Consider the following 72,089-nt stretch of genomic DNA (forward strand, 5'->3'; position numbering starts at 1 on the left):
GTTGATAACTGGGGTTGCTATCCATCTACTGCAAAATAAAATAAAATTAGATAATTCTGTCTCCAAAACATGGCTTTTACATCACTTCACCACCAGCTACCCCAACAAAACTTTTTTTTACTTAATTAAAGATATGCAGCATGCATATTGATGGAACAATAAAGCAATGTCAATAAGTTTACGATTTGCTGTGCAGCACTCTTATTATTCATAATTTAGGACTGGAGGAATGACACAGGAATTAATCGTCAAACTGTCTCAGAACAAGGTTTGTCTCATTCGATTAGTGGTTCCCAAAGAGGGGGTGTGAGAGTAAGTTTGAAAAAATATGATTACACTTGTATGGTGCTGATTTGGTGATTGAAGGAGATTGCAGCTTAATTCAGAACGAAATTTATTGGATAATTTAATGTTTTTTACAAATAAAAAATAGATCCATCAATCAGCCGTCTTCAGTTAATAAATTGCAGCTCCACTTTTTTCTGCACTTACAGTTGCAGGTCTCTTGGGGTTTGTCTCTATCAATTTTGAACATCAAGAGTGAATTTTTGCCCTTTGTTCCTGCAAACAGCTGGAGCTCAGTGAGGTTGGATGGAGAGCGTTTATCAACAGCGGTTTTCAGTTCTTTCCACAGATTCAGGTCTCGACTTTGACTAGGCCCTTCTAACACCTGGACTTGTTATTTATGAACCATTCTATTATAGATTTTATTTTCTGTTTTGGATCATCGTCTCTTTAGGAGATAAATCTCCATCCCAGTCTCAGGTCTTCTTCAGACTCCAGCAGGTTTTCTTACAGAATGCTCCTCTATTTGGCTCCATCCATCTTCCCATCAACTATAACCATCTTCCCTGCTGAAGAAAAGCAGGCCCAAACCATGATGCTGCCACCACCATGTTTATCAGTGGGGATGGTGTGTTCAGGGTGATGAGCTGTGCTTCTTTTTACGTCAAACATAATGCTTTGCATTGTTGCCAAAAGTTATATTTTGGTTTCCTCTAACCAGAGCTCTTTCTTCTACTTGTTTGCTGTGTCTCCCAGGCAGCTTGTGGCAAACTTTAAACAATACTTTTTATGGATATCTTTAAGAAATGCCTTATTTCCATAAAGGCCAGATGTGTGCAGTGAACAACTGATAGTTATCCCATAGACAGAGTCTCCCCCCTCAGCTGTAGATCTCTGCAGTTCATCCAGAGTGATCATGGGGCTCTTTGCTGCATCTCTGATCAGTCTTCTCCTTGATTGAGCTGAAAGTTTAAAGGGACGGCTGGTCTTTGTAGAAACACAGTGGTCTGATTCTCCTTCTATTTCAATATTATCATTCATTCAGGGCTCCTTGGGATGTTTAAAGCTTGGGAAATCCTTTTGGATCCAAATCTGGCTTTAAACTTCTCTACAAAGGTATCTCAGAGCTGCCTGGGGGGGTTCCTTGTTCTTCATGGTGCTCTCTGTGCTTTAAACACACCTCTGAGACGATCACAGAGCATTTATACAGAGACTGGATTCCACACTGGAGGATTTTATTTATCATCATCAGTCATTTAGGGTCAACATTGGATCATTCAGAGATCCTCACTGAACTTCTGGGGAGAGTTTGCTGCACTGAAAGTAAAAGGGGTCGATTCATTTTGCAAGCCGCACTCTTCAGTTTTTATTTGTTACAAAACTTTAAAATATCCAAAACATTTCATTCCTGTTCATGAATGTGTTCCACTTGGTGATTTTTCATAAAGAATGACAATTTTATATAATTTTTTTTATTTTTAAAGCCTGTTATGTGGCAAAAGGTTCAAGGGGAGCAAATACTTTAGCAAGGCTCTGCATTTGCTGCTTGTTTCACAGCTTCAACTTGTGACATTTATGATGCTAAACTTTCGGACTTGTCAAAGTTGGAATGGCATTATAGTGTGATGAGGTGACAATGGCGCCTTTATCTTAAACAGTTTTTCCTACGCCACTGAAATGTGCAGCTATGTAATGTGGGTATAAGTGATGCAAATCAAACTTTAATTCATATTGGATGCTGAAAAATCAATGCAGACCCTGTCTCCTTCCCTCTCAGCTGGGCTCAAGCATTATTTAGAAAAGAAAGCAAAAATAAAGCTGAGAAAATGTAAAAACGAAGCCTCTCAGTGGCTATAAACCAAAGAGGCTGTTGACATTAAATTCAAACCAGAAACTGGAAACAACCAAACAAAACCTCTACATATAGACACATCGGAACAAGTTAAGCCGTACAATAAGATTTGTGCAATGAAATGAATGGAGCAGGGCAGAAGTATTCAAAACATTAAGAAGATCAGGAGAAAAAGATGGCACAGATAAACCAGCCCTGCTGCTTATGTTATAGTTACATTTATACCAGATGGTTTAGTTTTAAAGTCGTAGGGAAGCGGCCAATCCAACGGTTGCAGTTCCGAGTGGTGCACAGCTTTACACGAGTGAATAAAGTGAAAGTGATTGGTGGATTATCAAGGGGGCGGGATTGTTGTGGCGGAAGCTTCGCAAGCAAGTTTAGTTGTGGCCGGTTCCTCTGAAGCATCTTGCTAACCAGTTAGCAACTTAGTGCTAGTAGGTTCCCAATAGGAAATTCCATTGGGACCATGTAGCCCTAAATTGGTGACTTAGAAACGACACAGTCAAGAAACGCTATGGACAGAGGAAACATGCAAGAGGAGGAGAGTTTAGTGTCGGAGGTCGTGGATGAGTCTCCTCCATCATACATTTTTTATTTAGAGGAGGAAAGCGGGATGAAGATGTTGTGGAAGAGGACGCCAGGGCAGCAGAAGCTTGGTTTGGTGTAGAAGGCTTCCAGCCGTACATGTTTGAGCCCTTGCCTCGCAACGCTGCCAGTTCTGTTAGCTCTACGCCTGCTGAAGACACAGACGTCCATCCCCGTGAACACTGGGACGGAACTCAATGGGAAAGAAAATTATTCCTATGTCTTATTTCAACCGGTGCGTATATTAGCTGCAACATATGAATCAAGATGCTATGATGAAAAAATTTGATTGACAGATGACTGTTGATATATGATTGGCCGAATTTAGGTGTTCAGGCTGAGGTATAACCCACTGGCCTGCAGAAGATAATGGAAAAAAACACATTTTAAGACAGGATTTTTTTTTAAAATAGAAATTTTCAAACTTTTGGGACAATATCGTGATAAGAGTACATTTATAATACATGTTTAATCCAGAATGATTTGATAATTAAATATGATTTCCGTACGACTTTAACTGGATCGAGAATTATCTTTTAACTGTAAAACAAACAAACTAAAAACAAAACAACTCTCTTAAACCTTTGTTTTCTTGTTACAAAACACAACCCTATGAGTTACTGCAACATTAAATTCACCTTTGGGGTAATAAAGTAAACTTGAATTGAACTAAATTGAATGCTTATAGATGTATTTCTAACTCCTGATTGTTCTATTGAACATTGTTGGGCTGATAATCAATAAATAGAAATTAAACAACTTTATCTTTAACTGACCAGGTGTTCCTCACAATACTTCTGATGAAGTAGTCAAATATCAATCCAAACACTTAAGAACTATGATCACTTATGAAGAACTTTACAAAGATTCAAGATTAGCAAAAACAATTTTTCAATCGAAACAATAACTAATGCACAGCCCATGTACTGCACAAGACTCCACTGCTGAAGGAAAACCAACTAAAGCGAGTAAGAGAACGTAGTCTGGTAAAGAGACAAAGCCTGAACCTTTTGGATGCGATCGTGTATAACATCCTGTAACAGAACCTCCCAGAACCTGCAGGATTCAGAGCCAGTCCACAGGGGAGAAAATGTCCAAATCCTACCTGAGCAATGAGACTTTGTTGGGGTGGATTACTCTGCATCCGGTCTGAATTTCATGTCAGTTGCTCTTTAAAAAAACCTATTTACTTAGACAAACGTGTCACAGAAGTTTTCTCCCGCTGCCTTAATCTGTTTAACTTTCCCAACTTCTGAGACAATGGCATCATTTGTTTGTGATGCAATCATCAAGTCTTGTTTTAAAATGTACGTAATATAAAATGACCCTGTCAGGATTTCATTACATCCAGCTTCAACATCTTTTTCTGATTTTTAAACATAAACATGAACAGTAAGATACGCCATGTTGCAGAAAAACAGTGAAGCATAATTTGTGTTCTCCCATCAGATTTCTATGACATGAACAACCTGCTTTGGTTGGTTACGATTGGTGCTTTCACTGTTTTTGTTTTGCATATTGTAATAAATCTACTAAAGGCCAGAAACAGCACTTTCTTTTTTTATATCCAACTCTCCCGGGAATTACTGCAAGTGCAAAGTGAAAGCTCAGCGAATATGTTAACAACTGTTTTTCTCCTTTAATTAAAAGGCGGCACCTGCTTTAATTAACTGCTGAAAATATATATTTATTTAATATAGAAACTCTTTTCTTTTTTCTTTTATCAAACAAAATAAATGTTTTCTAAATAAATCAAATGAGAGAAATAAAAGTTCTGATAGATGGGATGAGGTTATAATTTTAGATGTAATGTGAACTCAGTCAAAGTGGATTCAGCTTCCAGGAATATGGTTAATCAGCCGACGGTTTCTACCAGCTCAGGATCCTGCTCATCAGGCTGAAGGTAAATGTGAAGCTGCTGAAGTTGCTCTACTGTGTTTCTGGTGAACTCTGCAGGCATCAGAGTGGATTTACCCTCATCTTCATCCTGTTGGAGATCAAACCAACCCTTCATGGCGACGTTGCTTTTCTCCGTCTCCCATCGGCGTTTCAAAGCCTGTGGTTAAGAAATCAAATTTCCTCTGTGCCTTAATGTTCCCGATCCCTTCGCCTCACTGGCACTGCAAACAGAGGAAGGGTCCTTGATGGCGATGACAGCTCGGGGTCAGAGTTCGTTGATAGGAGGTCCCCGGGCTTGTTCCTGCGGCGGTCTGAACTGGTGATAGACAAGTCCTGGCAAACCTCGTAGGAACACTTCCTCTTCTGGAGCGCCTCTGCTCTCACGGCCAGGGAGCGCGCGCACACCGTCAGGAGCACAATAAGTGTGCCCAGAAGGAGGGACACCATTGGCCAGAGGACGCAGTGCAGGAGGACGCTGGTGTCATTGGAATGCTGCCACAACACGTCGTCGGGCCTAAAACGAGACAAACAGGAAATGAATCGTAGGATTGACGAGTTAGTGACACAGCTGTGATTGTTTCATCCTTCAGTGTCATCGGGGGTGATGGCGCCGCGTGCATGGAGTCGTTATTCCTCCAAACAGAGGTTCCAACCCAGACCTATGCATGTCTGCCTCTTCATCATCATCAAAATCCCAGTCTATTGAATATCAAATAACATCTATGAGTACCAGAAAACTAAAAAAATGAAATGAAATACTGCATTAAGGGGAGTTTTTACTCTGCACAAAATAGAAAAGAAAATGAAAAATAAAACTATGTATGAGCAAGAAGCTCTTATGATTTATTTTTATTTAAAAAAAAGAGAGAGACAAACAGATGTTTTAGATTTCCCATCCATGTAGTTCCAGATCTACAACCAGTCCTTAACTGGTTCTATCAAAAACATACAACCAGTCCTTAACTGGTTCTATCAAAAACATACAGAAAACCACTGGTCTCTGAACAGTAGGATTCTAATGGGCTGCATGGTGCTGCGGGCCAAGGCCCGAGGTCTTTCTGTATGGGCACCTCTAGATTGTTTCAGGGCACTCCAGCTCCCAGATCATTTAGGTTAACAGGGTTCAATAAATGACCCTTAAACTGTGAATGTGTAGAATAAACAAATAAACATTCACAGCTAAATGGTAATTTAAACCATGTTAAACCACTGAGGACATCTATGAGGGTCAATTAAACTTTTACTAACAGATAAACAATTTTTTTTACATTATTCTTTCACGAAAAGAAGACAGATGTATTAAATAGAAATTTTAAAAACTTTTTTAATATTTTGTAAATGGAAATAAAAATGAAAATGTAATAATAATAAAATATGTTTCTTGATCAACACTTTGCTGTTTTCTTAAAATTACATTTTTACATTTCTTTTTCGAAAATGTCTTTGATATTTAATTTATTTTCAAATTCTAATAAACTTTTTTACTTGGTTTTTTTATGCTTTGAATTCTTTTAGTTTTTTTAATTTCTGTTTTACAGACTGAGATTTAAGAATTACATTTTTCTTTTAAATTGCGTCACTTCGAACAAATGTTGTTAACGTCCAGCAGACCAATAGAAATGCATCTTTGCTCCTCGCTGCAGAGGAAAGCCCGCCCCCAGAAGGGAGGAGACTGTGATCTGGGAAAACCTATTTAAAAAGTAGGTACTTCATAAAACTCAATATGCTAAACAAACAGTTAAAGAATACAATTTATCATACTGCCAAAAAAAATCCTTAAAAAAAATCAAATAAGAGAAAACAGCAAAGAGTTTAATTTTTTTTTAAAGTTTCCTCTGTGTTTAAAAAATGTCTTCTTTGCAACAAAAATAGAACAACACTTCATACATATATCTCTAGCACCAACAGAGGTTCAATATCCTGAAGATATTTTTTAGTATTTTTGAACTTAGGTCCAGTTAAGAAGAAACAGCACCACCTCCTTTGGTCCAACATGATTAATCTCCAGAGGTCCAATCAAAGAAATAATCTAATGAGCAAAAGGTGAAGCTAATTTCTATAATATAACTCTAGCAGCATGCCTCACCTCAGCCGGTTACCACGGTAATGAGTCGTGCCTCTAAGAAAAGGTCAGAAATATTAATAATGTTCTCCTTTCACAGTAACTGGATTCAGTTATTGTTCAGAACTGTTTATGAGATCCAAACCACTGCAAGTAAATGTATCTCCAACTTTGTGCACAGAAGAACATGTTTCCATCCAGCTACTGCAACCTTTCAGACCATTTCTGGAACGTTTACTGTGCTGCAGCAGGCAGACATATCTACGAACACTGCGGCTCTCAAAGCAGGAAGAGAGTAAAGTAGAGTAAAAAGGCTCAGTTAAGGAAAAACTAAGGAAGTTTGTCAGCAGTAGAGGCTGAATCTAAATTTGACTTAATGACAGTAACAGAACAGAGCTGCTCTGTTGATGGGCAGAAATCTAGTTTGCAGTAATTCATAGATTTTTAGTTCAGAATTTCTCACTAATAATTATTTCCTAATGCATCACATTCCAGTGACACCATTCCCCACGTCTCTAATCTCCAGTGACTGAATCCAAAATCCGGCTTGAACAGTTTAATTCAGGGGTCTTCAATGTTTTTCCAGGCCAAGGACCCCCAAAACTGATGATGCAGGACACCCTAATTCTATATATGGTATGAAATTGTGTTCTAACTGGTCCCATAGTCACTCTATTACTGAGGGAGTAATGTAACGAAAGTAATTCCTCCCTGGGATTATTAAAGTATTTCTGATTCGGACTCCTGGTTGATGGGTCAGGTGTTGTGAATGAAACGGTGCCCAGATTGAAAGAGCTCCTGTGTGTCGCTGAATGTGTGCATTGATGACTGAAAGACATCTTCTGCCTCCATTTATCTGTTTACTACAGTGTGTTGAATTCATGTTAATCTGTATTTAAACACATTTCAATTAGTGGAAAAAACTGCAGCGGGGAATATACTGTAAAAAAAAGTCTAATCAACCAAAACTTTCACGACCCCCATGCAGTACCTCTGAGGACCCCTTAGGGGTCGCAGACCCCCTGTTGAGACTTCTGGTTTAATTAATAAAGCATAGCTGGATAATCTTCAATCTATTCATATTTATAAACAACTTGAAATCTAAAGCTCCAAATGTACCAGGTGCATGACGTTAGCGGTACATGGTGTATTTTAAAAAACGTTTAAAAACATTATACCAGTCATTGCAAAGTATAGCGATGTTCCGATCTGATATTAATATCATATATTGGTCCCATATTAGCCCAAAAAATGATATTGGATATTATTGGCTGACAACTAAAATCATGCTGTAACAAACTTCCATAAAAGATTCTTCAACTCATTGGTTCATTTTACATGCGTCAGTTGTTTTCATACCTTTTGTAGTTGACCTTTGTTTCCCGTTTTAGAGATATAACTTGATCAAGACTTTTCTAACATTCTACAATATAAAACAAGCTATAAAAGCCGATGCGATTTGTGCTATCGGGTCAATATTGGTATCAGCCAATTCTCAAAGCTGCAATATATCAATCTTATTGGAAATTAAAAAGTTGTATCAGGGCAGCCCTGGCAAAATATTCTCACAGGTATGGATGCGTCCCAATTCAGGGGATTTTTTTATAAAACTTGCTCAGAAAAGCCTGACTTGGTTTTAACTTAAACTAGCATCTAAGGCTGCGATTAGTGGGTTTCACCAAGAGGACGTCTAGGTAGAAAGCAATCAAAACTAAATTAAATAATAAAGGGAAAACCTGTTACCATCAATTAAACCGAGGAAAGTTGATGGCAAGTCATTGCTGAGGGATTAAAAGTGTTCATTCTTAAATTCTTCATGAGGAACATTGTCTCAAGAGCCATATTTAAAATAAAAGTGATATTTACTACTTTCATTTGAACTTAATGTCAGCCTCTAACTGAAAGAAACAAACAGAAGTGCTTTTTCGTGAAGATCAAGTCAAAGGAGATCTTACTCTTAGTTTTAGATTCCATCAGATTCAAGTCAGTAAGAATATTGCTTGGAGTGAAAAATGACAAAGCATTGCAGTCGACAGACTTAACACATTTCCCCACATTTAACTCTTTCAGTAACACCAGTGGTGAGATACACACCTTTTAACAGGTGCAAACTAAGAACAAAAACCTCCCCCAGAAGGGTAGCCCTGATGCATCACACTATCTTTTTATCAACAAAAAGATCCTGAGCAAAAAAAAACAACAAACCAACATATTTTATACATATTATTTATAAACTCCATTACTGTGTAGGAAAATATATAAAGTACAAAAAAATTGTGTGTAATATTTTACTGCAGGAAATGAAATTTTTTTGGTACTTTATAACATGCTGCCATATCTGGCTCCATTTGAGAAAAAAGCTGAGGCCCTTTCAGTCATTTACAGCACTCTCAGTAGCTGGATTTAACAAAGACAGTTTACGCTTAGTCAGATCTAAACGGCTGGTTATCCTCCCTGCAGCAGTGTGTTGCAGGGAGCTTTTCGCAGATATTTTAGATTTATGCCCAATATTAAAGCATAGTCTGTGCTATGTTATTCCACGCCACAACGCACGAGGGACAATCAGGAACTAGCTGTGGGTCTAGATACGGCCGAGGCAGTGAGGAAATGGGGGCAAGATTGTGCGACAATGAGGGCGAAAAAGAGCAGGAATCCAGGTGGAAAAAGCGTTCTTGCTCTTCTAGCTGGTCCATCTTCACGAGTCATTTTCCACAATGGTGGTCACACAAACAAAACAAGCCGGTAAGGTACCAAACAGGAAATACGCATAGTGTAGAGCGGACATAGATTTGACCAATCAGAGGCCTCCTGTCTGCGGTCACCTACAATTTTAGAGAGGTGCAGCAGAGTGACTGCGGAGGGGGCGGGGCATATCTGCATTCACCGAAGTCAGCCTTAAACCCGGTCCCGCCCAGGCTCAGTTTACTGGGTCAATGCCATAATGACTGAGTCAGACTAACAGCAAGACAGTATAATTAAACCCTTATGCACAAAATAAGCCAGGCTTTGCCACCTAAGCCTGACTTCTGAACTAAATCAGTTTTATGAAACACTCTTCAGGTCCTTCAAAGACAGCATCAACAATGAAGGAATTTGGACGGTCCAACTCACGGCATCCATCCCTACCCTCATCTCAGCATAATTCAGTCGCCTAGCAACTGTGGCAGCATACAGGAAAAATCTGCACTGATCTCTTAAAGATCATCTACCTCTAAAATGGCAAAGTTATTAAAATTATCAGTTATATATTCTTGGTTTTTTACCTAAAGCCCTGTCTCTTCACCATCTGATTAGAAATGTTAGCGTGTTAGCTTGTCACTACTATGCGGAACTACTGACTGATTTGAAATTGGATGTTCTTTTCCTGTTTTTTGCTCCGAACAGGAGATAAAATTAGAACTTAAGGCACGACATATCATAAATTTGGGCATTGAAAGCGTTTTATCCTGCTAGTTTAGATATCAGCACTGATCAGAACAGAAAACTGTCACTCAAGTAACCTGGGCATAGGAGCGTGCTACACCCGCAGCCATCTTTCCTTTGCTAACGTGCTAAACGTCCTTTGTGTTTTCTCTTTTACTCACGTTACTTTGACATTTGAATTAATGAGATATTTGCCCTGTTAGAATTTTGAACACACAATTATGCGATATAAAAAAGAAACAATGTTTATTCTTATTTCTTTTAGTAAAGAAGGTTCAATTTAAGGTATAAATGACAACATAGAAAACATAAAATGTACCTGAGAACTTCTGAATTGGAACAAGGTGCTTTTATTTTGATATTTCCAGCAGGAAGTAATGTTGCAGCTAGTTCTGCAGAGAGGTTGTCAGATGTAAGTCATTTTACAATAAAACCAACAGCAGCTTATGTACTGACTTCCTGTTACTCTCTATTAGTCCAAGTCGAGTCTCACTGCATAGAAATATTGCTGAATAAATTTAGAGTTTGAATTTAATAATGAATTTCTTGCTTTCAGATCTACACTTAACTCAGAATGCAGCCCTCTACAAAGCAAAATGTGTCCTTGCATCGTTAATTTTCAGGTTATTAGCCTCACAACCCTTGTAGAAAAACATAGACCCAAAGCCCAGGTGTGTGTTTTTCCAGATCTTTAAATAAAGAGCAGTGGACTGCTCCAGTTTCTCTTCCAAATGACCACAAAGCTGAAGGGAGCATCAACGAGCTCCCTCTGGGCCCTCATTTACGAAACAGAGTCCTCGTCCTGCTGCAGAGATAAAAATAAAAGCAGCCCAGGTCACAGGTAAGAATGGACTGAATAATAGGAGGATAGAGCTGACGCACCGAAGATGCTCTTCAGTTTTTCTTAGTCTCATCAGTTTATGGTTGCAGACTTAAAATAAAACAGAATAAACCCAGAAACACTGAGAAAAACCCCCCACATGGCCTCACTTATTTGTTAAAACAACCATTATCTGATGTAAAGACCAGGCTGAAAATCATAGATTTACAAATAAGTTTTATAAAAACAAAACAACAAGAACAAACATCAGCAGCCCTTCAACCAGCTTCCATTACTGCCAGTTTGATGTTCCTCTAACTGGTTATCATTCTGATGTTAAAAGCGCTGTAGGAGATCTTGGAAAAACGGTTCCAGCAAGCTATATTTTGAACAAACACAACCATTCCTCTCCCTTCAGACCAGCCCTTGAAACCACGCCTTCAAAACACGTGAACGCTCCTGCTGTCTGTCGAGGTGTTCAGATGAGATCGAGAACGAAACAAGCTAAGTGCTCGTGACACGAGCTAACAACAACATAATGCTACGTTCACACCTAAAGCAGCAGAGGCAGCAAGAGCAGCTAGTTTACATGCAAAGTCAATGGTTGATGTGTATCGCAAAGCAGCTTGAGGTCCTGCGGCGCGTCAAGAGAAGCTGAAGTGGCACATTGCTGATCTGGGAGCTGGCAGGGAGACAGGCAGCACTGATGATGCAGAGCGCTATGATCACTCCTCTGAAACAGTTTATTAACTCCTAAATTAACTTGAAATGCCAAAATCTGCCAGTAAAACATGTTCACTTTTATTATCCTGGTGCGTGCAGTTTGGATTACGTACATGAAAAACGCCTTCCAGCCGCCACGGCAAACGGGCCAGAGGCTGCTGATGAATGGGATTCATAGTGACAGTACACCGCCGGTGTACGGGGGTCTGAGTGGCTGACAGAGAAATAATATTTGAAGGCAGGATGGTAATCCGGATGAACTGACTGCAGTGACCATGTTTTCAGGTGGACTTTCTCTCTTCAAAATAGATTCAAACTACTTTTTACCCACTTATCACAGCAAATATAGCTGCCATTGTTACAGGCAAAGAAAGGGAGGTTTCTTCCTGTTAAAGGGAGTTTTTCCTCTCCACTGTTGCTACAAGCATGCTTAGTGTGAGGGATTGCTGAAGAGTCAATGAGTCAATGCAATCAACTGATTTTCCTTAGATATTGTAGAATTGGTGCTATATAAATAAACTGAACTGAACTGAAAGGATAGGGTAGCTCCGCTCCATGCGCATCAGACCTTCTTTTTCCACCACGCAGCCAGAGCTGCAGAAATGCTTTAGCCACGCTTCAGAGATAAACTTGAACAAGCATCAAAAATGAAGCATTAGGCGCCTTTTTGCTGCTCTTGCTGCTTTAGGTGTGAACGTAGCATAACAGTGGCTAGCTTCCAGACATGGCGTCCTGTAAGAGCATTGGGGGTCGATTCGTTTATGTGTCAGGGAATGCCATGGGGGGAGGGACAAGCACAAGACCATGACGTGTCAGGAACCAATAGTGTACAATGGACCGTGTTTTGTGAATGGTGGACGTTACTCATTGATTTCTCACTGTAGCGGGGGCCATTTATTTAGTTTCACTTCCAGACCTTCTATTTCACTGCTGAGGGGAGATCTTTAAGCCACATGGAAAAAATGCATCAGGAAAGATCTCCTACTGCACCTTTTAAGAACCCCTGACTGGTAAAAAACAAACACAAAAAACCCCACAGATATGCCCGTAACAGGAAAACGAACGAGCACGGCATCTTAATCATTAACTATTTTCCAAGAAATATCAGAGAAAGACTTGCTTTTCCTAAAGCCATGTTGTCTAATTCGAAGCTGTAGAGGACGTCTCCTTAAAGCTGGGTGTCTGTAATCTCCTGAGGTAAGATCGATCTGTCAGCGAGGAGTTTTCACACCCTCACACATCCTCCTGCTTCCAATTTGTCCGTCTCACACCTGGAAATAGACGTGTGTGTGTGTGTGTGTTTGTGTCTCACCTCCTCTGCTGGTTGAAGAAGCAGGTGAAGGACTGGCTGCTGACCTCTTTGGTGAAGTAATCCTCCCACAGCAGAACGTTGTCTTTGTTCTTCTGGTTGTCCCTCTCACAGGGGGGCACATAGGAGCACTGGGGGATGTAGAGGAGACAGATGAAACCTGTTATTAATTTAATGTACTGAACTGTGATTTACTATTCAACAGATTTAGAATAACATCTTCCTTAAAAAGTGTCACTGATTGCCCAGCAGGAGGCGCTGGAATGAGGTCAAAAAACAGCTAAAAAGATGAGCTCTGATTGGCTCAGAGGAGTCTACCGCTGTCATCCCTAACCGTTTTACGTTCAGTCACTGAAGGAAACTTTACTTTCCGCACATTTCATAGCAGGAGGCTGATTGGTACCGAGCTGGAGAGACAAGGAGTTGCTATGACGATGGTGTGATTGGTAGGGAAAGGAGGAGGAAGATGGGGGCTACAATCACAGAAAGAAGTCGGTTCAGTCATTTAGAGTTCAGGTTTCTCTTCTTCCCTGCGTTGCTTCGGCTCTTAGATCCCAATCAGTAAGCTGAGGTCTAGACTTTGACTAGGCCACTGATTCCTCTCCTCAGTCAGTCTGCTGCAATTTTTGGGGATAATTGTTCTGTTTATGACTCAGTTTGGGCTAAAGTTCAGCTGTTGGACAGACAGCCTCCGATCTGACTATAGAATATTTGGATATACAGCCGAGACATGAGGATTGACTCAATAGCTGTTTTTTTTTTAAACACTAGTAAATCACTCTGGTTTCATACAAAGTTTTTTAGAAAGGTTGTGTATCATTTGATATTTTGTGTTTTATGTGTATATTTACAATAACTGAGGCATGATACTGAGCATGCATGCAGGAGGAAAACATGGAAGTGATTAGCTAAGCCAGTTAGCACATCCCAGAGGAGTTATGAAATAATTAAGAAAAGTCCAAGATCCAATGTGGGGAAAAAAAAGTTGGATTCCAAGAGTGATGAGATGGGAATAGAGCTGCAGAATGAATGATGGTGTTCATTGCAGTGAAGCTAAAGCTATAGAAGAATTCAGATGGAGCTGCTAAGTTGATGGATGCCTTCGTAAACATCCTTATTGATAAAATACTACTTTAGTCTCTACAGTCTGTGTACAAACCACATTATAAATAAACTGCTTAATTGATATGAACAGAGAAGGGAGACAGTTTTATGAAACAGCTGCTAAAATCCTGCAGACTACTTAAGACCAGATTTAATTTAGGGCTCATCAATAATTCACTCACTGGGGGAATTTTAACCAGGTCAATTTGCATTAATTCCAATAAAAGGTTTTGGTCTGTGACTGTTAAACATTATGGCCGTTTCTCAGGATGTGCACTTGTGCGTTCTCGTGTGCTCGGAAAACGTTTTCAGCCTCGGCCCTAATACTGTTCCAATTCACAAACAATAAGACTTAATGCGATTTAATGCGTAATTTACAAAAAAAGTTCCAATGTTGAGAGGAACGAGTCAACCAGCGGACCTTCCAGGCGAACCACAGCAAGGGCTAACATAGCCAGTCTGCAGCAGCTCTCTCTCTGCATAGCTGTGTGTGAAGGACCGCTGGCTCTGATGGTGATTTTTTTGTTTAATTCAGTAAAATGTGTTAATTATTATTCCACCACTAAATAAAAAAAGTCAGAATTTATTATTATCTACAGACTCTCAATAACAGGAAGTAAAAAGCTCCAGACGAGTCGAGTGTGTGGTGAAGTCACGAGTATGCTTCTGTTCCCATTGACCCATATTTATGCTGCGTTCTCCCCGAGTCCAGACTTTTCTATGTTCTTCTCAAGAACATATTTGACGAGGAGCCGAGTTCATACTCGCGTTGTTGTGAATTGAGAAACATCATATATTTAATAGAAACATTTTGATGCAAAGTTCCTGTTTGCGTTTGATAGGAACCTTAATGTTCTGACAGGAGGCGGACGGGAGGATTGACTTGAACTATTGGCGCGTTCACAGCAAAGCTTTTTATTAGCATCAGGGTTTCTGCTTTATCTGCATGGTCTATAGAAGACAGTATTGAGGAGCATCGAGAGGTCCAGAGGGACTATTTGAGCGTCGGGAGCTGCGAGTTTTGAGAGCAGAGGATGCTGAGGATCAACCAATCAGAGAACCTGATCCAGGAGTTGTTTGGGAGACAGATGACATCCTGCCTGTGATCAGTTCTGCAGGGCTGTTAGCATAAAACTAAATATATTTAAATATTATATGAATTAGCTCTGATCATTATTGCTTTACCTTATCTGAAATAGTCAAAAACTCCAATGAAAAATATTTAATTTTATATGCTGAAACTTGCAGTTTTACCACACTTCATAAAACTCTTTATATTCTCTTACAGATACTACGAATGGCAGCAGGAAATCCCTGAACACCTTGAGGGTCTCCAGAGAGCTTTCACCTGGGACTTCCAGCACTGCTGCCTGATTAAAAGCATCATAAAATTGATCATTTTCTATTCTGTCAAAGCAAACAAAGCCACGCAACTCTCTAGATTAAATGGAAAAGAACAGAGCAGCTCAGCGTGTCTGTTTTTAAAACCCACAACCGTCCAAATTGAGGCGTTGGACGCTTTTTTGACACTCAAAATGCGTCTGTTGTGAACGCACCATTAGAGTTGCTGTAGATCAGTTTCTTTAATGAATATCAGTTGGTGAGGTGCTGCAGAACGGTCAGGCTCTATTAAGTAGCTGTGTATTCTCACTATCAGGAGGAATACTTGGTGTATACAACCTTATGTTATGAGGTGTTTTTGTAGAGGAAGATAACATGATTATGACCCTTTAAAACCAGACAAAAGCTCGACCAAAACATGATCTTAAGAAATATGAAGCAAAATTCAGAAACTATCTCATCAAAACCCAAAACCTGACTTCCTTCCTTTTCCTTTTTAAATGCCTCCTTGAATATAAAAGGGTCATTTGTTCTTATGAATAAATAAGCTGCCGCAGAAACTTTAATTTGTCTGTAAAATATTCAACCACTCCTGTAAATAGAGCATGTTAAGTGGAAACACTTCCTGAATTCTGAATTCATTAAGTTCCACGTTGTCCCTAAATGCATCTGCTAGTTCCTGCTTTGAATATGAAGACCCTGAAGTGACGGCAGCATCTTAGGGAGGAATTTAAATGAGCTGCTGTTTTCATGCTGCCACCACATCCTGATCAGGGTGCGAAGCCGCAGCCGCTCGCTTCACAAAGCCCTCCTCGTGACAGAACACTCACTCCACATCGATCTCATTTAGGCCGCTTATTACAGACAGCAACGATTGTAACCACAGCCCGTCGGCATGGCAACCGCAATTATCTGGCAGGGCGGCCCACCGCTGATGTCACGGGGCGAGGTGTGTGCGATTGGCTGGCTGAGGATGAACGGCTGCGGAGTTCTGTAAGGAGACAATTACCTGAATCAGAGAGAAGCAACGAGAGGGAAAAACGGAGCAGATCGGATCATCCGGAGGAGCCGAGCGATGCTCTCACACCCGGAGGGTCACGCTTATCGCTCCGTCTCCCCAAAGAGGCAGCCACGTCCTCAGTTTTAAAGGCACCATAGATTTTTCTACCGTGAAATGATTTGAGGACGTTTCCAGCTGAAGAGGCTCGTCTTATTTCAGTCACAGCAGCAGGAGAGGCAGATGATTTCCAGCTGAAGAGAAGCGCTGTGCTTCCTTTCAATAAACACACACGCTCTGCCCCCTTTTAGACCTTTCAGGAGTTCATCACCACGCCACTTCCCAAACCATATGAAAGAACATCAAGTTTTCTCACATAAAACCTGAAGGAGAGAAGCTTTCATTTGCACTCTGAAAAATAAAAATCAAACAGGCTTTCTTTGAGATAAAGGTTTGAGTTAAAGTTTTAGAATAACAGTAGAAAATTTTAGAATAATGCAAAAGTGGTAACAGATCCAGAGGGAAACCTAGTAGTGATGCCCAGCTCTTCCTGGAGATGTTTTACAACAGAAAACATGGCTGAAAACCTCTAAACTGGAGGTACTCTGATCAGATCAACCATCTCAGCAACTTAGATGTGAAAGAGCAGCGGTTCTACCTGAAACCTCCTCCTCACCTCACCTACTTCTGGAGGTCTAAGGTCCCCCAGTGTCCCAGAAAACCTCCAGAAACAGGCGTGTAGGTGGTTTTCTCACTGCACAACTGCTCTAAAAAAGTCAAATTGTCTTAAAATAAGAATATTTGCCCTTAATTAGAGCAGGTAAATAAGGTAAAATAAGATAATTAGAGATTATCAAAGTTTTTGGTTTTTGGTTTAAACATAAATAATTTTAGTCCATTGCCAAATTATTGTACTTTTCAGATAAAAATCTAGAAACAAAAGACTAATTTCAAGAAAACTAGACTTAATTTTTATTTCTGCAGCTCTGCACATTTCAACTACATAATATTTTAGCACCGCAGGCAGGGGGGAGCTAGAATTTAATGAGGAGTACAAAGAAGCTGCAAAAGGTCTCGGCAGGATGGCAACGCTTCGAAGTAAGTAAGAATTCTCTATTTATAACATCCAAAAAATATTAAAAAACTAATTATACAGTTAATTTTTTAGAAATAAGAACAGTTTTTTACATAGTCTAACTGAGTAAATAAATAAATGCAGAAGGCAAATTCAGAAAAAAGAACATAAAAGAACATTTTAACCGTTTAGGAGAACTTGAGGCAACAATAGTTGTGCTGGGCGGCAAAATGTCTCACAGAGCTGGTTCCATCTTAAACATTGTTTGCTTTGATTGAATGCAGGGGATTTTTTTAAACTATAGATATTTTTTGCACGTTTATAATTAGTTTGATTGCTCCAGAAGGCCTTTTTTTTACAAACAAGCTCTTGGTAATTATTAATTAAGTAATATTGGTAACTATTAATTAAATGATAAAGTAGTAATGTCCTGCTCCCAAAGTTAAAGCCTGTAGATTAGTTTCCTTTAAGGATGATTATTCTAAAAATTAAACCTTTACATTTCAGAGTACTAAAGGATCCATAAGATTATGATTTTTACCTCCTCCTTCTTTCTAAATCTATATTTTTATACTGTAGGCAGAGAGTTCAGCCAGTCCAAAATCAAAGGATCTTACCAAAGACTCTAAGGTCCTCTGCTTGTTTTGTTTCTCATTTAAAAGATGAAGCATTAACATGACAACAGACAATGAAAACAATTAACTGGGAGCCCAGCAGCATCCATCACATCCCATCAGGCTGACAGCGCAGACGGTGATCACCCCGGCTGGATCAGTCAAGGAGAGAAACTTTATGATTGGACTGAAATTAGCGACTTGAATCAGCAGAGATGAAGAGACACAAACGTTAAAACACAAAGTGCTTTTAAACCTGAAATTAAGCCATTAAAACCATGACAGGCTGAGCTACAATACTTTGTCAAACAATGAAGCAATGACAAACAGAGCATGGGTAGCAGGATTTTGATTTTTTTAATTAAACAATTAAAAAGAAAGCCATTATTTCTAATAAACCACTGAAAACCCCCAGAAGAGACAGCATGACAGAAACGACCCAAACTACATGAAAAATCCAACAAAGGGAATAAAACACACTAGAAAACAAGAAAAAAAAAAAGATGTGAAGATAAATAAAACATGAAACCAGACTCTGGAGGGAATAATATTTAAGATGACTTAATCCACCCTCCACCTTCTTCCTGGCGTTTCATCCCCACCTCCTTAAAGATCTCAACACTCACCCAGGCTGGAATTGACAAACCCAGACAACATCATACAGACAAACATAAAAAATAAACAAATAAAGGAAGACATAAGAAACCAAATTAATTGGCTTTAAAAATTAAAAAAACTGAAAGACAGGAGATTTTCTTTTTGTCTTCAGAGTAAAACATGAAGTTATGGAGCAACTGTTTGCTTTATGCTGCTTTGTAATAAATTTAAACAGATAATCAGGATCAATCAGAGGCTTTCTGTCGTCGCTAATCCTCTGCCCCTCTTTCTGACCCACTAAACCGATTGAAATAAAGCTACATCTACCTGTCTGTGATAAATGGGTCAGAGATGACTCAGCTGGAAACCACTGAACACCTCTGCTGCATCATGATAACTGCTGCAACACCATAACAGCTGCATCATGATAAGTGCTGCATCATGATAACTCCTGCAACACAATAACTGCTGCAACACCATAACTAACTGCAGCATCACGATAACTGCTGCATCAAGACAACTTCTGCATCTTGATAACTGCTGCATTATGATAACTGCTGTAAAGCGATAACTGCTGCATCATGATAACTGCTGTATCATGAAAACTGCTGTATCATAACTGCTGCATCATAATAATGCTGCATGATAATAACTGCTGCAAAGCGATAACTTCTGCATCGTGATAACTGCTGCATCACAATAACTATTGCATCACGATAACTGCTGCATCAAGATAACTGCTGCATCATGATAACTGCTGCATTATGATAACTGCTGCAAAGCGATAACTGCTGCATCAAGATAACTTCTGCATCATGATAACTGCATCATTATGATAACTGCTGCAAAGCGATAACTGCTGCATCAAGATAACTTCTGCATCATGATAACTGCTGCATTATGATAACTGCTGCAAAGCGATAACTGCTGCATCATAATAACTGCTGCATGATCATAACTGCTGCAAAGCGATAATTGCTGCATCGTGATAACTGCTGCATCATGATAACTGCTGCATCATAATAACTGCTGCATCATAATAACTGTTGCATGATCATAACTGCTGCAAAGCGATAACTGCTGCATCGTGATAACTGCTGCATCACAATAACTGTGGCACCTCAATAACTGCTGCATCGTGATAACTGCTGCATCGTGATAACTGCTGCATCGAGATAACTGCTGCATCACAATAACTGTGGCACCTCAATAACTGCTGCATCGTGATAACTGCTGCATCGTGATAACTGCTGCATCGAGATAACTGCTGCATCACAATAACTGTGGCACCTCAATAACTGCTGCATCGTGATAACTGCTGCATCGAGATAACTGCTGCATCACAATAACTGGCACCTCAATAACTGCTGCATCGTGATAACTGCTGCATCATGATAAATGCTGCATCATGATAGCTGCTGCATCGCGATAACTGCTGTACCACTATAACTGCTGCATCGTGATAACTGCTGCATCATGATAAATGCTGCATCATGATAGCTGCTGCATCGCGATAACTGCTGTATCACTATAACTGCTGCATCGAGATAACTGAAAACTCGGTTTTCAATCCTTAATGTGACAAGAATGTTTGGATATTTAGGGACTGAAATAATGAATTTCCAGCAATGTATCGAGTCCTATTTCAAGTCAAACATGCACGTTTTAAGTCAAGACCCAAAGGGAGTCCTGAGTCTAGACATGGAAGTCCTGTCGAGTCTAACGTTAAGATCTGTTTAAGTTCCAAGTCAAGAAGTGAAAGTCTCGCAAACAACTAAGATTCAAGTCATAAAACGAAGACTGGCAAGTCGTGATTGCTTTGATTTTGACACAAAGTTAGGTTGACCAGACATCCTCTTTTTCCCGAACATGTCCTACTTTTCAGAACTAAAACAATGGGGGAATTTCAAAATCGTCCGGGATTTTGGTCGATTCAAGTGCAGCAGGTAGTCACAACAGGGAGCCAGTTGGGGAGGAAGCGACCAAAACTGACCCGGTAACGGTAGCCTGGACAACGGCGGCCCCTTGCTTCCCATCCGCCTGCCTTTCCGGCCCCCAGCCCTGGTCCGGTCCAGTCAGTGGCCCAGCAGTCGTTTTCAACAAATAATTCAAGATTTGGGACTGAAGAAAACCCGCTTCACCAGGTTAGGGTTCCTTGCAAATTATTTCTTAAAATAAATCCATAAATTGAGAAAAGGTAAGCAGCTAAATTATAAGACTAGGGACTCTGTGGATAAATGAATCCAGATTATGTCTATGAGCGTGTGCTGTGTTGCCCTCTAGTTACCCACAACTCTCATCATCTACATTTATAACATAATTAAGTCATAAATGAGGAAATTACTGGAGCAGTAATTGGCTGAACGGAGCCACCCACCTGGCCCATCTCCTCTTCCTTCCTCCTTCTCTTTTCTGTCACATTGCGTTCGTATCGCCCCCATTAATGAGACCGCATATGAACGGTTTTAGGCCCAGAACTGGTTATACGGGGTACATTCATTCCTTAAATGACAGAAACTTAACGAGGAGAGTTTCAATCTGAATCATGAAAGGTCTGCAGCTGCTGTCCACGATCCTAGTCAGCCAATCAGGATTGAAATAACTTTCATTTTAAAAGGTCTTGGAGAGTTTATTTTTTAAAATAAAATACTGATTATCAAGTTATTTACATGGAAATTCTGATTCTCCGGCTGCTCTGAATACTTCTAAAACATATTATGAAGGAGGCTTAAAGAAGAGAGAAAATGTTTTGGGATGTTGTAACAGGAGCCGACCAGATGGCATACAGACACACTTGAAGTGTATTGAGAAATAAGCTGCTGTAATGTCTCTGAGCCAGCAATGGTTCTGTGGACAGCGTCCCTCCCACCCCTGAAATCATGGAGGGCTCTGACATTTTCATCTTTGGTGCATGTCCTCTGTGAGAGACATACTCTAATTAAAAAATCCAGAAATCCCAATGTCTGATTTTCTTAATTTTCATTCTTTACATATTACATATACAAATAAGTATTTGAATACCTGCCTCTAAAAAGTCCACCACCACTGCAGTCATTACTCTAAATTAGATGCACCTGTTTGAGGTCGTTAGCATCATAAAGACACCTGTCCCCTCCAACTGAACATGGCCAAGACCAAAGAGCTGTCCAAAGACACCAGAGACTAAATTGTAGGCCTCGAAAGGCCTACTTGGTTCCCCTGCTTAAACCAGCAAATGTCAAGGCCCGTCTGAAGTAGACCAAAATAGAACTTTTTGGTCTTAAAAAGGAGGAAATACCACCAAGAATACCATCCCTTCTGTGAAGCATGGGGGTGGTAGCATCATGCTTTGGGGGTGTTTTTCTGCACATGGGACAGGGTGTTCCACTGTTTTAAGGGCAGGATGACCGGGGCCAGGTATTGTGAGATTTTGGGGAAGAACCTCCTTCCGTCACTTAGAGCATTGAAGATGGGTCAACGCTGGGTCTTCCAACATGATAATGACCCAGAGCACTGCCAGATAACCAAGGGGTGGCTCTGGAAGAAGCATATCAAGGTTCCTGACGTGGCCTAGCCAGGCTCCAGACCTAAACCCAGAAGGGAATCTTTGGAGGAAGCTCCAAACTGTGTTTCTCGGCAACAGCCCAGAAACCTGACGGACCTAGAGAAGATCTATGTGGGGGAGTGGGCCAAAATCCCTCCTGCTGTGTGTGCAAACAAGGTGAAAAACTACAGGATTGCTTTTTTTTTTTTTTTGTGATTATGTCTCCTACAGTGGACATGCACCTAAGATGAAAATGTCAGACCCCCCCGTGATTTGTAATTGAGAACACTTGAAGGGTGTTCAAAGACCTATTTTCCTCACTGTAGATGTCAGTTGGGGAATATTCACATACAAATGTTGACCATGTTGAACTGGTAAACCATTTTGATCCCCTGTCCCCTTAAGTGGCTCAGGTGGGACCAGTGGAAATCCAGTTTGTGTAAAGTAGGCCAAGTCAAACCCTTCTGATTCAGAAGACAGAAAATACTGAACCATTGCAGAGACAGCTGCAGCAGAAGTTAAGTCCAACAAACTAAATCTCTGAAATCATGTGGAGTAATCCTTTTCACACAGCTAACATCTGCGCTGTGCATTTGTGGAGGTATTATAGATCCCTGATGATGCCAAAGCAGCTTTAGTTGGAAGCAAAGACTTTGGGGGAAAGATGTCCTCACAGAGTGGTACCTTTCAGGACATTTGAAGGCAGAAATGCACTCTGGGAGAACAAATATGCTGAACATAAACACTGTTTAATGGAGTTCAGGGTTAATAGAGTCTGCAGTGCCAAGCATGGCGCTTTGGTGAAAGCTGTGAGTTATAATGTTTTATGAGCCGTCAGAGGGACAATTTTGAACTCCAACCAGGGTTTACAGCCTGATCAGCAAATGACTTCCCAACATAGAGAAGGAGACCTTTTCCTTTATTCCGCCATTGTTTAACAGTTTCATGCTAGAAAGGAAACCTGAATTCATCTCGACCCATTTGAGGGAAGCATACGGTCTGATCACAAGCGCCTTCATATAAACACACTTTCTCTCACACACCCCGAGCCATCTTTACTTTATTGAGGTCAGGGGTTCATCTCATTTTTGTTCCAACTGAAATGAACTTTGGAGATGAGAGCAGGGAAAAAGCCTGGCAGTAAAAGTAAAAATGATCCGACTCTATATATCCAAGTCAGTGGGTTCATATGGGATTGGACCTCATGAGGATGTTATTACGGCTCGACTTTGGGACAGAACATTTTCACCTTTAAGGTTCTGAGTCAGGTTAAAAATGGATGATTAATAAAGGCTTTCTTAGAAGGGAAAGCACTCTAAGTCAGGTGTAAATTCAGGCCTTGCAAATAGAAAATGATCGAGTGGCTTTTCTCATCAGATAGCTACGCAGAACCGCAGCTCTAATTAAAATGTGACAAAACCATCAAACCTGAGTGCGTGTTGATGCATTACCATGCAAATTACAGCACTCTGATCCATGGAGTCACCAGGTGTGAAGTCAGGTTTTAAGTCGTGAAACCCAAACAAAAGGCATGATAGAAAGCAATAAAAAGAAGTTTAGATGAACACATTCATGAGTGGAGCGAAGATCGAAAGTGAAATAAAGCAGTTCATGAAATAATGGCGCTGTGCTTAGAAAGTCACTGAAAGATTTACATTGTTTTGAATATCTGACATATTTTCCTCCAAAGTACGGTCAGCAGATGGACGGGTTAGCCTTTGTACTTGAGAATATTAATTAAAAGCTTAGGCTCCAACCTTTAAACCTGTCTGGTTACATGATTTCCTGAAAGAAACTATAAAAACAACAGAGATGAATGACTCCATCAGCTAATGTGATTAAGCAGGCTTAAGATTTCATTAAAAAAGGAAAATTAAGGCTGGTTAACTCCTTTATGGACAAATTTATATGAATAGGCGATGTGAATTAATTGTGAGGCTTTGATTTAAGAGTAAAAAAAAACTAATTGTAAATATTTGAAAACTTTTGTCCAAAAAAGACACTACTAACACGAAGGATTTATAAAATAAACCTCCTGCTTAATCTAAAGGTTAAGAAGTGACAGTTACACACATTTATTTTAGCTTTCTTGTATCGAAAGTTTGATATTAGATTAGATGTGTCACGGTATTGGTTCTGTTTAGTTTTCAGTTTCATTTTGATCCATGTTTATTTTTTTGTTTTCTAGTTTTATTGGTTTAATTCCTGTTTTGTTGTGCTTTCTGGATGTATTTGAGTTCTTATGTTTTTCTTGGTTGCCCTCTTGTGTTGGTCTCCTTTTCCCTAACTCCCTTCTAGACTCCTCTGTTCACACCTGCTCCCAATCAGCTCCTTAGTCCTGTCTTTGTTCAGTCTCCCATATATACCCTCCCTGTGCAGTTCCTCAGTGCTGGTTCCTCGTCTTTTCCTGGCTCCTTTTACTTGTTTTCCTCGATGTCTCCATGGTTCTGGTTTTTTCAGTACTTTTATGTTGGATTTTTGGATTCCTGCCAGAGTTGGCTGTGAGTACTAAATTAAATCTTCAAGAACTCACCTCTGCCTCCTCGCCTCTGCATTTGGGTCCTCAATCAAACCCTGACAGATGTATGATCTGGTGAATTGTAAAGTGCCTTGAGATGGTGTGTTGTGAATTGGTGCTATATAAATAAACTGAACTGAATTCAATTTGTTTCTGAGTTACTGTAGATGCAGTTGAGTCAGTGAAACTCACATTCGATCCAACCAGAAGAAAAAATTAGATCATATTGTGGCAGACCATTCGGGGGCTTCACTCTCACTCAGTGGAGAAGTTGTAACCATAAGAAAATATGTTTCTTCAGTGGTAAGTATGTATATATATATATATGTGTGTGTTTTGCTGTATCGTTGCTCTCAGTTGGAGTAAAGAAGTGTTTGAACCAACCTCCTTTGTGTTCTTATCCACCCCCACAATATCTAGTTTTTAACAGAGAATGGCATGAATTTATCTAGAAATCTGTTTATGCATAGATTAATTATTCATCAGTGTTTAAATAATCTGACTAAATGTTTGGAATAATCATTGTATGCTCAAACAACTGATGTAGCAATAAATATACTGCGTACAGTACGATAAAATATACAGAATGTTTATTAGTGTAACTATATATACAGTTTGTATTTTCTAATATATCTCTAAAAAATGTATTCAGACAAAATCTGATAAATAAAAACTAGTTCTTATTGGAGCTGGGAACTATGAACCGATTCACTTTAACCTGGCTGAAAGAACTAGTTCATGTTTAGGGTGTTCAATAATTCGTCTCCTTATTTCCTTTCTTCAACCATCTTAGCTTCTCATACACAGAGACGGTTGGGATGTCTGTGCCGGCGCCGCACCGATGAACATCTTAATGTCACGTCAGTCATCTAGTCCACAGGTGGCTCCATTAACTAACCGCCCCCTATAGACACAACACCAATTAACTGGGAGAACGCCTCCCTTCATCTGGCTCTCAGTCGGCTGGTTTACGTCCACAAAGTCCGTTTTAGACAACTCTGCAATTAATGCTGCCTGAATGTCTGCTGGTGAAAGGTCACAGAGCTCAGGAGGAGTTAGAGGTAGATTAAATGTCCTTTACCATGCCGGTTTATCAGCTGTCTGTCCTTCATTTCTGGAGTTATAACAGGAAAACATCTACAAACATGGAAGCTTCAGGAGTTCCCTGAGCTCCCATTGACTCCTGATGTTAAAGGACTGGGACCTTCATGCTTTGATTAATGAACCATTATTATTACAACCTCTAATTATTGTTCAGCCTAATTAGTGTTTACACATAAAGACCGGATCCATTTTCAATAGGCTGTAGGTCTAAACATTACAACTGATTTCATATTTCATATCACTTTATTAATTTCTGATGATGGGAAAAAAAACATCAACAAAACAATAAACTCCATTGAGGTGAAATGACGACTCAAATCGCCGAAGGCAATGATACGTTACCACGGTGAAGGTAAATAGATCATCCCAAATGCATTGTTTGTTTCCTATTGAGATTTTAGACATTATTGAAGACAAGAAGTTCAGTTTTTCCAAGTTACACATTTCTCATGTCCAAATCCAGAGCAATGAGAGAAATTTATTAACTTTTGTTTGAATGTTTTATTCCATTTTATTAATCTAAAATCTGTAGTCTAGCATACATTAATTCTGTTTTTTTTAGACAAGTTTTGAAGAGTTCTAGCTATTTTTATTTCTCTTTATATTTTTCACTTTAAAATTCTTACTGTTGTGTTTTTAGGTAGACTAGGCTTATTAATGTACACTGTCTTAGTCAAATAAATATATAAATCTAATTTTATATTTACCCCCCATTTTGTCCTTGTGAGAGCTCTGAGGGAGAGAGGCGGGGTATATCCTGGAAAGGTTGCCAGTCTGTCACAGGGCTTTTTTTTTTTTGGACTGCTCACACACATTCCCTGGGAGAACATGCAAACTTCAACCCCAGGTACTTCTTTGCCACGAAGCGACAGAATTACCAAGCATGTCTACATGGCGAGGCATTTAGGACGCTTTCTTACAACCATTAGAAACATAAACTCTGCTGTAGTTTCAGAGAGTAATGGGCTTGGGTCAGCTTAGGTTCAGGAAAATACTTTCAACAGCTTCCATACGGATGAATGAGTAGAAACATACCATTCCCATGATTAAAGTCATAGGGAAGCGGCTGTTCCAACCGTTACATTTCCGATTTCTCCTGAGTCGTGCCCGACTTTACACGAGTGAATAAAGTGAATGTGATTGGTCGCTTATCAAGTTGTGGCAGAAGGTTTGCAAGCAAGTTGTGGCCGGTTTGTCTGAAGCATCTTGCTAACCAGTTAGCAACTTAGTGCTTGTAGGTTCCAAATGGGAAATTCCATTGGGACCAAGTAGCACTAAATTGGTGACTTAGAAGCAACACTGTCAAGGAACGCTATGGACAGAGGAAACATGGAAGAGGAGGAGAGTTTAGTGTCGGAGGTCGTGGATGAGTCTCCTCCGTGACACATTTTTTATTTAGAGAAGAAAAACTGAGATGAAGATGTTATGGAAGAGGACGCCAGGGCGGCAGAAGCTTGGTTTGGTGTAGAAGACTCAATGATACTCAATGGGAAAGGACATGATTCTGATTTCTTATTTCAACCGTTGCGTATATTTGCTGCGACATATGAATCAAGATGCTATGATTGAAAAAAATTGATTGACAGATGACCTTTGACATATGATTGGCCGAATTTAGGTGTTCAGGCTGACGTATAACTAACTGGCCTGCATAAGATAACGAAAAAAAAAAAAAAACTGATTTTAAGACAGAATTTTTTTTTTTTTTTTTTATAGAAATTTTCTGCCTTTTGGACAATATTGTCTGATAAAGAGTACATTTATATACATGTTTAAGCCAGAATGATTTGACATTTAAATATGATTTCCCTACGACTTTAAGTACGGGGGAGAATCTGTGATGCTGTGGGCCTGTTTCTCTTCCAAAGAGTCTGGGAATCTCACATGGTATCAGGAACTCTTAGAAACACCTAAAATACTCTAAATTAAAATTTGATGGTTTTAGCTGGAAAACTGATCCAGAAGGATTAAGATCCAAAAACATGCATTTAACCCAGAATCATCAGACACAAAAATCCATCTGATCAAACTTAAATCCTTCAGTGGGATGAGCTGAGGAGAGGAGGAGAGCAGCAGGGACCGTTCTCTGGTTTAGATGGACTAAACAGATCACGTCCCAGTGAATTGTTTCTAAAGATTAACATAGAAATCATAAAAAAACGACAGTTCTTAATACATTTTCCAACCTTGATGAGTCCCTGAAGAGTCAGTTTTGTTTATGGAAGAGCAGAAGGTGAAAGAGTGAAAAATTATTTCGATTTCCTATTTTTTTTCATAGAGTCACTTATAGGATGCTGGTAGCCAACATACAAACCTCTCCAGATTTACATCTAGCTGATTGGCTGCTTGACGCTCAACACTTATTGCTCTAAACAAATAAATTATTATTTTTCTCATATATCTGAAAAACTATGGAGAAACTGGCAACATTAATTAAACCTTTTTCAGGATGTTTTTTTTTTAATGGGAATGAGTGACAAACTGTCAAAACTGCTTCTGTTCCTTTGAACAATCTCAGCTTCATGTCGTATAAAGATTTTTTCTCTACATTTTTAATGCTGTGCTTCTGTTTTTGTTTACTTCACTAAGTGATTGGTTGAAGATTAATGGAGCGTAGTCCCTAAGGGTAACCTGCTGGTTATGATGACGTCTCCAGTGTAATTCAGGTCTTTAAGTGGGCGGAGCAATAGAGGTTTCCTATCTGAACGCAGCGTGGCATCCATCTTTTCCAGTTTCAATCCTCTCCCTGTGCGAGACATTAAAGGATTCCTGAATGGAGCGTGACTCCCCTCCCTCCCTCCTCATCTCCTCATCATCAGTCACCATGGTGACTGAGCGCCATCTCTCCCCTCTATATTTACTCGGTTGCTGTAGTGACAGCCCAGGCGAGCGCTAAGGTTGAAGGGGAGTGAACTTCTGAGTTAATGTAGAGCTGGTTTAATATTTTGGCCTAAAACTCAAGAGAAGATGGGAGGCTGGCCGGCTTCTGGAGGGTTCAAAGGAGGGGTAACCATTAAAAATCAGCGCGGTCCGAATAAAGAAAATCAACAACCAGTAAAGGTCCGGAGACATTTTTAATCATAAATCTGTTACTTTAAACAGAATTTAACATTGAAATAAAAGGAGATGTTTATGCATCCATGTTATACATTGACTTTTTGAATAAAAAAAAATATAAAAAACAAAAAAAACATTTTTCCATTTAAAAATCTAAAGTGTTTTTGAAGTAGAGGACAACAATCGTTCAGTTTGGTATATAGACAATTTCCTGATTCACATATTTCATAAAACACCTGAACTTACTGTTTTTTTCTTTCTTTTTTCTGTCTTAATGTTCGCAGTGAGCTTTATGCTGCCCTGCAAGGCTTTAAACCTGAGTTTGAATGGAGACAAAGCTATTCTCAAGCACATATCAAGGTGCTCATTTTGAGCCTGGATCCATATTGGATCCTGGATCCAGAGTGATGCAAGTGAAGATAGACAACATGCGGTAACTTAAAAATGTTTTAAATCAGGTTGGGTCCGGATTAGCCAGCAGGTGGGTCCTGATACGTGACCTCTGCCTTAGAGGAAAGATCTCATTAATCAGGTGGAAATAATATCTCAGACTTTATAGGATTAATTCTCTTCTGTTATTAGAAGGTAACTTTTTAATGATGGCGGGAACAGAACCTGAATAAAAAAAAAAAACAAGGATCTAGAAATTATAGCATGCTTGGTCAGTAACATCACTGAGTTTTACATGATGCCTTTAAAGCCAGTGGAGCACGATTACGAGAAAGAATGGATCCAAGGTTTTATGCTTTTGCCAAATTTTGACCCAAATGTTCCAGATAGAGCTGAAACTCATTGAACTGTGACTCAGTTTTCTTTTCTGAGCAGAAGAGAGGGTAGCATTTCTTTTTTTGACTCCTTGTGTTCCATCAGAGCTCCAATGAAGGGATTTTAGTTTTCTCCTAACAGGGACAGATAAGTCGTTCCTGCCCTAAATGAGTCTGGATTTCTTAGAAAAGATTGTTGTATCAGAAAAATTTCAGATACTCCGGATAAACCTTGGTTACTTTGTGAAGCTGTGTTGCCATGCATCAAAGTGACGCATCTGTTGCTTTAAACGGAGCATCTGCTCTTCTAATCCCTGATCATAAAGGCCCACATTTCACAAGCCTGAACAAACTCAGAGCTTCTATTACGGTAAGTCAGTGCGGAACAAGTCGGAGCTGTGACGTTTCCCCATCAGCCGTTTGTTAAGGTCGATGAGGGTTTTGTTTCTCCAAGAAGTCCTGCGCTGAACAGAAATAGATTTAAATGGCTGCAATCCAAAAACCAATCCGACAAACACTCCTGGCAGACTTAAGGATCAGAAGTAAATAACAGCACATGTAGCTGCCATGGCTGCAGCTGTGCTTCCATTTTTATCTCCATCCTTCAGTCATCGTCACTCTCAATCACATCTTTTTTCATTTCAGGTCTGTGCTTCTTCAAACTCTCCTGTTTTGATGTTAATTTGAAACCAGCTCAAGTCATGCCAACAGTTTTCAGTGGTGCTAATGTCTTTATTCTGGGCATAGAAATGTGTTGTTTCCATCTGTGCTGAATCAGTTTGAGCAAAAAAAGAAAATAAAACTGTGATTGTATACAGTATCCTTCAGAGAGCTGTAAAACATCACAGATAAACACACTAATTTTATTAAAAAATAAACTATATATGTGATAACGCCTTACAGTGGTGGAGTTAAAGGAAAAGTCAGCAAGGAAAGATCAATGGATCATTATTTAAACCTAAAAGTAATAAGTTTCCGGTGATTTAATAAATTTATCGTCAATCACTAAAAATATTTTTTGCCATTGCGATCACTGAGTCCAGGACCGGCCAAATATAGTAACACCTCTCCTGACATCTTTGGGCAGTGATGTCACGGTGCGGTAAGTCTAGCGCCATTCTCCCCGCTTTACAAGCAGAATCAATGGGAACCAATAGACACATCACCATTGAAATTCACCAGAGCCAAAGTTAAACTGACTGTAAATAACCATTACCTTTTTCTTTTTGCAGCAAATGAAGTTGAGTTCTGTTTCATTTGTTTTGTACACACTTTTTCTTTCACAGTGTCAACAACTTCCGGTTTGAGCTAAGTGCTTTTATTTTGTTAAGCTTTTGTGTTTCTGGTCCCGTGCAATGTAGTGGCGGTTAGCATGTTTTTTTCATACGTACGACATTGGATTAGACGCGGAGCTACGGTATCATTGAATATAGTCCTGGCAGCCCCTACGAAGAGGCAAAAAGTGTGTTATTCATTTGTATAATAGCATTTGCAAGTGGTTATTTTTGCACAAGTTGAAGCATTTAAAATGGTTTAATGTGAAATGATAAGCTGTATAAATGTTATGTGTTTCAGCGCTTACTGCGGTGATATGTGGATTTAAAGACTACAGCTTATGGAATATGACTCTAAAGGAATTAAAAATCCATAAAACCATCAGTGAAGCCTCATCCTTGATTGGGGGCAGCATCCTACACTGACAATGCCATGGCAGTTCGATGTTGTAATACGCTGGATAAAAATGACCATGATTCATGATCTACGGGTTGGTCGTTGGATCGCCAACTTGAAGAGGGAGGATTTGCCATCGAACTTCTGGCCAGAGAAAAAACACGTAATATGTAGCCAAAGTTTGGAAGAAGAATGTTTTCAAGGTGACTTGGATAATAACGTGTTGTGACAAACACCAGATACAGCACTGGGACTTGATCAACAGCCGATACCGCACCGTGACGTCACCAACCAGTAGGTGGCAGTAGTGTTCTCTGACAAACATGGATGCCCAAATTCAAATGAAAATAACTCTTAATTAAAATCATTTCTAATTTATTGAACAGTATGTAATAATTTCATATTTAAAGTATTTTCAGAAGTTTGAAATCTGAATATGACCGGACCTTTCCTTTAAAAGATGGTTCCTGAAGTGCGGAACGATTGGAGGGTTTTCATCAAGTCATATTTCTCCAATAGAGAACAATACTTAACATCAGGTATGAGAACAACTGACCTATTTCTTATTTCCCCAAAAGATTTACGTAAACTTTAAACAAAAGCGGATAGAAGCAAAGTGTTTCTATAAACCAATAATATTGGCAGGCAGATATCTTAGAGTAAATTACAGAGGTAACTGGTTAATTCTTCAAACCATGATATCTTGGCATTAAAATCAATTTTAAGTGTCTCTATGATAAATTTTATGTCATTACTGCATTTGGGTAACGTGATGGCTAACGCTAAGCTAGCTTATTCAAATATTTCAGCCTGACCCCAAAAAACAACACAAAAATCTGAGAAAATCTTGAGAAATAAGTATAATTATTTTTCTCTTATTTTTTTCAGTTCATATTTAACTTTTCTAATCATAATTTGAAATGATTTTCTTAATTTATTTGATAGAATGTTTGTTTAGTTGTACTTTTTAAAATTGTATTTTTATATACATTGGAATCATGTAATACAGACATAGATGTTACATTTCTTTATTATATAGGACATTCACATGTATGTATCTACTGCCTCAGGGATGATTTATGATCATTTATTGAACAGTATTTAATAATTTCATATTTAAAGTACTTTCAGAAGTTTGAATTCTGAATATGACTGAACTTTTCCTTTAAAACACTAAAGTGAATTTAGCTGGTTAAATAAAGGTCTAATAAACTGTATGAACAGAAGGATTTCAATATTTGATTCTGAGGCACTAAGATTCACCTTATTGTGGTCGTGAATGAGAAATCTCTACATTTAAGAAAACTTCATCTTTCTGCTGTATTAACTACCCCAATGCTGATATCCAATCACAGTGAAACAGTAAAGCGGTTGTTTACCTTTGGGTTGAGGACCAGCTGCTGTTCGTCGAAGTGGAGCAGCGCCACTGAGTTGGACTCGGAGTTGTTGACAAAGATCTGCAGGCAGGGATAGAGCGAGGTCCCCTTACAGTCGGTGCCGCATGTAAAAACACACTCAAACATCTCCTCAGGACGCAACACAGACACCACCTGAAAAGGACGACAGACGATGAGCAGAAGGACCAACAGTCGATCTCCTAACCCAAATACAAAGCAACAGTTTTTATTTTTGTTCGTTTGTGCCACTAGTTTAATGAACCTTACTGGGTTCTCTCCTTAACTTACCAGTTAAATCTCTAAACCTTCAGGGTTATTTCTCAGAACGAAACTATATAATTTACTAAAATCTGAAGTTCCAGAACTTACAAATCAATTCTGTGGAACATTGAAGGTTCTTTCCAGAACTTAAAAGTTAATTTGCTAAAATTTGCAGAATTTTTTCTCATTAACTTAGAAATAAATATTTTTTTAATTTGTAGGGTTAATTACCAGAACATACAAGTTGATCATCTCGAGCTACCAGGAATCCTTCCCAAAACTAACCAGTTATTCTCCAGATCTTCCAAGGTACCTTATTAGAACTTTCAAGTTAATATTTTGGGCCTTACAGGACTCATTAGCAGACCTTGCAGGTTAATTTACTGAAACTTCAGGGCTTATTTCCCATAACTTACAAGTTAATTCTCAGGAGCTTCTAAAAAACTTTGGCAGAACTTAACAGTTAATGTTCTAGAACTTACAGGGTCATTTTTAGAGCCTACAAGTCAATATTCTGGAACCTCCAAGGTTCTTAAACTGAACTTGAAAGGGAATTCTTTGGACTTACAAGGTTCTTTATCAAAACCTACAAGTTCTTTCAAAGAAATTACAAGTTAGAACCTCCAACGTTCTTTATCGAAACTTACAGTTTAATTTTCAAGAACTTACAAGTTAATTCTCTGGAAGTTCAGGAAGGCTCTTCTTCATAATATCTTACAAGTTAACTTAGTGAAACTTGAAGAGCTTCTTACCCAGAGCTTACAACTTAATTTACTGGAACCTACAGAATTTTGTTTCAAGAACACACAAGGTAATTCCCCATAAACTTTTATGGTTAGAATAGAATTCAACTTTATTGTCAGTTCCTTGTCCAAACTACAAAGCAACAAAATTCCCTCTCTGCATTTAAGCCATCCTCTTGGGGAGCAGTGGGCTGCCATTGTGCGGTGCCCGGGGAGCAGTGTGGGGTTAAGGGTCTTGCTCAGAGACCTAGAGTGGCAGTCCGTGGGAGTGGGGCTTGAACTCAGAACCTCTGGGATCGAAGTGCAATGCCCCAACAACTAGGTCGCCATTTCCCCACTAAATAGTTTGTTCCTTCCCATAACAAACCATTTAATCCCTTTTTTTTTTTTTACATTTTTTTAAGGACCCTGAACACCCAGAAAGCAACATCAGTTTGTAAAATAACCCTGTTCTGGTCGCCAGGGGAGCCTCATTTAGGGACCTTTTGCACAAACATTAATCTGTCTTGTCAGAGCCGGTTCCATATTTATGTCTTTTGTTACTGCTGACATTTACCCTCTGTAGTATGTATCTATCAATCAATACTGGACAGCCAATAAGACCAACACCAAACTCAAACACATTTTTTCTTTTCTTTAAAAAGGAGAATCACATTTTGTCATAGTAACCAAGAAGGATAGAAACCAATTGCTCATCAGCACCCCATAGAAACCAATGTCTAAATGTATAAAAAAAGTGTGAACTGGACTATTAAGGAGATGATTCCTGAATAATCTGCATGTCAGTAATGGTAAAGGAGTGATGACCTCTCATTACTGGTCTGGTACGATGAGACGGATGAATAAACAACACATGGGAGACGACACCATCAATCTAATCTGATTTAATAAAAGTCAGACGGTCTTCACTCAAGAGGCCAGGCAGCTGCATTAAACTCAAGTATTTTGATTTATGCCTTATTAAGCCACAGATTCGTTAACGGCAGACTGGACTAGCTTTCTGTCCCACATGACCAGGGACTGCAAAATTTAGAGGGAAAAAAATAACCCTCTAAAATGATGCAATAAGCTAACAGTCAAATAAATCAGCTTGGAAGAAATCCATCATCCGTCGCACATGGCGTATAGAAGCCTGTAATTTATTTCATGCATATATTCCCAGAGGCTTTGAAATGCCACAGTATCTCTGAAGCCGGACTAATCCAATTTTTATTGACAACCAAAAAGATTAAAATAACTAAATTAGAAAAAAAATGTTTTAGGGTTGACTGTGCAACTTTTGTAGAATATTTATTCTTTCAAAACTGATGGGTGAGATGGTCTCCAGGTGAGCAAACAGCATCTCAATCATCAACCTTTAATGCTCAGTGGCTTTTTTTTAGCAGTCCCTAAAGTCTGGATTCTTTAAAGTTGAAATTACCCAAGTTTTAAGATTAGGTCTACATAGAATCTGTAATTTAAGTACTACCAAAAGTGTTCAGAGCTTGACTTCAAGTTAGACTTACTTATTTCCAGGTGGAGCATTTTTTGGACTATTTTTTTATTATTACATGTTTTTACATTGCTTGCTTTAATTTGTCTCTATTCTTTTTATTATAGATCTTGCACATTAACTGTTATAAAGAATAACAAAATGTATGCATTTATTATGCACCTTTTGCTTAGTATCTTTCTTAAGAGGATTGTTTATTTAGTAAATGTTTTATTGTCTGTAAACTCCAGCTAACAATTATTTGACCACTTTATTAGTTGATTGTTTTAGTAGCTTGATTAACTATGATAAATCAAATTAACTGCTTCAGTCCCAGTCCAGTAACTATTTAGAGCACAGTTATAATTAATGGATGAAAACGAAGCTTTTATGACTTAAAAACAATCACACGCTCACACTGGTACTGATGTGTCTCTATTTTGCTTGTCAGCTTGAGCATCATTTCTCTGTTTAGAGTAGATCTCTGGACTCTGGAACAGCTTTCCCAAAAAGAATTGGCCTCCTTTAATCACTTTCCTCAGTTTGTTTGAGTTACTGCTGCCAAAATGGAAGTCTGCAGAGAAACTGTCTCAACAGCAGATGAATGCGACCGAACGCAAAAGCAGGCAGCAAACACTGGAGTGCATCTTTGACCCTAGTCCAAAATATGGCCACATGTTAACTCAAAAATACACTCTGCCAGAAATGTGATTAGATTAAAAGACCTGTAAATCATTGTAAGCAAAACCTGCAGCAATTAACGTTTCTATGGAAACCAATACAGAAATAGATCAACTTTAAGACATGGTGGGAGATCTGACTATATTTTCAGGGATTTAAAGCAAACTGTAAAGGTATATGATGCAATATGAACAGTTACTAATACGATTGTCTGACATACCAATTATTTTATTATAGTTAATAAAACGACTTTAAGCAAAGATGTCTGGAGATTAATTCAGAATAGGGCTCAAAAAAGTTGATTCAATTCAGACTTCAGATTTTAGAAACAATTCTTTTCGATTCAGTTTAATCTAAAATCGGATGGCTGATATTTAAAATCATTTTATAGGTGTTACCTGAATCACAAGACTGTAGTTATGCAACATACTGATGCTAGTATTATACTATTATTCCACAGTAAATTAATAAATTCATGATAATTAATTCCGATTGTGAGGATGGTGAAATACATTTTTAAGAAATCAATCTTTAGTTCTGTGAATAAATCTTTACAAATTAAAATGAGAATCTATTCAGAATTGGAAAATCTGTTTATTTTTCCAACACAGATGTTTCCAACAAGACTGATGTTGAGCATTAAACATGATTTATTTCAATTTTAACTTGAACTTTCATGAGTTTATTTTTTTAATAATTCTGTTGAATGCCTGACCTTCATTTGTTCATTGTTATTTATATGTTTTGTCAGATTAAAGGTATTTCTGTGATTATTGTGGGTTTTTCTTTCATTAAATGATGTGAACCAACAACTTTTTCCAGGTGTGTAATTTACAGGAAATACCAGCACAGCTGAGATCAGTGAAAAAAGAGCAAATTAACTTGGTTGCTTCTGACATTATCTAATAAAGTTTGAGTGCATTACTTATCTAAAGATGATGCAAACATAATGGTTTGAAATCTTAGCAGTAAACAGAGGAGTCAAAGTAATCACATTATTTACTGATGTAAAAGTGCAGATAAAAAAGAATGGTTAAAGTAAAAGAGCAAATTTAACTTAACGGTTGGAACTGCCGTGTTTCTACGTCGTAGGGAAGCAGCTGTTCCAACAGTTGCATTTCTGAATTCTCCTGAGTGGTGTACAACTTTACACGAACAAATAAAGTGAATGTGATTGGTCGGTTATCAAGGGGGCAGGATTGTTGTGGTGGAAGGTTCACAAGCAAGTTTGATTGTAGCCAATATGTCTGAAGCATCTTGCTAACCAGTTAGCAACTTAGTGCTAGTAGGTTCCCAATGGGAAATTCCATTGGGACCAAGTAGCACTAAATTGGTGACTTAGAAACGACACTGTCAAGGAACGCTATGGACAGAGGAAACATGCAAGAGGAGGAGAGTTTAGTGTCGGAGGTCGTGGATGAGTCTCCTCCATCATACATTTTTTATTTAGAGGAGGAAAGCGGGGATGAAGATGTTATGGAAGAGGACGCCAGGGCGGCAGAAGCTTGGTTTGGTGTAGAAGGCTTCCAGCCGTACATGTTTGAGCCCTTGCCTCACAACGCTGCCAGTTCTGTTAACTCTACGCCTGCTGAAGACACAGACGTCCAGTCTGTGCGAGTGGGTTTTGAACTTACAACCTCAGGATTCCAAGCTCTTTGCCCAAACAACTAGGCCACCATTCCCCTGCCAACATTTTCCCTTTTTTTGTTGTAGCTGTAACACTTTGTCATTATTAACAGGTATAGAAGTAAGAGGCCCATTTGGATAAAAATGGAGCCTAAGCAGAAGTTCAACTGAAGAAACTGATTGCTCTCCTACATCCACCTGTGACACAGCCAATCAGCTTTGAACCACAGCTCCATGTAAGCCAATCAGCATCCAAAATTAATTTAAAACGCCTCTGATCCACTTCAATACAGAAAGCCCATATTCTTATCTTCAGGTAACACAGAATACATGTCAGATTAAATAATTACTACTTATACTTCAGCGATAGTATCTAGGTGTTCTTTTTACATCTCTTTGCAGGTGCTCAAGCAGACTGAAGATGTTTTATCGTTATCTCCCTTTTATCTCCTCTTTCTTTCATCTTTTCTCCTTTTTCCTGTTTTTCCTTTCCTGTTCTACTTACATTGCATTGTCTATATAATCTGTAAAACTCCCTGCATAATTATAATAAAGCTATTTATATGCATAAATCAGGCGGAACACTATGGCAATAGCCGTACTGCTCCACTTGTGAAAGTAAAATCTGTTGGGCTCTTTTTGGCATTAAGCAATTATTGTTATTGCCACATTGCCAGACAGGAGATTGTAAAACAAAAACAAAAAAAGCAAAAAATAAAATAAAAGGCCTCTGATCCGCAACTCTTATACTATCTAGTGCGCAGGCAGTGGATGCACTGTGTGACTTCATTCAGATGACCCTGTTTAACCCACCTCCAGCCCCTCCTCCACCATCGAAGCTAAAACTTCATGAGTGTGTCATTCTTCCTGCATTCCGCTTCTCATTTCAACCGGTCCGGCAGAAGACCGCCATGTTGAACCTGGCTCTGCCAGAGGTTTCTTCCCAATGGGGAGTTTTTCCTCTCCACTGTCGCTTCATGCTTGCTCATCATGGACAGGTTCTCTCAACTTGTGTTATCCAAGCTAGACTTCCATCTTCCACGTACCTGAGTGAAGCTCTAGTATCATCTCCAGTCCACTGGATCTCCCCATAAAGCTCAGCAGACCGTCTCACTAACCAGCAGTCTACAGACTGACCAACTTCATCTCCACTCCACCACAAGTTTCAGGCCTGGGGGGAAACAGCCATATTCTTTGCTCCTGTTCATGCATATCTATCAAAATTAAATGCTATGTTTCCTGCCGAATTTCTTCTAATTGTCTTTTCTCTTTGTGTGAGTTTTTCAGATTGAAGTAAGGAATAGGAAGTATAGATATTTGTGTTTAAATGTAGAATAAAAGTAAATACTCAGGTACCAATACAGAAAAAAGCTACTTAAATACAGCACCTAAGTTACTGGACAACTCTGGAAGAGAAGACACAACGGAAAAGGGAACAATAGTGTCTCAATGTACAATAACAGGCTAAACCCTTCCAGAAATGTTTGAGCAACATGCATTTATTTGTCAAGATACATAACCTGATTATATGCAGTGCGCAGTTTAAAGTGACTCACTAAGAACCGGAAAAATCCAATCTCCTTGTAAATGGTTAAATTGTCAGTTTTAAATGTTAAAGAAACTGGATTCTTAGAGCATGATTCTAGTTTCACTTGACCCTCGACCTCCAGATTGTAAGGTAACTCGTCCTCCCACTTTGCCACAGCTGAAGTCGATGATTCGACACAATCAGGGCTTCTGTGGCTGCAGTCCCGTTTACAGACTGCTATTATATCACCAACAGAGGTTGATTGTACTGTAACATCGTTAGAATTGAGCTGAATCATATGTAAGTAGGCCTGATTATTGGAAAAAAAATTGATTTGAGTGAAAAAGCAAAAAAACTAAAATGAAGTTAATGAATCTAATTAAAGAACTTTAAACCAGGCGCTCAGTGTGACTCCAGCTGTAGTCTGAGCTTCCCTGGACGATAGCCCACAGCTCAGTGTTAGAGATCCTGTCGGATCAGATTAATCCCGTCACACTTATCACCATCACTTTACTCTGCAACATCTGATCACCACAGCATTCATTTGGGATTCAGGTATCGGTTGGGATCCATGTTAACATGTTGCTGGTCATCACAGAGCGACTGGAATGGATCAGATCCTTTCGTTGGTGTGAAGAGATCAGATGAAAACGGGCAGAGTGGTCTGAGATGCGCCACAGCAGGAGGATAAGCATGCAGAGCTCCAAACGTGTGATCTAAAACAGGAAACTGGGGCTGCTGTACAGACAGGCTGAACAAGAAATGGACAATATGAGAGCGGCTTAAACTTGAATAGGTCTCTGTGACATTGGTAGCTACAGAATAATTTGGGCTGCTGGTGGTGGTATAATGGTGTGGGCCCAGCTTTTAGACGCACCACTTCCCAAACACACCAGAATCAAACAGGCTCTGCAGAGCTGAATGATGCTGATGAAGGGATTCAGCTGTTTGATCCATGTTAGGAGAACCAGTGCAGCTAAAACCTGCTAAATAGCAGCTCTAAATGTACAAGATAATGCACCATGTCATTATGCTCAAGTATCTCCAAATATGTTTTTTTAAACATGAGTTTAGGGACTGCTCAGTGGAGCAGTGTGTAGCACTGCCGCCTTGCAGCAAGACTATCCAGGTCGGATTCCTGGCCTGGCTCTTTCTGCATGTTCTCCCTGAGTAGCATAGGTTCTCTCTGGGTACTCTGGGTACTCCAAAAACAAGACGGTTAGGGTAATTGACATCTTTAAATTCTCCTTAGGTGTGTGTAAATGGTTGTCTCTGTGTTGCCCTGTGACGGACTGGTGACCTGTCCAGGGTGGACCCCGCCTCTCGCCATAGACAGCAGGAGAAAGGCACCAGCACCCCTCGCCACCCTGCTTCGGATAAGCGGATGGAAAATGGATGGATCGACATGACTTAATCCGTTAGCCTTCAAAGTCACCAGAGAGACTTTGTGCAAGGAGATTCACTTCATGTTTGTATGGCTGGACAGATGCTGCCACATCGATGTGGACCAAAAACCTCAGAGGAACGTTTCTAACACCTTGCTAAAACATTCTCCACAAAGCATGAAGGAAGTCCTGAAAGCAAAGAGCGGTCCAAACTGGTGCAAGGAGAATGTAAATAAATATTAAGCTGTTGCAGTAAATACAGTGAAGTTCCCTCAGTAATACAGCCTGAAGAACTAATGTTACACCAACATACAAAGTTCTCCTTAAAGATTTTATGATTCATGCAGTTAAGGTTTATTCACCAAGCAGTTGAAATGAATGCAAAAAGCCACCTGCTGCAAAAGATCTGCAAATACCTTTTTAAACACCCAGAATCAGAGTATAAAGACTTGTTCTATTACTTTCTCCAAAAGTCACAGATATGTTTTCTTAAAAAGTGCACTATGACATCTACTGATAAAGTTTATTGAAAGCTTGTAAATGAAACAGAAATCCTAAAAGTGGTTGCATGTGTCTCACCGTGCAGTTGGCCGGTTTGCTCTGCAGGCTCTGCAGCGTCGGGCTGAGCCAGCAGAAGCCCAGGATGAAGAGGCTGAGGATCCCGCAGGCGATCAGGAACAAACCCAGCCGGATGCTCTTGTCCTCAGCCTCGGAGTACTCGTACGACACCCGGATCTTCGCCATGGCCGCCCCGCGGAGACCTCCGCCGGCATGGAGAGGAGGAAGCTCGGATGGGTGGTTAAAAACCAGCAGGAGGAGGAACAGGAGGAGCTGCCGCTGCTCGCACTCTGGAGAGTTTCATCAGCGGCTGCTTTCAGACCCGGAGTCCGTTTTATTTACCCTCTCTCCATTTTCTGTTGCATCTATTTACTTTGATTTCCATAATCTGTCTCCTCCCATCCCTCCCTCCCCCTCTCTCTCTCTCTCGCTCTTTCTCACTTTCACTGTTTGCTGTGAAACTAAATTACTGCATTTATATATCTAAAAACTACGGAAGAAGATTAGGGCCACTGAAAATATAAAAAAGGTTAACTAAGTTTTAAATATTATTTCAGTTTAATATGAGAAAAAAGTCATTCTGACTTTATTCTCGGAATTCTGATTTTAATCTCAGAATTCTGACTTTAATCTCAGAATTCTGACTTTTTTTCTCAGAATTCTGACTTTAATCTCAGAATTCTGACTTTTTTCCTCAGAATTCTGACTTTAATCTCAGAATTCTGACTTTTTTCCTCAGAATTCTGACTTTTTTTCTCGGAATTCTGACTTTAATCTCAGAATTCTGACTTTATTCTCAGAATTTTGACTTTTTTCTCAGAATTCTAACCTTTTTTCAGACTTCTGACTGAATTCTGACAGCTAACAAACATGTTATTATCAAGCCATAGCCATGTCTGTTTTAGAGACTAAACTTTCTCTTGTTTTAATCACCTTCTGCTCTTCCATTAATGAAATAGCATCACCGGGGACCCCTCAGGCATGTAAAAACTTGCCTAATTCCTTAATTTTCCACCAACGTGTTACTGGCCCTCCCAAACAACTCACATTTTTGTCAGTGAAGCTGAATGCTCCCACATCTCTGCCTTCATGGTGCCCATCTACATTAAGATCCAAAATTCTGAGATTAAAGTATGAATTGTGTGAAAATAAGTCATATTAATGTCAGAATTTTGACTTTTTTACTATATTAAACTGAAATAACATTTAAACTTTTTTTTATTTTTTCAGTGGCCCTAATCCTCTTCCATAAAATACATCACAATCTCAAAGTGTGAATATTCATGCATTGAGTTTTTTTTTTTTTTTTTTTTTAAGGATGTAGAAAAAAAAATTATTAAAATTCAATCACATTTTCTCCAAATATTGTTACAATGTTTTAGATGCATAGAGATCACCTAATTTAACCCAAAGTTCCCACATATGAACGAATAAATAGGAAATTATTTCAGGCAATTTTAAAGAGACAATTTGACAAACAAGAATAAATGAATCAACAAACTTTTAGAATAATTATCATTGATGATGTGTGAGTTTATTACACTTTAATATTAGAAAAAGATATTAGGAAAAGATTTGGGAATGAAATGAGAGTGGTGTACTTCAACTAAGAACAAAGTTTAGTATTCTGATAATGCTGGAGCCATGGATGTCTAATCATCTGCTAACGTGTCTGATGTAAAATGTGATGATGTGGCAGACTGGGGATTTATAAAATGCCTTTTTAACTGATAATAGGGGCCACTTCCTGAGAGGTGAGCCCAGAGATGAGCAGCTGCCTTCTGTAACTCTAAGCAACTTCTCTGATCTGAGTATTATTACATTTTCTATCAGAATCTGTTGTCAGTTCTCCTGGTTATTTAATGCATATAAGTAATGAAATGTTATTTAAAGAGTTTGTCCTGAGTGATCTCTTTTCAGGAAAAAGAACCGGAGAGACAGAGCTTCAAGTTGCATACAGAGCCTATCTTTAACAAAACCAAACAAACTAGTCAACATCAACCAAAGCAAACACCAATTTCCAAATTGTCTAAATTCACCTGAAGATAAATAGAAACAAACCCTCCACCAGATAGACTTGTCAGTATATAAAACCAGAGAAATGACATTGATTAATTTAAATTGTTTGAAAGGGGGTATGAAGAAGTAAATCCACATAAAGTCCTTTAAGAAAATTAAAATCTCTACAAACAAAGCAACGGCCATGAGACTGCAGAAATGTAAAACTTAAATGTCTTGATGTGACATCCATGTTTTTATTGAGATTTAAAAAAAATTGAGATTTAATCTGAATTTCACTTTATCAGCACAAAACTAAATGCTCTGATTTTCTACACTTTCACAAAGGTAATAACTTTATATTAAGATTGCTGTGTGCAAATGAATATGCGCAGTTAAAAAGTATATCTTTGCTTTTTGTAATATCATCATGATCGTATCGCAATCAACAAACAATCAACATTTAAACAAACTTGTTTACAATTAAGGACATGTTAAACACGCCCAAGACTTTTATTGTGAAGGTGTGCAGGAAGTTAGATCATTTTCTAACTTGGTGCCACTAAAGGGACGGTGCTAAACTTACGGAGCCCCTAAAGGGACATGGAGGGAAAAAATAAACTTTTGCGAGATCCCGCAATACTTTTGCAATACTGGCATCGGTATTGGTGCAACATTAATATAAAAAATGAAAACTCTACTTTTTTCATGTTTATATATTTAAAATGTCCTTATATTCCTTGTTTGTGAGCATAAATTATTTAAATAAAGCAGGCTCTGATTCTGGTTCCAACTTGCAGCTATGATGCCAAAGGTTGTTTTTTTTTTACACTATATTGATAGAAGGAGCTGGATAACAAATCAAGTCACACTTTAAAAAGAAATTTAAAAAAAATTACAAAAGATAAAAAAATCTTTAAATTGCACCATTTTGGACTTCTTTTTGTTCGTCATGTAGAGTCGAAACATATTAAAGTTGGTGCTTGTTGCTATACTGAGTTAGAAGGAAAAAAGTATTTCCATGAGTGTTGCCCTCCCCGGCAGCTCATGTCTGAGCCTGACCTTCTCACAGGTTCAGGTGCTGACACTTTGGTCACATGGTGCAGGAGTGTGACAGTTTCTATGGTTTCTCCATTCTCTCCCTGCTCTTATAACCATGCTGGCTTGCTCCAGCGGCCTGATGATTCAATCCAGATTTGAGGTTTATTATGCCCCTGGCTGCTTGTTGTTCTCTCACCGTTACAAGCTGTGTGAGATAATCCTCTTAGTGGAGGACAGGCACATCAGCCTCACTCAAAAAAAAAACCTACCGCCTCTTTTGGACATAATTTCCTTTAAAAACCTTGTTCTTCATATAAAAAGGTGACTCTATTGGTGGAAGGTGATGAACCAAACCAACCTTAAGTTGTTATAATATTGAAACAGAGCATGAATATCAGGACTAACGGGATAAAAAAGGTGACCTACATCTAGTCATAACCTAAGGAGAAAAACATATAACCAATACAGTATATACATCATCCTTTAGCCCAGGGGTAACCAATTAAAAATCAACGGGGTCCGAATAAAGAAAATAACCAGTAAAGGTCCGGAGACATTTTTAATTATAATACGTTACACTAAACAGAATTTAACACTGAAATAAAATGAGTTTTTTATGCATCCATGTTATACATTGTGGACACATTGGGCTATGTGTTATGTAGGTTTTTTTTTAAAAAAAAATAGAGAACGTTAATTGTTCAGTTTGGTATATAGACAATTTCCTGATTCACATATTTTATAAAACACCTGAACTGACCATTTATTTTTCTTTCTTTCTTTTTTCTGTCTTAATGTTCGCAGTGGGCTTTATGCTGCCCTGCAAGGATTTAAACCTGGTTTGAATGGAGACAAAGCCATTCTAAAGCACATATCAAGGTGCTCAAGGTCTGGATCCATATTTATTTCTGATTCTGTTCATGGTGGAGAATCCTGCTTCACAGCAGCAGGTTGAACCAAACATCCTCTAAATCTGCAGGATCATCTTTGAGCACCATTTCACTTTTCTTTCACTAATTCATTGCACCTCTTTCATCAGTCCACACTTTCTCTGCTCTCTTTTTCTCATCGTCTTCTCCTTTTCCATCGCCCGGCTTGCCACAGGTTTGCCTGCTGTGTCTAAAAGTAGCAGCAGCAGCAACCCGGACTGACAGCAGCTCATTGGCTGATTAGGATCATGTGCAGCCTGGTCCCGGAGGACTTTACAGTACAAACAGGAGAAGCAATGCAAGTGAAATGAGACATTGCCATGCAGTAATTTATTAATGTTTTAAATCAGATCCGGTTGGGTCCGGATCTCGGTCCACTAATCCGTGAGCACTGCTTCAGCCTATTGGTTGATCCAATGCTCTGGTAAGCAGGTGGCACCATAAGCCACATTGTTGATGGAAACCTAAAAAAAAAACAGTCTGCATTTAATTCATTAAACACTTCTGATTTTAATCTAAGTGATATTTCAGTGATTTAATAAAAGTAGAATAAATCTGTCAGTTAGGGCTACTTCCAAAGTTTTTTCTCGCAAATCATCTGACAGCTGTTTGCTGTACCAACAGACATGGCTATAGGCATAGGTTGCTGTTTAAATGCTTTAAATATGATGTGAGGTAAACCATCTCTTGGACTCTGAACTTCAGACTCTTGAGTTGTATTTAAACTGGACTATAATCTGCAGCAAACAAAGCAACTGGCTGAAAACAGAGTAGTTTCATTAGCAATGGTAACCCCCCCCCCGTCCGCCATGCTTAAATATTAGAAATCAAAATTATTTAATTTTGAAAATGTTTCTCAAAGATGATATCTGACTTTGGAGGAACTACAAACTGAAATCTAACAGCATATCATATATATTTTACACCAGCTGTCAAACATGGTGGTGGTGGTGTGATGGTCTGGGACAGCTTTCAGTGAGGAATGCAACCATGACTCCTTCCAAGGAGTCCCGACACAACCCGTTTTGGCCCCACTTGTGGCCCCTACACTGAAAACATTGGTCATTTTCTTTTTTTTTATCATTGTCTCCCTTTTATCTCCTCTTTCCTTTCATCTTTTCTCCCTTTTCCTGTTTTTTTTCCTTTCCTGTTCTAATTACATTTCAGTGTCCATATCATCTGTAATACTCCCTGCATGAATTATAATAAAGCTATTTATATGCATAAATCAAGCAGAACACTATGGCGATAGCCGCACTGCTCCATTTGTCTTATTGCCACATTGCCAGACAGGACACTGTAGAAAAAAAAAAGAAAACATAAGTCAATTTCTAATGTTATCCTCTGATGCAGAAACCGTAACTGATCGCTCTCTTGATTCAACTAGATTGTTGATTAAGAGCTGCTTGAGGCTGTTTGTTTCTGTGGCTCACTCAGTAAAACAGATAATGAAATGTTGGCCTGTTGTTTTGTTTCATTTATTTATTCTGTCCCCATAAAAAAGAAAAAAGAAAAAAAAAAACGCTTGTCCCTAAGTAAATCTGTACTAGACCCTCCATCAAATCCTAAAGCAGGATGTCCAGCCATTCGGTCTTACCTTTAAACTCAGGAGAACAGAAATGCAGCAGAAACATTGATCCAAATTTCACAAGTAAATCTGGCTCTGAATGAACATCTGCAAAACATTTGTCAGCTGCTTTTTTGCAGATCTCATCTAGTTCTGTGGATTTAATATTTTAACTGAATTCTTTTTTGCTTTTTCCAGGAGAAGTTGAAAAAAGTTTGCCTCAGTTTAATGTGCTCTGGGCTTCCCTGTGTGAGCAGTTTGATTGCTTTTAAAGATGCAAACAGCCTCCTAAAATATTCTGCACGGATCCGCTGATCGATGGGCCGACTGAGATCATCGATTTCTGCTCCTTACAGCCGGCTACTGAGGGCTGAGGGGGTGAAGAAATAAAACACATATCACTGGGCGAGGCTGGTGTTCTGCCTGAGTCACCTTTGGGTGAAATACAACCACCTCCAAGGTCCACCTTCTCCAAAACATTCAGAACAGACATCAGCTCCTCATGAGATACAAGCTGGTGGCACAAGATTTAGACCTAAAGGTGTCTGAAAAACATTCTGCCTGCAGAGAAGTAGTTATGAGATAGGACACAGCGTGGAAATAAGGACACAGATGCAGGAGACAATAGGAGCCCCCAAAAAACAACAGAACTTTAAACAGGATCAGTCAGGTGGCTTCGGTGGCTATATGGACAGTAACTTTTGATGGGGTAGATCACAGAGAAATGGAGAAAATCTGTAACTTTGAGTGTAAATGCTACAGAGCTGCGGAAAGAGAGTGGCAGGACATGCATATTATCGGACATTTAGAGGCATATGCACAGAGCAAACTTCCAAGATGATTACTTACACAAAAAAGACTCCAGCAAAGAGAAAAGTTACCCATACAAATTACTTTATAGGAGGCACCGGGATCTGCAAAAATATGTTTCTCTTTCTTATTCGATTCATTTCAGTTTATTTATATAGCGGAGATTCACAACACGTCATCTCAAGGAAGTTTACAATTCAACCAAACCATACAGTCAAATTGATTCAAAGTTTCTATCTAAGGAAAACCAGCTAATTGCATTGACTCATTGACTCGAAGATAATCCTTCACACCAAGCATGCTTGTAGCGACAGTGGAGAGGAAAAACTCCCTTTTAACAGGAAGAAACCTCCAGCAGAATCAGGCTCAGTGTGAGCGGCCATCTGCCGAGGCCGACTGGGGTTCAAGGAGACAAAAGCAGAGACACAGAAGGCAACTGTAAACCAGCTGTTTTCTGCTCGTTGGTCTGCTTTGCAGCACCTTTGGGTTCTACACCTGGATCTCTCTAGGCGGCTCCCGTTTCGTGCTATGGAAAATCATCAGGCTGGATTCCAGTCCTTCTTTTGGGCTTGGACTGAACTTAATAACCACAGCCATCTGATCCTACCTGTCGAGAAGCAGAACTTTTCTTCTGTTTATAAATTACTTCAGCCTGTCTGCCTGAATTCTGGATCCAGTGTTTTGAGTCCTGACAGTAACTCAAAGCAACTTCTCTGATCTGAGTAAGATTACATTTTCTATTAAAATCTGTTGTCCTTTCTCATGGTTATTTAATAGATATAGATTATGAAGTGTTATTTAAAGAGTTTGTCACAAGTGATCTCTTTGTAGAAAAAGAACCAGAGAAAGAAAGCTTCAAGGTGGAAACACAGAGCTTAGATTTTAAAATGGAAAAAAGTTCTATTTAGAGGAATAAACACCTAATTTTATTTCAGTGTTACTGTTTAAAGTAACAGATTATATCTAAAAATGTCTCCAGACTTTTACTAGCTGATTTTAATTGGTTACCTCTGCTCTAGATGCTTCTTCCTACGGATCAATGCAACATTTCCTAAAGTTCAGATCATCTCACCCAGTAGTAGACCTGCACATCTAAAGTTTGCAGGTTCTCCTGAACGCATCATAGCTAGATTAATATTTAAACTCAGAAAACCATACAAGTGATGTCCTTCCACCTCTCCATCTTCGCCTGTTGCTAAAGACATGAAGCCTGTATGCTGGTAATCAGGGATGCATGTGGCAGGATTATCATCATCTCTGGAGATCAAAAGATTACAAATAATAACGGGAGCCGGAGCAGGAGAACACAGGCCACATGTCTGCACAAAGCAGACAAACCCGTTTCAACGTAAAGACAAATGGACCTGATCCGACTTGCTCAATATTTGTTTCTTCTGTCGGGTTAAAACCAGAGGAGCTGCTGCAGAGGAAACATTTGGCTGAAAATCCCTGCATCAACAGGGACTGACAGCCGGGGAAAAAATCCATCATGGTGTCTGCGTCTCTGAAAGCGCCGTGAGAATGATGCAGCAGTTTAATACGGGTTCCGTCTGCAGGATGATGGTATTTAACAGCAGGACACAGACGTCTAAGCTTCTTAGGCAGAAATGGAGCATCCCTTCACTTCTGTCTTTTAATAGAAAACAGACATATATTACATTTTCACAGCAGCAGATTTTCCCCCCCAAAGATTAATTCAACATGTTTAAAGGTTTTATTACGCAACAAATACTGCTGATGTAACATTCCCAAACCCGGTGATGGTGTTTTTGTGTTGCAGCTCATTTTATGAGGACAGACGGAGTGTTACTCCTGACCAGGACACTGGACCTCAGAACTTCCTCTTGGAATTGAAGTGGCTCTATTGCTGCCATTACATAAGCTCTGCATTGGTGGCACCATGATGTCCTGTTAATCCTACAGCGCTTAGAACTTCCTGAAAGTCCAGAAGCTTCACCCACTTATCTTGAAATATATTCTTTGCAGAAGATTGAGTCATTTTTAGTTGGTAAACGACAAAGGCTGCTGTTTCTGCTTTAACTACCTTCAATACAATTAAAATAGATTGTTATGATTGCTGAAGAGGAGGCACCGGTTGTTTAACCACTTGAGCTCGACGGTCTCCTAAATTCAGCAGAAAGAATCCAGCCAGTGGTGATAAAACATGACCAGTTTATGAACATCTGTGTAATGAGAAAAGGCTCCTCTACAGGATGAGAACATTTTCTTTGCCAATAAAAATCCCATTTCGATTCTAAGCAACTGAGCGGAAAAAGAAAAATAATTTTTTTCAAGATAATCGTGGCTTCTATCTGAACACAGAGCCTCTGTGGTGAGATAAAAGTTGATAAAATGAGTCAAAATGTCTCCTTCAGAGAGCCGTTCGGATTTATCACCTAAAATCCCCTTAAAAGATTTATGTTTTACAATTTATGCATGAAATATAGTACAGCAGTTGCTCAGGCGCTGCATTATGGTTTCCTAGAGGACTTGGATTGCAACCATCAAAGAAATATTAAATCCCAAAGTCCATTTTAGATGATTATTTTGCTGTTTAAACTCCATCGACTCTTAATAACAGTGTGGAGTTTAAAACTAATTATTTTAGTTGCTAAAATGTGTTGAATTAATGATTTTTTCAAGCAGATTTACTTAAAAGAGGCATAGAGAACAAGAGGCTAAGCTTAGATCCTTTATCATATGTTCCTGCTGTGTTTCTGGGAGTGTTTCTGCTGCAGGTCAAGGTGAAGAAAAGAGTAAATCTCCTGATTTAGCTTTAGGTCTAACCCTCAGCTGTAATACAGATCAACATAATCAGATCTCTGATGCCTGAGGTGTTCCTCTGCAGGATGACCTCCTCCTGGAGAAGAGGGGCGTAGGACGACAATGGACCTTCAGAAAAGTAAAAAATATTGAACTAATTATTCTTCCAGCATCCAAAGATCGATCTCCTTCCTCTGCAGAGGGAACCGAGTCACATTGCCTAAGTTAATGATGTCTATAGTCGCCTTCCTGCTTCAATAAAAAAAGAAATGACCTAATTAACTGAAGTGAAGTTTTAATTTGCCGCATTCTCCCACTCTGACTCCCACTCTTTCTTTTTTAGATCCATTTGTTACATAACTGCAAACTATTTTTTACATTTTCACGCATTGGAGGAACAGAAAGTAGTTGTGATGATCAGAACCCCTCGTCTCTCCCCCCATATTGGTTTAAGTTGATGCTGCGGTCCAACGAATGGCTTCAGTCTGGATTTAAGTTTTCATTTCCATCCTGTCCCAGCAGCTGCTGTAAAATCTGCCTGTTAAATATTTTATGCTCCCACCCTGAGTCATTCTGTTGTAAAGTTCAATATTCTTCTTCTGAGTCGTTTACAGATGTCCTGACTAGGGGTGTAAATAATAATCGTTTTGTATTGATGCATCGATCCGACAGCTGATGATCCGATGGATCGGCATGTCCGCAAGAGTATCGATTCATCTTTTTCCTCCCTCCGGTCTATTTTTATCCATTTGCTCCCGGACGTAAGTCTGACTCCGTGCTGCAATGGCGCTTAACCTATTTTGCCCTCCTACCTCGCTTCCTTTAGCCACTATCCTCTTGCAAGGCCTTTCAGAATCTCTAAAACATGGGAATTATTATTTTTCATATTTCAAATTTGAAACATTGTCTAGCCTGTAAGGTAAAAAGAAAAATATGAACCAATTAAGCGAATCGAATTGTGGTGCATTCTTGAGTATCAAAAATAATCGAATCGTTGGGTGTGATTTACACCTCTAGTCCTGACCCACTTGACCAAACCACAGCAGACAGGAACAGACACAGAAGGAGGACTGAAAGGGAGAACTTTAACAGGAAAGGAGCTCTGGTAGGAAGCATGGATGCTAAGAGGAAGTTATGAAGCGACACTCTGTGATGGTTACATGTAACTGCAAAGGATAGAGATGAAAACACTGTAAGACATCCAGACCTATGAAGGTAGATTTGTTTCTTTATTCAATTAAAGAATGGTTGCTTCAATCAAAAAATATATTTTCAATTAAAAACACATTAACTTCAATAAAGAAAAAAAAAGTATCAAAGAAAAAAATATTTGTACCTGAACTGTTTTTGCATTTGACAATTTTTTTCTTTAAATGAAAATATTTTTTTTGGAATTGAATGATGTCCTACCCATGTAAGTCCCTAACACAAAAGAATACTTCTATCAAAGAAAACATAAAAAAAATAAAAAAAGAAAGTGTTCCAATGCAATATTTTAACTCTCCAATATTTTATTTGCATTCAAAAACTATTTTCGATTGAAAACGATTGAAAACGTTTATCTTTTCATTGAAGTTACTTTTTTATTGATTGTGTTTGTTTGTTTAAAGCAACTTCTTCTTAGATTGAATGATAAAGACAAATGTCTTACCTATTATATGGTTCAATCTAAAAACAATCTTACTTCAATTGAAAAAGTTGATTTAAACTAAAAAAAAAATAGATTTCTATCAAAGAAAAGCAGTGTTCAACTGTATTTTTTATTTTTTTATCTCAGCTATATTTTTGGAAATAATTTTTTTCTTTGAAGTTTTTTTTTAATTGAAGTGAAGTTGTTTTTAATTGAAAATATATTTTTTGATTGAAGCATTTTTTTTTTAAATTGAATCCTAAAGAAACAAATCTACCTTCATACAGACCCGTCTAATTCTGAAGATTCATGCAGCCGATTGTTGGGAAAAAAAACCAGACTGCGTCAGATCCAGAGGTCCTGTTCCTCTCCATGAAAAGAATGCCTTTCATCAAGACCTGGAGAGTCGGAGAGACAGGAAGGAGAGGAGGTCCCTGCTGAAGCCATGAACTGGTGTGACCTGGATGATGGATGGGTGGAGGACTTTGCTTCAACCCTACTATTAAGATTTAAACCCTCAAACCTTGAATTCCACCTCAGCTTCTTTCTATAAAATCAAGTAACTCAAAATATAAATCTTGTTGCAGCCAGTCCCGCCTGCCCCTATAGACCTGTGGTCTGATTACACGTTCGCTCATCATCTATGGAGTTAATTTTGCTCCATTATTGTCCTAAGCACCTGAATGGAATTTTGAAAAAACACAAATTCAAACCAGAATTTGAATGGAAAAGATTCGTAATAAAAGAAGAAAAGGTTTTTAGTGTAACTTTTTTTGTTTTCTTAGATTTTGTATTATTTTACAGATATTTCCTTCACTTCTAAGGGCAGGCTTTCCTCCGGGGTAAGGAACAAAGCTGCATTTGTATTGGTCTGCTGGATGGAAGCAACATTTTTAATGGTCAAGAAGGAGAATTTGGATTGGATTTAAGTGAATTGAATCTAATCTGTAAAACACAATTTAAAGACAAGGCAATTAGGATTCAATCTAAACAAGAAATAAAATTTGCAAGAAATTTCTGACAAAATAAAATTTAAAAAATGATAATTTTGTAAAACAGTAAAGTTCCTCACAGCCTTCTTCCAATTAAGAAGGTTTTTAAAGTTTTATTTCCCTCAATTTCTTATTTCCATAACAGGATCTGTTTTTGCAACAATACTGGACCAAAATTAACTCCATAGCCTTCCTCCAAGTAAAGGCTGCCCTCTTTTGGACAAACACTACAGTGCAAGTTCTGAAATGCTATTTAAACTATATTTTCAAAGTATTGGTGCATTTTTAACTCCAAATGTTAGTTAAAAAAAAAAAATAATAGAGTTTTGGGGAAATCTTATCCCGTTACTGAGAAAAGCCATAAAAAGATCTGGAAAAGAAAGAAAGAAAGCAAAACAATGTCAACTTAAAATGAATTCGAGTTAAACATTGAATAACTCAAAAAAACACTCTGGACTCCTCATTCAGTTTCATTACCAGAATATTTATTTTATTCTTTTTTTTTTCCTATTAAAACACTAGCTGCCATATTTGATAAAACAGCCAACGGCTAAGTCCTCCAATCAAAACTCCTCAGACAGGTCACAGGGTCTGTGGGCGTGTCCTTGGCTTGCTGCTCCTGGCATGACCAAGCTGTTGTCATGGCGATCGACATAACAGGAAGTCTCGTATTGCATCATTCAGAGGCCGGGGGAAAATTTCTTTAGCTCTGCCGCCTTGTTATGAATATATATTCAGAATAAATATACATAACAGCACAGTGGCGCCTCCTGGAGGGAAGTTAAGGTAACTGAATGGGAAATAAAGTAATTATTATTGTAGTGAAAGGAACCTTAGAGAAAAGCTTTGGATGTTTGGTTTTCTTGCAGAATCTGAGTTCAGTTTTCTTTCCATCCACTAATTACAGCCGGCTGTAAATTAGCTGAGCAGGAAGGCAGGCAGAAGCAGCTACTCTCCAAAAACACGAAAGCCTTCTAAATTAGCACCTCATACTTTTTAAAGCTGCTCTAAAAAGGTAAAAATCACAAAGTTCTTTCGGCTTAAATGGCCCCAAACCAAGAAAATCAGACTTAAAGCTGCCATCACTTATCCATCTGCTGAGCGACGCTTCCTACTGGTTTCCAGGTTCACTGTAAAAGCTCTAAAAATGAACATCCACGCTTCAGCAAGAAAACCAAAGTCATCTTCGTGTGTAAGGAGATGAGGAATGTAGCAGGGGATCGAAAACAGGAGGAATGAAATAAAAAGAAATAAGACTTTAAATTGATCTGATGTTTGGATAAAATAGGAGAAAGTGAAAGAAAGGGCGGGGCTAACCCTGACCAGGAGAACAGCTTCAGCTCAGATTCATCCTGATCTAGGAGCTTCCTTTAAACCTAAAAGGCTTTAAATCAACAAATGTCAACAAATGAGAACAACCGGTTTAAACCTGCGCCGCCCTGACTGCTCTACATGTTCTCTTCAATCAGCTTTAACCAGGAAACGTTTTATCCTCCAGTTTACAGAAGTTGTTCATTCTTGGCACATTTAAACAACCCATAAAACTAAAATGAACATAATAAATGAATTAAACTAAACTTCTAGCTGTGCCATTATGCACTTTAAGCCTTTTTTTTTCTTAGTCTTACTTTCCCCCCCCTCTTTTTTTTTTTACTTTTTAAAGCGTTTAAAAGAATCCCAAACTTTGGCATAAATGGGAAGGAAGATCAAAACCTCCATTTAATATCTTTTTCTCAGTAAACGACGCCAAAATGTAGCCGCTGAGGCCGTTTAAACGGCTGGTTGACAGAAAAGTGTTTGAGAGTGAAGGAGAACGTCTGTAAATTCTACGTAGGAACCCTGAGTTTCTCACTTCTAACCCGCATTTATACATTTCTCTGACTGGGTTACAACGGATATGATGTCAAGCTGAAATGCCTTAACGTTCATTTAGCTAAATCAGAAATTGGGAGATTCACATTTTTACTAAACAGCTGAAAAAGTGTTTATTCATCCAACTGATTTGGGTTCTACCATATGATTTGTTGACAATAAAAAGAAAGTTCTTTTTATTAATGTTAGTGAGATTTACCTACAGGATGAGAATAACTGATTTGCTAAAGAACCTGCTTCAGGTGTCAAGAACCGAACCGGATCCAAATAAATGTTTCTAAATTCACTAGATAACATCAAGAAAACAGAAAAAATATATAGTTTTCTCTTTTATTATGAAATAGTGCTACAATGTACATTGCATTTTTTCTCCTGATTGCCCACAGTGTGGTGATGTGTGTCCTGATCTGTATTTCTGGTGAAAATGAAAAATATTTCAGCTTGTTCTGCATCAGAGCCAAATAAGTATCCATCTGACGGGCGAATTAACCCGGTTTTCTGTTAAAATCTGGTTCTTCATAAAAGCCTCCTTAGAAAACAACAGTCAGGTTTTCAGATGATTGAAGGAAGGAATCAGTCGAGCAGATGGATAGTTATTAAAAGCTCTCCTCTCTGTCTGGGTTTCACTCATCAGACCAAAGCAACGTATGGAGGAGAATAAAATGAAAATAAAAATGAGGTAAAAGGACAAACATAAAAGAGAAAAACGTTAAAATGATGAAGTCTGTCAGAGACGCCGGGACCGTCCTGAGTCCTCACGGGCTAGATTCATTAGAGAGTGCAGAGGTGGGAAAACCTGGAGGGGCGGGGACTGATGAGCCAGGAGGGCCAATGGCAGGCAGGCAGGCAGGAGAGGAGAGCCAATCAGAAGGCCTGCTGGGCAGGATTGTAGTTGAAAGTGGAGGGAACGTGGGGTCGCTCTTCTAGTTTGTCATATTCAAGATGAAACTCCTGGAAACAAAGAGTGAGAATTACTGATGGTACAACGATCCGGCGGGTCTGTTAAAAAAAAAAAAAAATATTAATAAATAATAGTTCTAAAAAGTTAACTTGGACAAAGAGGAAAAATAAAGCTGATCAATCAGCAGGACATTATGGGTACCTGCACAATACTTTCAAGGTACTCCTGATGGAATTCCAAACATACCTACAGGGTGACCAGGGGGTAAAACCTAGTAGCATTATAGAGTACAAATGATGTAACAGCAGAGTACTTTATAAGTTACTTCATAGGTACTGATGGGGTTTATAAGACTATAGGACTTGAAGATATAACAGAATATCTACAGGGTAGCAGTGAACTAAATAAAACCCAATACCTACAAGTGTGAATAAAGTAATCATCAATAATCAAGTAACTAGAGTACATGAACGGATACTTAAAGGTACTTAATGAGGTCCTTAAAAAGTACCCATGTATACCAACAAGGAACTCAGGTTAATTTGGGGAAACCTCCCAAGTACTCTCAAAGTACCTACAGGTTACTTTAAGTATTCTTATTGGATACTTACAGTGTACCTAAAGGTTGATACTAGGATCTGTAAAAGGAATACTCATAGGGACATGTCTGGGACACCAATTCCCATACTGGGAAGTCTTAAGGGTATTCCCAGGAAAACATGCAGTATTACAGAGTATGTAATGTTAACTAAGTACAGGGAAGTAACAGGATACCAGCAAGACATTTATGTTGCATCTATACGGAGTCTGCTTTTTCTCAATTATTGTTTCAAGTGAAGGAAACTTTTTGTAAGTAGAAATAATAAAATATAGAGAACTTTAAAAATACTTTAACCAAGAATATTTTGAGACGAACTTTCCTGTTTTCTCAAATGTGTTTATTTTATTTTTTACAGATTTTTTATTTTAGATTTTTTTTTTGATTTTTCAAATAAATTTTTTCCTCTTTTGAAAAAACAAAAAACAAAAAAATAAATAAATGTGCTTCTTTTTTTTCCAAGTTGAGAAAACTGCAAAGTTAGTCTGAAAATTATTTTTTGATTAAACATTTTTAAAGTTGTCATTCCTGGGTTTGTTTTTTTATTATTTCAGTTTACAAAAAGCTTTTTTTCTGCAAGAATAATGAAAAAAAATTCACTCTATACATCTTTAAGAGCAGGGCTAAAAATGTCGCCAAAGATGTAAATAACAAACCTACTTTAAGCGTATTAGCGCCACCTAAAGGACTGGAGTGAGAAAGTCAGCTTCTTACTCTTGTTAAATACAATTGGACCTAAAGTTGAGCCTCTCTGTTTAGCCTCTGTAACACCTTGTCTCTGAATTTTTTTTAAATTTACATATACATAGAGTAATGAGTCCAGAGCATATGTCTAACGACAGCCTAACTTATGCATAACGCACGGCAGCGTAATGCCCATTAAAATGATGCACAAGCCAGTTTCCTAAGGGGGGCAGTGATGCACCCGGAGGTGCCCAGCCTGCATAAAAATATTTGATTGTGGTATTAACGTAGCTGCTGTTTACCACTCACCCCCCCAAAAAAAAAAAAAAAAAAAAAAAAAAAAATTATATATATATATATATAAATATAAATAAATAAATAAAAAGAAAGAGAAAGAAAGAAGGTTTGCAATCGCAGCAGATTCAGCGTCATGTCCAATAGGAAGTTTGTTGGTCGTGGACGTGAACGCAGGGAGGATCCATCACACTCACTCTCACTCTGACAGATACCAAAAAGCTGCCAATACGCCATTATACAGTATCTGTAACTTAGAAACACGTTCAGCGGTCATCAGGAACGCCTCAGATATGTTGATATTTGTTCAGATAACTTACTTGTAGCTTATGAGCATACGCAGGCATACATAAACTTAAAGCATGCTTAAAATTTCCCAACATACTCATCGTATGTCGATGTGTTTCAGCGTGCTCATAACTTATCCAAAACGTACCCATAACTTATCCAACGGATGCCAGCATTTTTGCCTGATTTTTCATACATCAGGCATATGCTGTCTAAATCGTCAAGGTGTGACAGGGGGTTAATATGAAAATTGTTTTTCTACAGGACAAGCAACCCTTAGATTTCTATGATTTCCGCACATCCTTGACAGATGGTGTGCTGTCCTTTTAGATCTGTCCCAGGTCCAAGACACCTGAATCAAACAGCTGATTATCATCTTTACCATACAGTCGAGTTCTGATTATTCGCTTCATGTGTGTTAAAGCATCTAAAACACCTAAAAGTTGCAGGATAGCAGCCCTGGAGGATTGACGTTTGACACCTGTGCTTTAAACAACAGCTGGAAAATATACACAGGTTACTAAGGAACTACTTAAACGGTAAATAAAATTCCAGACTATTTATTTTTCATATGTTGTGTAAAGTTCTGTAAGTTGGAGCATTAGTGCAGTAATGCACCTCTAAGGTTCCTACAGGGTTTTTTCTAAGCCAAATGGCACAATATTAAGTCAAATGGCTCCTCTTAGCCTGGAAGAATCCTGTAGGAGCCACCTATGTACCGCTCTGTGTCGCTACAGCGGCGTCTCAAAGACATCTGAACTCCTTAGTGAGTTTGTTCACCTTAGCCACCTTCCTCCAGTTGAGACAATCGAAGAAGTAGTAGGTCCCTCTTTCGTAGGCGTTGGTTTTTAACGTGGGCTCCATTCCAGGGGCCCGTGTTATCCAAACCCGCTCCTCTTTATGATACCTCCAGTCCCGATTAAAACTGGACACAGAAACACAGGCGTATGGATGAGTTGAGGGTAAGATGCTGAAAGCGGTGCGGATTAAAGCCCTGCAGGTCGGCCTTACAGTTCTACTGCAGCCAGGAGTTGTAGCAGGTCTCCTCCGTTCATGTAGTAGAGATAAAACAGCAGATCTTCACCGTACCGAGACAACTTAATGGCTGCTAACTACAGAGAGCCAAACATACAGAAAAGGGAGCTTAGAAGCAAAGGAGGGATGCATTAAAGTCAAATTCAAATATATTCAGCAGGTGTTAAGCTTCTTAATGACTGCTTTGAATAATGAAGCACAGCTGTTCTTGCTCCGTACCTTGTCCCTTATGTGGATGTTGGTTAGGTACTCTGAGGGGACGTGGAAGTCTGCAGAGATAAAGACATAAAAGAGCAGAACATTTTACCTAAACTAAAATCAAAATTAAAAAACCTAACAGCTGGTAAACTCTGCCTCTGAGGGAGAAATCTGCTCTCCTCACTGACAGCAATTAAATCCTTTTAATGTAAACTCAGTGTTGATATGATCACAGGGTTGGTGTGAGAGACACTCACCGATGTCCTGCGGCCGACACGGCGCCGACGCCCACGGAGACGCAAACTTAGGGTAGAGATTCCTGACAGGAAATGACAACGTGTTAGAGGTCACTGTTTCAATCATTGTATATATTTAGCCCCAATATTTTCATTCCAACAAATGAAATGTTTCATCAGCAGAAAGTTTCGCTTTGTTTCATTTCAGGAACACAAATCTCAAAAGCGTGGCACGCTTTTTTATTCAGCTTAGATGTCACCTGATGATTTCAGAGAGTCTACCTGCAGGATTTAAACATGTATTCACATTCCAATATGGCTGCTTTGCGTAGAAAATCATTTTCTTCTATTCTATTTTTGTAGTGTTTCTCTTGGCTGCGCTGCTTCCATTAAATCTACATGGTTGCTATATTTTCTGTCCAATCAGATCTAAACCTTAGTCTGTTGAAGGCTTTCTTTAACAAATCAGATTTTAGATTAGCTCCACTGGGCCAGCTAGCGGGCCGCCCTAAAATCACCATGTTAGTTATTACAGCAAAAATGTTTACATCCAAGTTAAGCTAGCGACAATCTGCATTTTAGATTCGCTTTTGTTGAAAGTTTTTCTGGCCTTAATGGCCGATAATAAACAGAGACACAAAGACTTGCTGCAGAAAGACAGAAGGATAGATTTTCTTTATAAATAATCAGCATCTTTGATGAGTGTGATTTTTTTTTTTTCATGCTTTATGCTTCCTCTTATCTGGTAATAAAATTCATATTAAATCTGAACGGCTACTGATGATGTAAATGTGGCGGAGCTTTGGTTATAGAGGATTGCTTTTGCCTTAAATTGGCTTCTAGCTTAATTGATCTCGTTTATACCTGCGTTTGTTACATTTCATACTTGAATACTAATGGTGGTTTCTTTTATTAAAATGTGAAAGTGTTTATATAAACCCCTTGACACCCGTCATTGCAAATATGCAACAAACCCTTTGTCTGTATGATAGCATGTGCATTCCCTCAGTGCCAGTTATTACATTCAGTGAACAGGAACCTTTGGCAAGTTCTTGTTTCTGTTAAAACTGGTCCCTAACAGTTATATGTTATATAAATTTGATGCACCGCCTACCACCATGCGTCTAGCATGGGAATCCAATGCCATCCTATTTTTATGTCGGTTCCTGTGAGTTTTAGGGTATTGAATCCGGAATGGCACCTGAGATCTGCAGCACGATTCCAAACACATACTTTGCTTTCCATTTTTCCTCTTTTCTTTCAGCCTTTTGGGCTCAGTGGTTGGTACCGTTTCATTTGTAGTTTTTAACTGGGCTCTTCTTTGTGCTGTTCTGTAACTGAGCTCATCAACTATATGGAGGGAACTTTGTTCCATTATTGTTGCAAGAGATGAACATATATTCTGAATGAAGACGGAAAAAATGAAGATTGAAAAAAACAAAAAAACATGTGTATGTAGAAATAAAAAAATAATTGTTTGGTAAAATGACAAAAAAAAAGTTTTTGAATGGAAATCTGGAAAAAACCCTCCTTCACATGTAGGGGACCAAAGCCTCTTTGGACCCTCTATAACGGCTCTTTATAGATGCTAAAAATGACATAAAGAACCAACTAATGGACTAATATATCAAATCCCAGTCTTATAAGCATTAGTGTTTTTTTAAAATAAAGGATATTGGAACAGAATTCACAACAGAATTTTAAACTATTTTTCTTTTAATTAGTTTGGAAATTATGTTTTTCTACTATCTTTATTCATAAATCAATTAATATTCTATAGAAGAAAATCTATTCTGCATCTTATGAATCAGTTTGTTTTTCTTCATTTTAAAAACTAAAATACAACCAGTTGGTTGTTTAAAATGGCGACACATTTCCTGCGGCAGATATTTATTAAAAACAACAATTTGTGTTTAACTAAAAGCCTCAAACCTTCTTTAGAACGGGACCATTGTGGGTCTGAGGTTTTTAATCTCCTGTCTGTGTGCTCCTTGTTTTGGCAGTAGAGTGAGGACCATTTCTCTGATCTCACCATAGAAGTGAGGACATTTTGCTAACAGTTAGGTTTAAGACAAAGGCATGAATTAAGTTTAGGTTCACTTTAGGAAAGTCAATGGTCCTCACTACATATAGCAAAGTGAGGACGTGTGTGTGAGCCCGTCTTACTCAGGCGAGTTGAGGTTCAGGCCGAGCGTCGTCAGGTCTGAGCCCAGTGCCAGGTGGACCATGCCAGGATCCGTCTCTGCCGCCCGGATGAACGTCAACAAGCCGATCATCCCGAACTGGTCCGTTACCATGCCGACGGGAATGTTGGTCACCCGGCCTGAGACACAGAGTTTAAGGGCAGCTTTAGGGCTCATCCGGGTAGAGCGGGTGTAAACAAACCTGATTTGTATTCTTCAGCTATGATCACAAACATCAACCTCAGAAACAAACCAGTCAGAACTTACCATCAGGAAGCACCTGAATCCCTTTCTTCTGCTGGTTGTTGTTGCTGGGAGCAGAGCTCTTATCGCCAGGAAACTTAGGACCGTCGACGCTGGAGGAGGCCTTCCCCGATGAGTTCAGGTTCTGCTTAGCAGAAGCAGGAAGAAGAAACTCAGGCAAACCCAGATGTTTAAAGGGAGAAAACGTGAAGCCCGGGTTAACCCTCATGAACCCAACTTTATCAAAAACAGGTTCCGGACCGTTTTGTCGTCGTTGTTGCTGCTGGCGTCTTTTGTTTGGTAGTTTGGCCCTGGGAGAGCTGGGAAGTCCTCGTTATGGATCGAGAAGTCCTGTGACTGTTCACTGGATGGCTTGGTTACCATGCCAACTAGGAATCAAAAACAGGAAGAGATCCGTAATCAGATGAACAGTTAATCATCAATCAAAAAATGCTTCACTTTCATTGCTGCTTTGCTAAAACTTCAACAACCTAAAGCAGATGGTAATGTCTACTTTTCCAGGGAGGGAAACCAGACTAGGTCCAGTTCTGTTGAATTCTGCTCTTCTATTCAGTTTCAAAAGATTTTACAATTTTTAAGGATTTTATTTAAAGTCCTAAATAATTAAATGACTAAAAACCTGCTTGAATAAATTTTTACCTTTATAAAATATGTAAAATATATTTATTGCATCCACTGAGCTTCTTTTTCCATTTTATTCAACATCTGTGCTAAAGCCAACTGTTTGGAAATGTTTTGTAAAGTAACAGACTGCTCATATAACGGATCAATGATGATCTGCAGATGGTGCCAGGGAAACAACCAGATTCTGGTGGAACCGAACATCTTTTAAAAAACCCTCAGCTTCATGCCGCCAACAGACACTAGGGTTGTCAAAAGTATCGATACTCAAAAAAGTATCGATACTGAAACGTTGTATCCGGATACAATACTCATTTTCAAAAGTATCGATACAGCCATCTAAAGTGCATAGTGGAAAATGCACTTTCTCAACACTGTTTAATTGAATAATTCGCTGGATTTTTCAGTTTCAGACTTTTTTGTAACAGGTGCAGCTGCTGAGAATTATTTTTGTTTAACTGGTTTATTATTATGTTATTGTTTTTTTTATTTATTTCTTCTATTTTTTTAGTAATGAAAATATTTCTGTTGAATTTTAGAGTTTTTTTTTTTTCTTGTGGTATCGAAAAGGGTATCGAGTATCGAATATTTTACTTAGTATCGGTATCGAGTTGAAAAGTTTAGTATTGTGACAACCCTAACAGACACTGACTAAAAATGTAGCTCTTGGTAGCGCTGGGTGATAAAATGGATTTTTACCTTTACCACCATTCACTACTATAACCCGCACAAATTTTCCCATGTTGGTAAATTCAGTAAATAAGGCGGTAAACAAATCTGCCATTTTTCCTGGGTTTGCTGCTGGCTGGTAGTTCCTTCCTCTCTAAAACAAAGCAGCAGGTGTGTAATCCAGTGACTCCGTCAATCCAGTCAGAAGCGTAAACAAAGAGGGCGGATGAGCCCAGTGAAAAATCGTCTAACACAGTTGTATATTAATCATTTTTTTCAAATTAAGACGAGTGGGTCGGTTTCATGTTTTTCAATTTGCATGTTTCCAAGCAATACAAGGCCATGTCTATATAAAGACTCAAACTCACTGCAGATCCAGACATTTGAATTGAGAAAGCTTCCTGGAGGAGAAGCGAAACATCTTCAAATCTTGGAAACCAAGTCCAGTGGATTGTTTTTAAACTTTTATGGAATAACTATGACCTGGATGACTGAGAATGTTCATCAGCAGTTGTTTATTAAATTTCATCAGTTAATCCTGTGGAGCCGAGCGAGAGAAGAGATGAAGCCGAGCGTGCAGAGAAGAAGTTAAGAGCATGTTGTCAGAGCTGAGTGTGCGGCAGACCTGTTTTGAATGAGGGTGTGCGATGCACATTGTTCTCACTACACGTTCAGTTCAGTGGCACCTAAATTACGCCATAGATGTTGAGCAAAGGAACACGAAAAGTAAAGTTGGTCTGAAAACTGTCAGACCCAAAGTAGCACATCCAACCTCTACCACCACCTACAGCGCAACCAGGCTGTTGAGTTCAAAGATGTGCAAAAGCCTCGGTTACCTTTGCACAAAAACATTTGCAAGAGAGGAAACATTTTTCTCCTGTTCAATAAAACATTGTTGAATGTTTAAACCTGAATGGGTGCAAGCCTTTAATAGTTAAATGAAAGTAATATTTAATGTTATAAATAAATTATAAATATATCAGTTGCATTTCCTGCACATGCCGTTATTTCTGATAGAGAAGCTGAAGCATTTATTATGGAGGCTAGGTGGAAGTTCAACTGAAGAAACTGATTGCTCTCTTACATCCACCTGAAACACAGCTAATGCGCTTGTCTGCTCCTGTGCGCAGGCGGTGGATGTACTGTGTGACTTCATTCAAATGACCCCGTTTCAACCCAGCCCCTCCTCCACCATCATAACTAAAGTGTCATTACTCCCTCACTCTTCCTGCATTCTGCGTCTAATTTTAACCATTCCGGCACAGGACCGCCATGTTGAGTCTGGTTTTGCCAGAGGTTTCTTCCCAACGGGGAATTTTTCCTCTCCACTGTCGCTTCATGCTTGCTCATCATGGACAGGTTCTCTCAACCTGTGTTATCCAAACTGGACTTCTATCTTCCAGGTCCCTGAGTGAAGCTCTAGTATCAGCTCACACAGTCTACTGGATCTCCCCATGAAGCTCAGCAGACTGTCTTGCTAACCAGCAGTCTACAGACTGACCAACTTCATCTCCACTCCACCACCAGTTTCAGGCCTGGGGGAAAACAGCTCTATTCTTTGCTCCTGTTCATGCATAACTATCAAAATGAAGCGTTATGTTTCCTGCTGAGGTCTGAGCGCCAAAGACAAAGTAAATGTATCAATAAATTCCTTCTAATTGTCTTTTCTCTTAGTGTGAGATTTTCATATTGAACTGCATTTATCGTTATTGAGGTAAAACTAGCCAATTTACTACGACATTGATATGAGGTCATATCGCCCAGCACTAGCTCTAAATGGACCTGCTTGACCAACTCTCAACACCAACAATAATGTTTTATCTCGCTTTATGAGTACTGATCTATTTTAGGCTGTTTATTTGGGCTCCTTGCTGCTCACACTATGGTACGTGTTTAATGCAATCAGCTGTTAGAGGTGTTCTAGCAGCTTGATGAAGCTCTTCCTACTGATTTTAGGGCAGAAACACAGATAAACTGAGCGTCTTTCTTCTGGCCTGGAAAATCAAAACCAGTAATAATGATTGATATTTCATCAGGCTAAAGCCAGTATTGACTCTAAGGTTGACTTTGAATACTATAAAAAGCAGATATAGGATCTAAAATACATTTTAAGTCCTAAAATGTTTACATTTAGGTTCTTGCATTAACCGTCAATAAAAGGAAAAACTGAGAGTACCAGTTCTTTGTGTGAACTAAAGGAATCAGAGCGTGTGTTTTACCGTAGGGCGCCCGACCGGCCAGCGGGTTGAGCTGCGGCGTGGGATTCGAATTTCCGTCTCTCCGGCTCCGGTCCGCCAGTGCCGGGAAGTCTGACAGATCCAACCCCGTTACATTCTCACTGCCGTCTGGAGGAAGCGTGACGACAAACAGCCGTTATTCTGTGGGATTTTCAAACCTGAAATGTTCTCCGTGGGGACCTCGGCCTTCGCACCTGTGCCGTTGAAGATGTTGCTGGTTAAGGACTCTCTCATGTTGAAGCCTGGATTCCTGTTCAGTATTAAAGTCAAAGTCAGTTTGTTTGGTTTCGCTGATCTGAGGTGTGGTTCTTTTTCACTCCACTTCATGGTTACCTGTGGTAGCCAGTGGGCGGGGCTAAGACTGCTCTGGATAATCACAGTTTAAAATATAAAACTAATAAACATTTACGCAGAATTTTTGCTCATAATAACTTGTAGTTGTTGATTTATACTTTTAGATATTCTTTTATAAACATTTGATCATTTAACGTTCTTTATAAACTATTTTATTTCAATTAAGTTGTATAAATGAAATTATTCTCGTAAATAATTTTTGTCTCTTTATATCCAGCAGGGAAATAGATGCTGGAATCATAGTCCATAAATCTGAGCAGCTTTATTTAAACTTTATCATCCTGTTCCCAGATCAGCCCAGAACTTCTGGTCATGGAGGATGAGGTGCAAACAGAACCTTAAGGGGGAGATGTTTTGTTTTCTCCTCACCTGTTGAAGGAGAACGGCTGCCGCGCCTGCTGATGTTTGGGCATGCCGATGATGCTCGGAGACGACCGGCTGGGACTCCCCATGGTGCCGCTCCTCCCCCCGCCGCCTCCCCCACCTCCTAACCCGCTCGTCTGCCCCGTTGGTCCGCCGACCTGCTGGTTGTGGTTCAGCACGCTCCGGCTACTTATGGGCATGATGGACCCCCTGCAGAAGCAGAAAACACAGGTTAAGAACTCATATTCCTGGACAGAGAAGGAATCGGTCATAACCTGAAGGAAGGGAGCTGGTTTCTAAGATTATCTTAGATCCTTTATGATGATATGGATCATACAGTAACTAATAACTTCCCTAACATTGTGCTGACTTAATTCAGCACATTGATTAAACTGTGTATCAGGTGTTAGAATCTGTTAGACCTAAAAATGATCTCGCTCTCTCTAAAAAAACAAAACTATTTAAGGTCAGATCGCCATACGCTTTAAAAAAACACCAAAAACTAAGTAATTAAATAGTATTTTTTTACATGACTGAAGGGATACACGCACACTAAGGTAGTTTAAAGTCTTTTTTTCACACAAAAATAAAGGGATAAACTAAAGGTATAAATGGGTATTGATTATAGGTATGCTGGTCTGACAGAACATCAGTCTGAACGCAAATCATCCTGTAAACATTTACCCCTCCTCTCTCCTACAGCTGCAGCTACAGGTACTGTGGATCTCTCAGTTCAGTTGAGCTGCACCCTGAACACCAGTCAGTGACAAACACTGTTACTACAGACCATAACTTACGTAAAACACTGGAAATGTGTTTTAAAATTAAACAGCTCTTATTTAAAAATAATTATAAAATGATAAACATTTATATTGAAGTGTTTATCAGACCCAGGAGGAAAAAAATTGATTTCCATTATTAGATTTATTATCTACACTGGAACTAGAATATTCTACCAGTGAGTAGAAGTTAAACCAGGATATAGTTCAGATATCTAACAGTTCATGTTTTATTTGTTTCAATGTTTTACTGTTTTCAGTGTTTACTGGGCAAATTTTCACCATATTTGCAGAAAATGTCTTTTTATTTTCTTTCAAACATCTTCACAGCCTCCTGTCCCCCCCCCCCCCCCCCCCCCCCCCCTTTTGTGTTGTTTGGAAGTTGAAGAACTTTTAGCTTTTATGTGGAAATTTACTCCTTAATTTTTTGTTCTGCATTTAGACCTTGAATTTCACCATTTAATGTTAACTTTTTACCTGATCAATGACCAACATTTCTGTATTTTTTAAGCTAAATGTAGGAATTTTAAAGGAGAGAGATTAATGCCAGAGTAAAGTTCATTCTGAACCGTTCCGGTCATGGCAGAACTAAAGTTTCTTTTTGTTTTACTACCTGCTATTATCTCTGTTTGCTTTTATTTTTCTTCTTTTTTATAGTTTAATTCGCATAAGGCACTTTAATTTGTCCTTTTGCTGCATTGTGTTACCAATTAACTAGCTGTGCTTTGCCTAAGAGACTAAAATATAAAACTAATGCAGAGTCTGCAAACTCTAAGGAGCATTCTTAACTGAATTGGAGCCATAAATCCGCAGAGGCAGCCGGGATTAGTTCAATATTTTGCTGCTATCTAATTAAATAAATGCAATGAGAAATGATGAAAGAAGCTGGAAGCACATCAGGAAATGTTTTCAGGGTTTATAGTTAAAGCAGGCAAACCTGCTGGGTGAGGGGGGCGTGTGCAGCTGTCCGGAGTTGGGAGTACTGGTGTGACCAGAGAGCTGGCTGGCAGGCTGGTTCAGCGAGCTTCGACTTAGCGGTGCAGCTGCGCTGCTGTTGATCCCGCGCAGAGGGAAGCCCAGAGCACCTGCAGCCGGGGGGACAGAGGAAAAGACGACAGAAACAGAGAAGAAAAGCTCGGTTTATAAGCAAAGGAAACTTTCTGTGTTTATCTGAGCTGAGCTTCAGAGAGAATGAACTTTGAGATCGTTTTAACAATATTTTAGAAAGAAGCTTTCAATTTCCAGGCAGACTTTGTTCAGCAAAGAGTTTATTAATGCCTCAATAGGTTGCCAGTCTTGTAGGTCTCCATCAGAGGAGTGATGTAACTACTGACATTTACATTAGCTACATTTTGAAAAGAAAAGCATTTTGATAAGTATTGTGCAGTAAAACTACTCTACTTTCATTTATATTTTTGTGAGGAAACTCCTCGTACTTTAGTCATGTTTCTGGCTCCTCTGAGTAACTGAAGCTATTTGGACATCAAACAGTCAACCTTTGATATTTTAGTGGAAGTTTTTTACTCTGTCATAACATATAGTGTACTCCTTAACACTAGAACTACCAAGGCCGCCATTTTGAAGGTTTCGAGATTTGAAAGTGAAAGAACTTTATTTGCATTAATCATGAAGCTCATGTTAACTGACTTTTCCTGTTTCTATATTTCCTTCATTTTCATGTAGTTTTTAAATAAAATAAAAACAATAAAATAAATATGGTTAATCTTACCTCAATCTCCCACAGCCGTACTTTTGACGGCTCTATTAGTCGGATTTTAAAATCTTCCAGCGTGGTATGGTTGCCTAGCAACAAACATTCTACCTAGAACTCTTTGGCTAATACGGAAAAATGGCTTTCAGAAGAAATCTAACCGCTAAACAGACTTAAGAAATGCTTCAAAATATTGATGATAGCGATTCTGGCAGGGAGGGAGAGACGGATGAGGAGGACTGGGTAGGAAGCGGCTCAGATTCTGACAGCGAGTCCAAGGATGATCACCCATGCAAGGGAAAATGCAAACGTATCAGTGACCCATCAGACAATAGTGAAACTTTTGTTCAAGGTTTGGAACCTCAGCCGGTACACCAAACCAGAGCCGTGGTTTACTATAACCGCACACAGGTCGGCGTTGGATGTGTCGGATCAGATGATTAGAAAGTATTATGTAAAAGCTCCAACGAGAACGTGGCCTGTGGCTGCATTTTACGACCAGCTGGACATAGCAGCTATAAACGCGTTGGTTTTTTTCGGGAGCTGTTTGAACGTCACCGTCTCACGCAGAGATTTTATCCTTGAACTGATAAAACCACAAGCGCTCCGCAGGTTACAAGCCCCTCCGCCGCTGAAGAGCAGCTTTGGCGTGGCAAAGAAAACAGTGGCAGGTGCTTCAACGCTGCACAAAAAAACACTCGTATGATGTTTGTCACAAATGTGAAAAGGTGGTGTGCAGGAAATGTACGGGGGGGGGGGTAAATCAATTTCTGCAGTGGATAAAGTAGCCACTGCAGACAGATATTAGCAGACTCTGCTCCTCCAGATCACAGGAGGGCTTACAATTTTTTGTGTTTTTCTGTTGACTTCTTACATAATTCATCAAAATTATATGTGTTTAAGTAAACATGTATGCATATGTGGGAATGTGTATTTATATATTTTTTCTTTCTTGGAGGACTGTTTAAGTTTGTTTTGTCATTTAAAATCAATGTCAAAGAAAAACTGTTGGGGTGGAAATGACTTTAGGAAGAATAGATGTACTTGTTTTAATTAGTGGAGATCAAAATAAATAGATATGAATACAAATATCGGAGCCTTTAGCACTTGATAATATGTGTTTTATCAGCTCACAGGTTAGTCTGGGGCGGGCAGCATTATTGGGTCATTTAAAGCACCTTGACAGGATTAATTAAGCCCTGACTGGAACAGAAGTGGAAACCTTTGAGCAGAAATAAATGTGGGTGTTGACCTTACTCTGTGGGGCGTATAAGCTGGCTCCCAGCTGTGACAGCTGACTCGTTGAGGAGGAAGACGACAGCATCTGAACACAGGAAGCACAAACATAAATCTTCCTCCAGTTAAATCGCTCCACGTGAAACACTGAACAACGAGTTACTGTTGGATGCATCCAGACCACAATGAGCAGAAACACACTTTTCTCTTTTTATAGTTTTCAAGTTTTTTTTGTTGTGTTTCAAAGCCACCAAACAAGATTCAGAGGAAAAGCTAACATTTTCTTCAGTTTTAAATGTGCTGAAGGTGTTCGTTGTAAATTCAGAGCCTCGCTGGTATTAAAGGGAGATTTTACTCCTTTTTAAAAAGATGAAAGCATTCAATGAGGTTTTTATTTAACAAACCAGGACATTGTATGTAACTGAGAAAAATCTGAAAAGTGTGGCATGGGTTTCTATGTCACTCCCTCAGCTAATCAATCAGAATCACCATCATTAAACTCAACCCAATGGATCTGTAAACATTTTTGTTTGGCCACAGGTTTGATTTGTTCCTCTGCCTTTCAGATGAATCGGCTCTGATCTAAACCACCTCTGGTTGTCCTGCAGTAAGGTTCAGCTTCCTGCAGCCTCATCCTGACCTTTCTCCTAAATGCATGATTCTGCTGCTTCACTAAAGTTCTACTAAAAAACTATTGACGGCTTCACAGAGCAGCTGCGTTTATACTGACATCTGATCTCACGCTTTATTTACTACTGACGAAGCTTCCTGATGGAATTAGGTGCACTGGATTAAGAATAGATGAAGCCAAACAGAAATCAGCCACACTTTCCAGAATCAGTTTGTAAAATAAAATAATTAAAAACTAAACAGTTTTAATTTTCCTTCAAATTTATTCCTTACTTGACAAAAAAATCACCAACTAAAACCCTGATTTTCTCTGGTCTGTAAAATCAGCCCCTGAAATCGGATGCTCTGAGGCGGTGATGCTGCCGCCGAGTTACAGACTTACATCTTTGTCGGCTCGATGAGGAGCGAACATGGACGTGTGGCCATAGTAGAGGCCGGAGTCGTCCGAAGCGTACTCGCTCTCGATCCCCCCCTCCATAAACTTCTTCCGGGTAGCACCAAACATTCCGCGTGTCACCTGGGAGATAATTAGAGAAATGGTCAGGTCACATTAACGCAGCTCCGATCACGCATCGGATCCATGACAGACGGGATAAATGACGTTCCTTTCAGGTTCTACTGTCTGTGGCTCAATGTTTCACATTCCTGCAGGTAAAAGGAAGAACCCGGACGGTTTAGAGCATAACAGACCCATGAAGCTCCCAGTTCTCAAGACTTTAACAGACGTGTAGATGATCAAAGTAGCACTTTTCTAAATGTATTAAATATGCACACCACTGCTGATAATCATTCCTCAATACAAAATATTGAATAAACTGTTCTTTTGAACCTTTGCACCTTTTAAATGGTGGTGCAAATGTGCTCAAGTGCTTCTGGGAACCAGGGCATGTTGCAGATATCAGCTCAGATCAGCTGGTAGATCAGGTGTTAAAGATGAAAATTTACAGTTTTTAACCCCGATACCACTCTGTAATGCAATTAGGAAAATGTTTTGCTTAGAGATAATAAAACATTAATGTTACGTCATTTTTAAGTTTTGTTTAAAAAACGCAAATAAAAAAGGACTAATTTTAGATATCGGAACCAATTGAAGGAACTCAGTGTAACGTTTAGTCACTAGGGGTGCTAGAGCCTTTAACTTCAAAGTAAATCGTCGCAAAAGTGGTTTGTTTTTCCTTATTCCTATTGCTTCCAACGCATCACTTATATTGGTGATCAGATGAAGCAAGCACTGACGTTGAGTCTTTGGTGTTTAAGATGCTGTGTGTGTGAGGAAAATTCGGAGAAGCTTTCTTAGCAACAGGAGGCTAACTTGGTGTTGGGATACTCAACTGCCTCGGTTTGAAAAGGACCCAGTCTGCCGCCGGCGTCCAGGTCATTTGCTGTGATATATCTGTCCAGGTTGATAACTCAGAATGCCATAAAGCGGCACTCTGGGTCAAATGAAACATTCTGGGTTTCAGCTTATAGGCTTATAGGCTTCACCTTCACATCACATCACACAACACTACCTAAATAATCCTTTAATAGATCTCAAACTAAGATCATACTTAGATAAGAAGTTATATAGTCTTTCTTTAAAGCTCCTAAAATCCGGCTGACTTGGACTTTGAGTTTTTAGAGCCACTAAAAGGGATTATCTTTTCCAGGATCCACCTTTACAGCTGATTCTGGACCCCCTGGAGCAGGTGGACATCACCATTCACCAATTAAAGCTTTAGAAAATAATTATGAAAATGGAAGTGTTATGTAAAGCTTCTCTGCTTTTGTCTTTTTCACCAAATTACGAAATCATAGCGTTTATCTTCACATCTTTGCCAAAATTTTTGTTCCCGAAAGAGAAAACGACTAAGGTTTGTCCATCTTACAGGTTCAAAATGTGCTTTTACACTGAAATACTATTTAAAAACCACAACAATCATGTGTTAAAATCCCACAGAAAATTGCCCTAACATCAATTATGTATCCGGGCTAGGTTGGACCAAATAGCTTTTCTTAATGTCTATCATTTAGTGCAAAGAGGATTTAAAACTGTCGCTCTGAGATTAAACTGTCGCTGATGCCCAAAGGGTGACACCCGTAGTAATCAAAACAAGCAGAATATTTAACACACTTCGGATTGAATAATGTTGTTTTCAATAACAATGTACATTTACACACTTTGCAAAGACTTAAAACGAGATCTTATCCAGCAAAGTCATTCCGGTTGATCCACAATGAAAAGGCTGCAGAG

General features: G+C 39.0%; 2 protein-coding genes across 4 annotated transcripts in view; both read right to left on the reverse strand.

The window, feature by feature from the left end:
- Positions 1-4,440: 4,440 nt before the first annotated feature.
- On the reverse strand, positions 4,441-41,291 carry LOC119796576 (calcium-activated potassium channel subunit beta-4-like). Of its 2 annotated transcripts, XR_005282487.1 has the most exons (5): positions 40,995-41,291; positions 32,703-32,873; positions 12,962-13,089; positions 4,753-5,135; positions 4,441-4,721 (listed from the first exon to the last, which is right to left on the reverse strand). XR_005282487.1 is itself a non-coding variant. In XM_038305197.1 (4 exons), exons 1-4 carry the CDS (start codon positions 41,157-41,159, stop codon positions 4,811-4,813), a joined length of 789 nt encoding a protein of 262 aa, XP_038161125.1. In that variant the 5' UTR covers positions 41,160-41,291; the 3' UTR covers positions 4,441-4,810. The 2 variants fall into 2 exon arrangements, 1 of the variants encoding a protein (XP_038161125.1); XM_038305197.1 differs by having other exon boundaries at positions 4,441-5,135.
- An 11,875-nt stretch (positions 41,292-53,166) lies between these two features.
- Positions 53,167-72,089, reverse strand: part of LOC119796585 (CCR4-NOT transcription complex subunit 2-like) — a 20,057-nt gene continuing 1,134 nt past the window's right edge. For both annotated transcript variants that reach the window (XM_038305209.1, XM_038305210.1), the window contains exons 2-15: positions 70,239-70,373; positions 69,248-69,314; positions 67,217-67,364; positions 65,507-65,710; positions 64,978-65,033; positions 64,766-64,891; positions 61,497-61,624; positions 61,260-61,380; positions 60,976-61,132; positions 58,831-58,892; positions 58,595-58,644; positions 58,352-58,452; positions 58,121-58,265; positions 53,167-55,526 (exon numbers count right to left, since the gene is read on the reverse strand). In XM_038305209.1, coding sequence (XP_038161137.1) covers positions 55,440-55,526; positions 58,121-58,265; positions 58,352-58,452; positions 58,595-58,644; positions 58,831-58,892; positions 60,976-61,132; positions 61,260-61,380; positions 61,497-61,624; positions 64,766-64,891; positions 64,978-65,033; positions 65,507-65,710; positions 67,217-67,364; positions 69,248-69,314; positions 70,239-70,361 — 1,575 coding nt within the window. In that variant the 5' untranslated portion in view covers positions 70,362-70,373 and the 3' untranslated portion in view covers positions 53,167-55,439. The remainder of the gene's footprint in view (positions 55,527-58,120; positions 58,266-58,351; positions 58,453-58,594; positions 58,645-58,830; positions 58,893-60,975; positions 61,133-61,259; positions 61,381-61,496; positions 61,625-64,765; positions 64,892-64,977; positions 65,034-65,506; positions 65,711-67,216; positions 67,365-69,247; positions 69,315-70,238; positions 70,374-72,089) is intronic.

The sequence above is a fragment of the Cyprinodon tularosa genome, unplaced genomic scaffold (genome assembly GCF_016077235.1).
Source record: "Cyprinodon tularosa strain WSP-4 unplaced genomic scaffold, ASM1607723v1 ctg552, whole genome shotgun sequence".
NCBI classification, from domain to species: domain Eukaryota; kingdom Metazoa; phylum Chordata; class Actinopteri; order Cyprinodontiformes; family Cyprinodontidae; genus Cyprinodon; species Cyprinodon tularosa.

What these genes read in the sequence shown, in the direction of transcription:
- LOC119796576 (XM_038305197.1), bottom strand. Translation starts at nt 41,159, where the DNA reads ATGGCGAAGATCCGGGTGTCGTACGAGTACTCCGAGGCTGAGGACAAG. An exon ending in GCAAACCGGCCAACTGCACG is followed by an intron (nt 32,874 to 40,994) that starts GTGAGACACATG and finishes CGTCCTTTTCAG; the next exon opens with GTGGTGTCTGTGTTGCGTCC. An exon ending in TTCTTCAACCAGCAGAGGAG is followed by an intron (nt 5,136 to 12,961) that starts GTGAGACACAAA and finishes GTCTCGTTTTAG; the next exon opens with GCCCGACGACGTGTTGTGGC.